General features: G+C 38.6%; 2 protein-coding genes across 5 annotated transcripts; one reads left to right on the top strand and one right to left on the bottom strand.

The window, feature by feature from the left end:
* Nucleotides 1-789: 789 nt before the first annotated feature.
* GK (glycerol kinase) lies at nt 790-41,032 on the bottom strand. Of its 4 annotated transcripts, none has more exons than XM_051608468.1 (20): nt 40,833-41,030; nt 31,559-31,632; nt 30,811-30,917; nt 30,257-30,334; nt 29,171-29,250; nt 28,398-28,535; nt 27,789-27,898; nt 27,130-27,196; nt 26,016-26,033; nt 25,007-25,042; nt 24,314-24,381; nt 22,789-22,831; nt 22,015-22,095; nt 20,166-20,244; nt 18,229-18,325; nt 16,514-16,598; nt 13,218-13,338; nt 9,240-9,383; nt 8,210-8,290; nt 790-3,246 (listed from the first exon to the last, which is right to left on the bottom strand). In XM_051608468.1, exons 1-20 carry the CDS (start codon nt 40,908-40,910, stop codon nt 3,233-3,235), a joined length of 1,599 nt encoding a protein of 532 aa, XP_051464428.1. In that variant the 5' UTR covers nt 40,911-41,030; the 3' UTR covers nt 790-3,232. The 4 variants fall into 4 exon arrangements, with proteins under 4 accessions (XP_051464428.1, XP_051464429.1, XP_051464431.1 ...); XM_051608471.1 differs by lacking the exon at nt 790-3,246 and adding an exon at nt 6,593-6,684 and having other exon boundaries at nt 40,833-41,032; XM_051608469.1 differs by lacking the exon at nt 26,016-26,033 and having other exon boundaries at nt 40,833-41,029.
* A 22,424-nt stretch (nt 41,033-63,456) lies between these two features.
* Nucleotides 63,457-71,619, top strand: TASL (TLR adaptor interacting with endolysosomal SLC15A4). Its single transcript, XM_051608473.1, has 2 exons — nt 63,457-63,495; nt 70,746-71,619. Exon 2 carries the CDS (start codon nt 70,747-70,749, stop codon nt 71,617-71,619), a length of 873 nt encoding a protein of 290 aa, XP_051464433.1. The 5' UTR covers nt 63,457-63,495; nt 70,746.
* Nucleotides 71,620-72,089: the final 470 nt, after the last annotated feature.

The following is a 72,089-nucleotide window of genomic DNA, read 5'->3' on the forward strand; positions in this document are numbered from 1 at the left end:
ACATTTCTTCCCCCAACTCATAAAAGCTTTTTCATCTGTAGCAATCACCACATGACAGTAAAAGAGCAATAAACCATTCAGCCTAATGGCCTCACCAAGTGATATTCTTTGAGACCTTCAGATCAAACCTGTAATATGACTGTGCTTCTTTTTGTTGTTTGAGGAAGAGGAGGCTGAGGGGAGACCCCATCAGTCTCTACAACTACCTGGAAGGTCATTGTAGAGAGGTTGGTGCTGGTCCTTTTCACAGGTAATTAGCGACAGAACAAGAGGGAATGGCTTCAAGCTGCAACAGGGGAGGTTTAGACTGGACATTAGGAAATTTTTTTTCACAGAAAGAGTGGTTAGACACTGGAATAGGCTGCCCAGGGAGGTGGTTGAGTCACCATCCCTGGATGTGTTTAAGGGTCGTTTGGATGTGGTGTTGGTGGATATGGTTTAGGGGAGAACTTTGTAGAGTAGGGATGCTGGTTGGACTCGGTGATCCCAAGGGTCTTTTCCAACCTGAACAGTTCTGAGATTCCATGATTGTGTTTTCCCACTTTTTCCTCATTATGGAAGGATTTGAGGAAATGCAATTTCTAATCTAGTCCTTGAAACTGAATATATCACTGAAAAGCAGAAGCAGTACCGCATGGATTCAATTTGTATATTTGAGCATGTTAAAGTATGTGTCTGTTATACTTAAGAGGGTACTTCATCACTGTGTATTAATGCCTTATGTAAAAAACATTAATGAAAATGTGTCTGAAAGATAATGTGCAAGAATAAACTGACAGCTTTCATCCATTAATTTATGGTATTTTAATATCAATTTAATGCATTTCTTAAGAACTTATAAATCAGGTAATTTATAGAAAAAATAAATCACAGCTTCTCAAAAAGCTAACTTTCAACAGTTTGAACAACACACAGTTAACAATATATTTCAACTATGTTGGTAGAAAGTTATCAGTGGTGTGAAATTCTTAAAATATATTTGCAACAGCAATTATAAATAAAATAATTATTTTTATTCAGTGAAAAATTAACTGGGATAATGTTTCCCAGTAAAAGACAAGTTGGAAAAGCAGGAAAAATTCTCCTTCCTACATAGTACATGTTACCTCTCCCCCCACCACACACATCCCTGGTAAAGGCAACACTTCAACATTAATCGTTCCCAGGTTCAGTACTTCAGTGTTTTTGGCAAGAGGTCGTACTCAGAAGTCCAGTATTTGAGGTGTGTCCTGCCGTTGCTGCGTGTGCTCCAAAGGCTGCTGTTGCTCCTGCTCCTTGGGGTAAGGTGGGATCAGCAACAGCTCCAAGTAAAGGTAAGGAATATCCAGATTTTTCTATGGGTACACATTCATTTTTCACTCTTTCTTCACCTCTCCAATACAAACTGGAAAACTCATCAATTTTCATTGTCACAGCTGACATTTTAGTATTTATAGGAGATACAGGATTTGAATGATGTTATATTTTCACCTGTGCACAAAATCCCCTCTGTAGAATTTACACATGCAACCACAGGATGAAAAAGGCTCCTTTTCTAACTTCTTAATTAAAAGTCACATTTTTAAAGGTCATTGCACTTGACAATAAAAAGGCAATTGATATGCATTTGATATTAAACATGTTGTACAGACCTGAACTTCTGTGCAATCCATTGCTTCAGAAACACACATATTTAACATTTTTTTAAAAACTAAGCTTCTAATCCTAGCTTAACAAAGAAAAACAAACTTTGTTAAAGACAATTTTTTTAAATACAGTTTTTTTAAGACAAAAATCTACAAGAACAAACAAACAAAAAAGGCTCCCTTTAGCTCCTAGTGCATTTAGACACTTTGAAATTATCCATGTTGTTCCCACATGTAACCATGCTAGCATTCTCTCCTGATCTAATGACTCTACAGAAGAACACATCTTCTCTGACCTAACCAGTCTGGCTGGCACTTGTCATGCTGCTGGTATACCAACAAGAAAGCTGAAGGTAAGATTATCTGTCTCACTCCTTTACCTATGAACGACAAAAAGTTTCAAACTGGATGCAACTCAGTTGTCACACGTTGCCTATGAATTCCAATGGCCCATTTCAGGTGCCAAGTGCTTACTCTTCCGAGTCAGGTTTTTGGGTTGTCTCAGCATATTTTGTGACAACTTGCTGTTAAAACTATGGACATGGAAACCGAAAGAGAGATTTTGGTCCCTGAGATACACTAAATGAGATCAAGAACTAAAGCACTGGTATTTAATTTGGAGTGCACCCTCTTTAAGGAAAACTAAAGTTAGCTTCAACTTTCAGAAGTTTAACAAATAGTCACTGAAATATTCTCAAGCAGGATGGCAGAACATATGCAGTATTGGTCAAGAAAAGTGCATTGTACAGAGTAGTTTAAAGATTTACCAGTTGCAGAGGACCAGGAAGCTGTCTGTCACTAGCATGCTATATTAAATTTGTCTTTCCAAACACAGACGTATGAGAACACGAAACATGGCCTTAACCAAAACATCTATATTCTCCTATCTCTAACAACAGGACTTAGTGTCTTAAATACTTAAAATGGGCAAACTGACTACACAGGCCAGAAGCTAAACCAAACTTTAAACTTTGTGATTAAACATTTCAATAGCACTCTGTGGAACTATCAGCAACCTCTTAATTGCCAAACCAGTGGCAATGTGTGCTACTGATAATACACTTTGAGCTAGTGTTTAAAAAGTTTGTACCATTGAAGGTGTTTCAGATCAGTGGTCACTAGCATAAAACATCTTTGGCAACCATAGGCATATAATAGGTAATTCACAGCAGCTGGAAGACTTGTAAGACGCTAACAAAGTTCTACAGTGCATCATTAACTTTCTGAACTGTGTTTTATAAAGTACCAAAGCCCTGAACAGAATATCTAAAAACCTGACATCACCTCAGAAGTTGTAGGATTTTTTTATACCAACTTTTTCAAACACAGCTAGGGCCTATTTTAGAATATGATGTGAGATAGTCCACGTGAAGGCCTCCAGCACCACTAGAGTAGATGGGCAAGGGAGAAGAGTAAGAAGACTTAAGTCTGAAGACTTAAGTTTCATTGTACCACTGGGAGGTTACTCAGGGACTGGCAACACATGGATTAATGAATGGATTAAGACACAAAAGTAATATAATCACACTGGTGGTGGAATCTCTTTAGACAATAAATCAAAAGGAAACAAAAAAGTCAGCTGCATCCAGAGAGTCCATCAAGAAGTCTCATTTACCAGCACCTTAAATAAGAAAGAATGTGCATTAGTAACACAGAATTTACTCTAAAATATTAATAACACTCTATAGTACTGCTGAGCCATAGGTGGAATTCAGTATAACCATCTTTTGTTTTCTATTAATGCAATTATAAATTTGTCCTGGTTTGAGCCAGGATGAAGCCAATTTTGCTTTTACTGATTTTTTTTTTTTTTTTTTTTTTTTTTTTTTTTTTTTTTTTTTTTTTTTTTTTTTTGGCAATTAAACCAGTGACAACAATGCTCTCAATCCCCTCTCACCCAGGTAGGGAAGGAGAGAACATTGTTGTCGCTGGTTTAATTGCTGATCTTAAGTCAAACCACGACAAAATTAGATATATCTTGTGACACCAGACAAGCCAGCACTTCAGTGTGTGGGATGTGCATATAGTAGGATAGAAGAGACCACACTATTAAGATGGGTAAATCTTTTAACAAGTAGAACTGAAGGAAGATACCCAAAATTCTTTTCCTGAATATGAGCTAAGCTTTCAGAAATTTGGGAAATATTGTTGCAACTAATATGTAGAAATGCATAGTGACTGCTATCTGTACATCAGTATGCAATTTGGTGGCACCCGTCTAAAGCCCCTAAAGGGAAAAACAGAATCTGAAAAGAAAACCCAAAGGGTACTGAAGCAGGAAGAATACTGTGTTACCATCAGCATTTAAACCTTATTCTGTGACAACAAAGTCAAAGAACTTTATATATCAGATGTCACATAAGATCCCATATACAGCCAATCCTCACTTGTACCTCACTAGAGTGGCGCCAATTTAAATATGAAAAGGCTTTTCTTTACATTTGAATCTAATAAAATATAGTACCACTTCCAGTTAACTACCACTCCCCCAAAAAGTTTAGCTACCAAGTATGTTAAAATCTCACAGATGCCCACTTCCAAAAGTGTGAAAACATAACAGAACCTTAGCATAAAAACTCACTACATACATCTTGCTTGAATAGTGAAGGGAAAGTGAGGGGAGGGGAGAGGAGAGGATATTGGCCCTTACTTCTCTGGGAAAGAAGAAGAACGAAGATCATAAAATAAGGTACAAGTAACTGACCTAACTATGAGGAAAGTATGAAATAATGAAATACAGTACTGCTCTTCATATTCAGTCATCAGGTGCTGCATGAAAAGGCAGTTAGTTTAGCAGTTCTGTAAATGGGTTTTTGCTACATTAGTGTTCTCTATTCTGCCACAGATTTCTCCTTTGCATTTCAGTAGCTGTAAAATCATGGCCCTGCCCTGCAGAGACATGTTCAACAACAGCACTATTGCCATGCAAGACTTACTGCTGTTTCAGCACATGAAGGAAGAAATAAATCCTCAATCCTAATATAGTCATGACTATATTGGAGTTCCAGTTTTTCATTAAAAGATAAAATGCAACAAATTCAGTAATGGAGTTCCTATGCTGGAGTTAGAAGGAAAATCTGGTCAGATAGTTCCAGCTTTTAAAAGCAAAAGGATATTTATCAGAGGAAATGCCTAATGGAAAGCAGCCCTACTCCAAACAGCAGCACCAATTCTGTATGTCATGTTTTACCCTAACACACAGCTGAGCAAAACTACAACCTGTACATACCATCACTGATACTACTCCATTTTAGATATAATTTTAAACACAAATAAGAGCTGGAAATATATTGCAACTTCTCCTGTCCCCAAGCTTACCATGTAAATAATATATAAATATGTTGGTGTACATAGCAACTGTATTGGTATATATGCAATGATAATATACCTAGATAGTAACAGTAACTATATAAAAAATTACTCTTATCTGAAAACAAGGGCAAGAATGGGTTCTGAAGGCCAGAGTAAGTTGAGATGACTATGTTTTCCACTTGCACGTCAGAAAGGCACTGACAAGCTTAGGGAGGGAGAAAAAAAAAAACACATCCTTTTTTTATGAATTCCAGCAGTGCAAGTTTAGCTATTTATATGCAGGTTACTGATTAGTTTTTTGGAAAAAGCAATAAACCCAGAATTTCAGGTGCTTATCTGCACACTTGACATTGATTTTCATACTATTTGAGGTATCCCCTATGTACTGAAGAACATGACCTGGAGTTAATATTCCGGTTGCTTAGTTCAGCTTGTTAAAAATTTACCACTTTATTCACAGTTGTTTTTATTTTTTTTTTTGGTAAAATTGTTCTCATTCACAGGTACATTTCAGAGTCAGTAAATCAATGCCAATCCATTTGTTCAGTTTGATTTTTGCCTAGCATTTGTTCAGCTTGATTTTAATTCTCCTACAAGCTCAGTCTCTTCCATGCAAGGAAAATTACAATTGAATAGTTAATTCAAGCTGAATGAGTAGAAACAAAATACAAATACATCATCACAGAAGCATGCTAGAGTCCTCAACTGTCTGTTTAATTAGCACCGTGCCCCCCATCCCACCAAAACAAAGAAAGAAAATGAAACAACCACCCCCAAAAGCTTACTAAGCAGCAACAGTGGCTATACTGTAAAGTATTTTTGTTGGAATTAAATTAGGAAACACAACAGCAAAGAACAAATGACATTACCACATAAACTTATTTTTCTTGCCATAAGAATATCTTAACCAAATGTCTTACTTCTGTCATAAGTAGTTAACACTGTCATCCATATTAAGAACTTTCTTTTAAAATAAAACACGTATTAATAGTTTGAGGATGCATCTTCATTGCATATGCACACAGTCCCTTTTTCCGGTTTTGCAGATAGGCTTTATAGGGTTTCTTAACAGAAAATGAATTCACTTATCCATCAAGAGCAAAGTACAAAAAGAATATTCTCTAGATTAAGCAGATGAAGATTTCCAAGGATACAATAGTTTCAAGAGGATTAGAAAAATGAAAATTGTGCATGAAGCCTTTCAGGGATGGAAGAAAAGTCTTCACGTTATTAAAATAAGATCCTCAAAATAATCTGAAATATTTTGAGGTGAAACACAGGATAAAGGATGGAACTTAATTCTAATTGCAATGCACACTGTAATGCAGGCAATGCACAACTCTGCCAAGCTGCTCCAACATATACATTTTATAAACTGTGTCCAGTCTGAATAGCTAGACAAAGGGAGAGGTCAGTTCAAGGTTTCACATGCATCTAACAATTACTAACTTCATGGCACATGAGGATGAATTTGAGATGGCATTCACTTGGTTTCCTAAAGTACCATATGTCTAACTCACACCCTCAAACACCCGTGTGCATGAACAACAAAAAGCATCAGTCATTTTTGCTAGAAATAAGCAGATGGAATACAAAAAAACCCAACACTTAAACTAGTGTAGAAAGCCATTAAAGTGATCTAGTTCAAATAATAACTAACCTGAGATGTACTTTGCTCCGATTAACATTATCATGCTACTCATAATAAAAAAACCCAAAGGCAGACTACAGAAGATACTAGTGTCACCTGATGTCATCCAGGGGAGGGTGTTTCCAGTCAAGCAAATCAAAAGAGAAATATATACATAAATTGCAATATATGTCTTAAAAATCATACGAACAGCAAAAAGTAAAAAATGTAGTGACATTTGCAGAAAAACTAAAAGAGATTATGCATAACCCCCACAATAATTCAAAACAGGCTCTGAATATAGAAGTTCAAATCCAAATTCCACTGTTAGCACTACCTAGGTTCAGCCAGCTCCTAGCTTTCCTCCATCTTAAATACTCTCAGCAGACACAGGACAAGATTTCAAAGCAAGTACTAAGGAAAATAACATTTCCCTCCCAGTATTAAACCAGGTAATCACTGAGGGTGAGTTTTGATAAACTTTTCACATGAGCTGAAGAACTATTTCTGTTTTCTGCAAGGCATAGTTTTCTATCCTTCAAAAAGAAATAAAGATATATAAGTAAGACACACATCAACACTTGGGATTTTATGACACATAACAAAGAGTTTAGATGTCAGTCTACTAAATCATAATGGACAATACTGAAGTGAATCTTGTTACCTATTTCCCTTCCAAAAAGCCTTAAGAGAATTGTTTGTATAACCATGGCATTGAATTAAACACTTACACCAATATAAAGGATAATAAAAGGAAAACTTTAACTTTCAAGAATAAAGCAAGAGACTTTATGCAGCTTGAGGGCTGCAACTGTGGATTCTTGAGGGAGTTTACATTTTGAGGATTCTTTACTTAATACTCTTCATTCTAGTATTTTTTCCAACAAAAGGGAAATGAGATAAAGTTAAGTTCCACAAATGATGTGTTGTATGATGATTCAGGACTAAAAAGTTATCCTGAAATAGTGCTGAAATATAAATCCAAATAATCCAGATCATTCAAGACTGCAGGTTTTATTTAATTCAAACCTGACAGATGAAAAAGCCCTCTACTTAAAAAAGAAAGTTCTTGTTCAGTCCCTCAAAAGTGTTTGCATATTCTCCGTGTTTGAACAATAGGTCTATGCAAATCTCCACTTTATGATAACTTCTTGCTCTTAGCCCTCATGAATCAAAACAGATACTGATGTGGCTATCAATCCCTCCTTCCTGCACAGCAAATAATAAAAGCAAGACATAGCAAGAAATAAACACAGGATGAAACTTTTCTCCTTTGGAACATGAGGTTATAGTGTAAGAAAGTTTATGAAATCCCTGCACTTAGAATTGTGCTGTATCTCTTCTTCTTGGTAAGATTTTTTTGTTTCTTTTCAATGCCATTCTGCAAAACCTGCAGTTAGTCGTGATTTCATGTCCTCCATTTTTTGAGCCCTACAAGATACTCTTTGTGCTGTTCTTTCAAGAGGAAGATGTAACTACCTGTTTTACTGCTTTGTTTCCACAGTGGTTTTAAGTAATAATTTTTATATCACTGGAATAGTCCAGAGATGGTTTAAGAAGAAAAGGCCACCAAACGTAAGATTAACTACCTATGCTAACTGGCTAGTTAATAATCCTTGAGCTGCATTCATTTCTGACTTACCATTTGAAGGAGCCTCAGGTGTCTCCCAGCCCATAGATTTCACCACAGCTTTCTTCCATCTGGCATAGCGAAGCTCACTTTCTGAAATTGAGAAATCAGCAGACAGAAAAGCCTCTCAATGCATATGAATAAAACTACAAGTATCAAGAAGGAAACACTACAATACAAGCTTTCCACTCTTTTGCATAGTATAATTTGCACAAAACAAGTATGATAAAATGCTGTTTTGAATGCAAAAATCAAACCAAAATAACCTCAAACCCCACACTTATGCACAGGAGGGAGAAAGAAACTTTAAAAAAAATACTTCCTGCATGTTCACTAATAAGATTTACAAGTAGGACAACAGGAAGCAATTGTTATTAATGTAGAAGCCCTTCAGTGTTGAAAATACTGTACTGAAGTAGGGGTTACAACAGTAATTATAATCAAAATGGTAAGAAAAAATTCTGTAGAAAAAATTAAGGAACAACTGAAAAGAAAAATATGCACATGGATTAATTATGTCAAATACATGCTTTCCATCTCTAGAAACACATAAGAACTGATGAAAAAGTTAGCTAAAAAACGATTAACAGGCTTTTCCTAACCAAAAGAAAAGTCTCCCAAAAATAGTCTGTCCTTTCTACATCTGTGAAAAATCACAAATGCACAGGACCTTTAGGACACATTATTCTCAGTATAAACCTTTCAAGATTTCTTTGATTTTACTCCCTATAAATCAAAAGCTACTAACTGCAATGCCAATCTTCTTTCAAAAAGAAATAAAAAAAAACCCAACACATTTCCTTGTGGAATTATGCTGCTTTAACCATTTTACAATCTTCCTAGTCAATAAATGGACAAAACAGCACGTGAAATGCATTTTTCTCAAAATTAAACACTAAAAGTGATCTTCAACACTTGTGAGGATATTCACATATTGCTGTTCTTGTATCAGGATGTTAGACTGCAACAAAGAAAAAATCCATTCTGTTGGGTCATCAAATACTAAGTTTGTAAGTTCTTAGATAATATGAAAGGTTTTTACCTGCTGGGTTGATTTGTGGTTCAAATCGTTCACATGTCACTGCTGTCAAATCTCCAGGATTCAGACTCCAGACTCCAACTCCTTCTGCAGCTCCTGCTGCCATAGCAGCTCCTAGAGCTGTTGTTTCAGGCATTGATGGCTTTACTGAAGTAAGTCACAGAGAAGGCCATGATGATTTTTAATGCAATTCATCTTGATGACATCAAAACTGAAGATTTACGTATAATATCTAGAATGCTATATATTTTCTATAACTGCTATATGTTTCCTTTAAGTTTACCAACTGCAAACCTCATTTTATTGCCATTCACATGGGTATGCCTCATACTTCACCTATGAGTCACCACCTGAAATATCTTGGATCACTACTTCCTTAAAGACTGAACCATGCAACTGTCCATTTTCATAATAGGTGCAGGGCTTCTGACCAAAACCATCTGTTTAAAGAGTACTCCTGTTAATAATATATTGGGGTTTTTCATCTTCTCCCTCCCCAAAGCTGTGATCTCTGGCTAAGTTATTAGTCTTGTTTCAATGCTCTAGATGTTGTGTTATTAAAAGCATTTATATTTAGAAAAGGCATCTTAAATGAGGCTACACATCTGTACTTACCAGCTTGTTTGCCTTCCACAGATGCTACAGAAGACCATACCACCCCCAAGATGTCAATGGCATACCTGTTACATTAACTCTGGAACTGCCTGCTTCTTTGCTTCAGGCACAGGATGCTTTAAGATCTGATTTTATTGATCATATCCTTTTATCTGCTAACTATACATGTACACAGAGAGTATGAGCCTTGTGTGTTATGTTGTATTAAAGGAAAGCTATAATATCTCTAGAGTTAAAATTTTTTCACTTAAGTATCTCATGTTTATGCATAAAAGACATAATGACGTTTTTCTAAATTATTTTCTAGAAGCTGCATATTAGGCAAGATTATTACATTTACATTTACAGGGTGCCCTGGTGACAGAGGACATAAAGAAGGCAGAGGTGCTGAATGCCTTCTTTGCCTCTGTCTTTACTCCTGCAGGCTTTCCCCATGAGCCCCAGTTTCATATAGCCCCAGTAGAAGTCAAGATAAAGGAGGAGTTTGCCCAGGTAGATGAGGATTGGGTTAGGGATCAGTTGCGTAATCTGGACATCCATAAATCGATGGGTCCGGATGAAATGCACCCAAGGGTGCTGAGGGAGCTGGCGGAGGTCATTGCTAGTCCACTCTCCATCATCTTCAGTAAGTCATGGGTAACAGGAGAGGTGCCTGAGGACTGGAGGATAGCAAATGTCACTCCAGTCTACAAGAAGGGCAAGAAGGAGGACCCGGGTAACTATAGACCAGTCAGCCTCACCTCCATCCCTGGAAAGGTGATGGAACAACTTGTCCTTGGCACTATCTCTAGACATATCAAGGAGATGGGGGTCATCAAGAGCAGTCAACATGGTTTTACCAAGGGTAAGTCATGTTTGACTAACCTCATAGCCTTCTATGAGGAAATTACTAGGTGGATAGATGATGGTAGAGCGGTGGATGTGGTCTATCTTGATTTCAGTAAAGCATTTGACACCGTCTCCCACAGCATCCTTGTAGATAAGTTGATCAAGTATGGGTTTGATGATCAGGCAGTGAGGTGGATCAAGAACTGGTTGAAAGGTAGAAGTCAGAGAGTTGTAGTGAATGGGGCAGAATCTAGTTGGAGGCCTGTGACTAGTGGAGTCCCTCAGGGGTCGGTACTGGGACCGGTGTTGTTCAACATCTTCATCAACGACCTGGATGAGGGTACAGAATGTACCCTCAGCAAGTTTGCTGATGACACCAAGCTGGGAGGAGTGGCTGACACACCAGAAGGCTGTGCTGCCATTCAGACAGACTTAGACAGGCTGGAGACTTGGGCGGGGAAAAACCTGATGAAGTTTAACAAGGGCAAGTGTAGAGTTTTGCATTTGGGGAAGAAAAATGTCATGCACCAGTACAGGTTGGGGGCTGACCTGCTGGAGAGCAGTGTAGGTGAAAGGGATCTGGGGGTCCTGGTAGACAGGAGGATGACCATGAGCCAGCAATGTGCCCTTGTGGCTAAGAAGGCCAATGGCATCCTGGGGTGTATTAGAAAAGGTGTGGTTAGTAGGTCAAGAGAGGTTCTCCTCCCCCTCTATTCTGCATTGGTGAGGCCGCATCTGGAGTACTGTGTCCAGTTCTGGGCCCCTCAGTTCAAGAAGGACAGGGAACTGCTTGAAAGAGTCCAGCGCAGAGCCACAAAGATGATTAAGGGAGTGGAACATCTCCCTTATGAGGAAAGGCTGAGGGAGCTGGGTCTCTTTAGTTTGGAGAAAAGGAGACTGAGGGGTGACCTCATCAATGTTTACAAATACGTAAAGGGTGAGTGTCAAGAAGATGGAGCTAAGCTTTTTTCAGTGATGACCAGTGATAGGACAAGGAGTAATGGATACAAATTGGAGCATAGGAGGTTTAAGGTGAATATCAGAAAACAATTTTTTACTGTGAGAGTGACAGAGCACTGGAACAGGCTGCCCAGAGGTTGTGGAGTCTCCTTCTCTGGAGACATTCAAAACCCGCCTGGACGCTTTCCTGTGTGATGTACTCTAGGTGACCCTGCTCTGGCGGGGGGGTTGGACTAGATGATCTTTCGAGGTCCCTTCCAACCCCTATGATTCTATGATTCTATGTAGCAAATTATCAGTCTTCAGATGAAGACGTATAGCATTCTGATGTTACTCAGTGACACACTGCATCATAGAATCACAGAATGCTTTGAGTTGGAAGGGACTTTGAAGACCATCTAATTTCAACCCCTCTGCCATGAGCAGGGACACCTCACACTAGATCAGGTTGCTCTAAGTCCCATCCAACCTGGCCTTGAACACTTCCGTGAAAGAAGCATCTACGCCTTCCCTGGGAAACCTGTCCCAGTGTCTCACCACCCTCACACTAAAGAATTCTTCCTAATATCTAACCTAAATCTGCCCTATTCCAATTTAAAGCTACTGCGCCCTTGTAAAATGTTGCTCATTGACAGGACAAAGGGGAGTGGTTTCCAACATTTTCATCCTTAAGAATGCTAATGTATAGCTTACAATACTCAGCAACTTGGGATCTGCTACAGGTGTTAAAGTGTAAGTTCAGAACAACACAACTTTTTTACTGACACTGAAATGCTTCAGGTTCCAAGCGTGGTCTTTAAAGTGAGGCCTTTAAAGAGCTTCAGCTTTACTGTATTGAAACATACCCCCCAAAAGCTAATAAGCCTTTTTGTTATTCTAAGGGGCTTCTGTGAAAGAAGAATAATTTCTGAAATGGCTGCATTGCTGTTGGATCAGAATAAAGGTATTGTAAACTCTAATTTGCCTCAGAGAGGAACCACACCATTTGGGTTTGTATTTCATATTGTGCATGCCAAGAAAACTGGTTGCAAGATTCTCACTTTTGTTGTAACCTCTATTCCCTTCTTCATTGCTGCTGAGGGAGGAGACAGAATGGACAATTTGTTTTGTGGATCTTCTTTTATGTCATAGATGAAATAAAAAAGCAAAGCGAACAGAAAAAAGGGTATTTTCTATTTGCTGAAATGCAAGAGCAAAACAACAGCAGTGGAGGTGCAAGTTTCTGATTTACCTTTGAGCAAGATTTTCAGGGCTAACATTTTGCAGAAGAGCATTAATTTCACAGATTTTAGAATTGTTACATGTTTAGAAATTGATATGAAAACTTTGAAGTTCACTACCGTCACAGGCTATAGTATTTCAACACAAGAAATAAGCCAGTGATTCTCTAGAAAAAGTGAACCCCAAAACTGGACGAAATATCTAAAAACTTCTGAAAAAAACCCCAACATTTTCAAGCAGTATTAAAAGACCAGCAACATCAACAAAGCAAGACATCCAATTTGACCTCATTAGCCATTACAGAGCAATATTGTTTTCAGCTTTAAAAAGAAAGTGGGATTTGTAATTTCATCTTACCTACTGGAATACTGAGAATGTCTGATTGGAGTTGCATGAGGAGTCTGTTAGATGTCATTCCTCCATCTACTTGTAACTGATGTAGTGGTATCCCACAGTCCTTATTTATGGCATCTAAAATCTTAAATAAGAATAATATATGTTATGATTTAATTGCATAGAAATCCATTATACTCTCTGAGTGTAAAATACTGTAAGTCAGCATTACCTGAAAAGTATAAGCAGGTAATTCCCCTCCCCTATATATCAAGAAGGCAAAACAAAGGTAGGTTTTGTTTAGTATATAGCAAAAGCATTCTATTTATAACAGCTATCCTAGAGTAGAAGATATTTCTCTTCTGATGCTCTGTATCTAGCTTATGCTTTCCTTACACAGTCTGAGAAGAATTTTGAAGAAAGGCTGATGACAACTGCATTTATCAAAGATAACAAAGGAAGAAATAATTCTAAACAAATTCTTTTACCTGACTACCATGTATCTAGTTACCTTCTCTAACTTTATGCATTAAAGATCTGGAAAATAAAGTTTGAATTGGCGATCTGGAATACACTTTAATATGAACTGCTGAACACTAAACTGTTTTGAAAGAGCAGCCTCCTGAAATGCTTTCAATTAATCATTTAAAATTGAGAATTTTACATATCACAAGATGGACTGCAAAAATAAACTTAGTGCAATTCTTTGTAAAGTTGTTTCCTTCTTTTGGGTACAGTGGATAGCTGAAAATAAATGAAAAGTGTTTGCAAGGGAAGATTAACTAAGAGTGGAGTATTTAATTCACTGACACTTATCAATAAGCTTTTTAGAGGGTTTCCTAAAAAGATAAGATTTGTCTTAAACCTTGGCTATTGATGACACCACAGCATTATCCTACAAGCACTTACTAAATGTGGAGCAGTGGTTTTCCACGCTTTTGTAAAAGCAGTCAATTAAATATCTCATTTACACTTTTTAAGGTTTGTACATCATTTTTTTTTCCAAAGTTAAGTATTAACTAGTGCAGAATTATTTTCTCTTCACAATTTTTCAATTTATTTGAATTTTTATTCAAAAGAGATGTGCTTTTCTCAGCTTTAAATGTAAAAGCAACTTAGACCACAAAAAAGACCAAAACTACAATACATTCTGTGCTGTTATGTTGTTCACAAAGCACCCAGCTGTAGAATCCACACTGGGGAAAGTTAATGTTTTTTAAGAAAAACAAAAAATTATACATAAAGTAGTAACACCTATATAGAAGTTAGTTGTCCACTTTTCATGGTGGCAGAATCTCTCCATGGGCCTGCTCTGTTCAATACATTAGAAATAACCTGGAAAAGAGGATTCATAGCACAGCAGCAAGGTTTACTGGCAGTACTAACAGTACTGTCCCCCACCACTCCAATTTCCTTCACATGTTTTTTTTTATATTTGTCTGTGCTGATTTCACCTGCTTTTTTTACCATTCAGAACTTCATTAGTGCATCCTATTCTCAGCTTTACATACAGATAGTTGGAGGCTCTGCCCTTGTTTACCACTCTGCAAGACATTAATGTAGACATGAAAAATAGAAAAGAATGCTAGAAAATAGGATGAAGGAACAAAAAAATCACCATAATGCTGCTGCTGTCTCTAGGGTACTGAGGTTGGATGAAGAGCAAGGTATCCAGGTAGAGTTTTGCCTAATGACAGCACTTTACAGCTCTTATAACTGAAAAATTGTTTATTTTTCCATAATGCCTTGTGGAGGAACAAATATAACTGTCCTTTGTGTGAACAAGGAAGGAGCTTTTTGGATAACAAGGAACAGAGACTTGGAAGGACTGTATGGGACAAAAAACAAGTAAAAACTCCAACAAACATGACATTTGAGGATTTTCTGAGGAATTAAAAAATACTTCCATTTTAACTGGAATTAAAACAAAAGGACTTAGTTTCTGTCAAGACAAAACTAGCCATGTGTCTTTAAAAAATATACATATATTTATGTCTGTCCCTAGGACATAATCTGTTAATCTAAGATTGTCCAGAGATCTGATCAGGCACTCCTGTAATGATGATAAAAGCACAATGACTGAAGTATGAGGAAGTATTAAATCTGTTCAAACAGTTCACTTCATTATCACACAGTCTGAGAGCTTTAGTCTCCTCGCTCCTCCTACATGCCCTGTCTCTCATTCTGACATTTGTTACACTCCTCTGTGAGGCAGCTGAGGTCATTAATCCAGCAGAAAAATAGCCCAGCAAAAAGAGGGATAATTTTCTGCTGGAAAGTTCATTCAACTGTCACATGAGAGGGAATGGAAGGGAGGAGGGAAAAGGAAAGAGAGAAGCAGACCATAAACTACACTATCATTCCGGTTCCCTGTTAACTTTACCCTGACTTCTTGTATCAGAGATACATGCTAATTCCAAGCTCCTTCACAGCTTGCTGAGGACTCAGAGACTGCTAGCACAGATGCCTGGGTGAAATTCGTGGCTTTTTCCACATGAGTACTTCTGACTCTATGTTACCACAGAAACAGCAAGCTGCTTTCCTCCTCTCACACAGTTTTAGCTGAGCACTATTTTAAAACTCAGGATGTTTAAATTGCAGCAGTTTAAAAATACTCACTCAGATCAAGATTTTACTGCTACCCTTTGGGGTCTAGTGATATAATTTTTCTCCTGTATTTGTATGGAACACAGCGTTAATTGATAGGAAATGGTGATAAGAAGATTTGAATGCTTAGAACATACGGGTATCAACTTTGATCTGGCTGGACAATTAATTTCTTCAGCGAGAATTTAGGTTTGCTGTTGCAGAATTTTGGCTAAGGCAACACAAGCTGCAATGGGCCAGAACTGAATCCGTATTTCCCTTGCTACGTTTGCTGCTGTCTTGCTTTAACTCATTTTTGTTCTTTAATACCAAAAGCAACTTAAGCCATCTCTGTCACAGTAGAAACTACAAAATGTAGTCTCCTATGTTGTAGAACTAATGCAACTTTTTAGTTATGGCACTGGCCTTGTCATTTTAATGTTTCTATGTTCTGCCTCTCAAAATATTCACAAAATATGTTAACCTTTCTTTAAGTGCTGATAAAGAGCAGGATTGCCACCCCAAAATAATCTACCACCTAACCAGATCATTGTAGCTAAGTTCACAAGAACCATATTTCAACATTAGCGCTATGTAAAGGGGAAAGCAGCATCCAAGTACAATATAAAGCATGTGATTAAATTGCATTAAATCTTTTCAATTCTCTCTTCCTGAGGAGCTACAGTCCCTGTTATTATACTAAATTACGAGTCTAGGACCCAATTTTCTTTTACCTCTCGTGTTTGAAAGCAGACCGCTTCTAGTGCAGCAAAGGTGATATGTTTTTTATTTGTAAACTGAGTAAGGCCACAGATAATACTGTTGAAGAGAAAAAAACAACCCAGTTAGAACATACTGCTTTACCAGACATACAATCTTACTTCAATCCTAGGCCTTCTAATTCAAAGCTCATTAGTTCCAATGTATGAGGACTACTTTTTAGTATTAAAAACTTTTTTTTATTTAATCTAAACTCTCTCATCCCTGTTTTCCTGACAAATACGCTTTCAGTATCTAATCAAATGGATGTCCCAAACCCCAGGAACATATCACACCCATCCACCCATCCAAATTCTAGTCTTCCATTTAAAAATGGAAATGTATGACTGAGGCTGATTTTTCTTTAACAACAGCATCACCTATCACTAAAATATTAATGAACTCTCTAGTTCTTCCGGTTCTTAATTAAAAGCCCAGCTAGATCAATTCTATGCTTTACATGATTAAAATTGTTTTCAGATCTATACTGATCATTAGCTCCTTCTGCACCTTCAAGGAGATTTCTGGATATGGAAATGATGCTACATCTAACCATGAGTAAGCTGAAATCTGTCAGTGTATTCTGAACTACAGAGCAAATAACAATCCTTTTATTCTAGTTCAACATCTGAGGGATAGTAGTACTATGCAGAAATGCTGCCACATTTGGTGCTGGATACATGCAAGTTCAAAGATATTAAAGGGCATTTTTAGTCACTGCCATTCCAAACAACAGCTTTTAACAGTTAAAAAGTTATGCACTGTGATCTGAAAAACATGTAACTCAAAAGATTATTATTTTTCTTATCTACAAAAAGCATATAAATTGTAAAGATGCAACTACTCAAAACCTTGGGAACTAGATATTCTTTAGGATTTTTTTCATTTTAGGAAATTTATTTTTTATCTTAAATTTGTCATGCTTCTGTGACTCCCATGGCATGTTTTGATTCCAGCAACAGTAGGCAAGCTCAGAAAAGCCAAAAAGCCAAATAGAAGGCTACTATTTGAACTAGTAGCTCTAACTGGTACCAGCTAGTTAAATCTTAACCAGGAAAGGGACTGGAAGGACAGGAGAAAAGAGTGCTCAACAGACTGGAAAGAAAGCTGGGCATAAGGCGAAGGCAAGGGAGGATAAGTGTGGAGGAATTCAGAAGCCTGTATCATTTTAGATTGTGAATGCAGCAGCCATGGGAAACTGAGCTCAGAAAAACTCATCAGCACTGAATTCTTCACTCCTACTTTTTTGCTGAGAGCTCACAGGTATGCAGACCTCCTCTTTCTCTTCAGTGAGATGAAAATCCTTTCAGAACCAGAAATATGTGGAGAAAAAAAGCTGACCCTGTTAGTGGCACGAATGACAGAATTATCTTATACTTCTCTGAAATGCACAACCCAACCCAAATGTTTTCCCTGCCTTCTTTTCATTTTTTTTTTTATTTTTTTTTTTTGAATGAGGAGAGGAGGGCGAGTTGCTCAACTAGCTAATCCTTCTTCTTCTCCAAGTAGCGGTTGTTCTTTTGAACAAACACAAAAGAGAAACACAGTAGTTGAAGATACCATAGAGAATTATGTATCCAGACCCATAAAAGAACAAAAAGAACAGAATCACATACCTGGAAGGACTAGTGACAGTATTTGAAAAATCATTAAATCTCTCTGAAAATGCAGTATTTAGTTAGATCCTTACCCCCTTGCGCTGGGTTCCCAGTATGGTGCATACAGTCCTGAAAATGCTGGCACAAAGTAGCAGCCATAAGAAGTCCCCACTTCTGCGGCCATTTTTTCTAAAACATACACAAAACCAGTCTTCACTTACTTTAAAAAAGTGTACCAACACTTAAATATAACACTTAAGGTATTATTTAAATATGAAAAATATTCAGGACATGTTATGTAGCTACAAAAATAATTAAGCCACATACAATTAAAAAATACAATGAACTCTGGCACTCCGCTCCTCATTAACTAATTGTCCATTTGCAAAAATATGAATGGAAGATGTAGCACAGGGGATTGTGGGAAATGTAATACGAAAAATCAAACCCAAAACTCAAAACTGTGTACTCAATATTCTGGCCTAGATCCTGTGAGAGATTCAAAGGGTATCCTGTGGATAAAGAATGCAACCTTCAAAGCAGTCCAAAAGGTCACACTTGTGCTTAAGTCAAGGCAAGCAAGTGAAACTGGATCAAGACCAAAGGGAGTTAAGAACTAAATTCCTATTAATTTCAAATGGATTTAGAGTTCTAAATTTTCAGCTTATGTATATAATCACAAGGCCAGCTATGAGTGAAGTTTCTTAACATCCTACTAATAACTTTGGATATCTGAACTCCTCAATATTAAAATATAATATTAAAGTATCTGTAATTTAAAAAAATATATATATTAGAACATCTAGAACTGCAAAGTAATGCTAATATGAAGCCTCTTCCTATAAAAATAAGGTACTTTTTTTCTGCTTTTCTAAATTTCTTCTCTTTGCATTGATGACAGAACTACAGCAATAGAGAAAAAAAGTAGGAAAACTTATTCAAAAAAGTCTTTTACAATTATGCTTTCATACAGATGCCACTTAAAAAAGGAGTGAAGGGAGAAGGAAGGACATATTCAGGGAAACAGGAAGAGATAATAAAGTCCCACGTGACTTTAACAACACAACAAGATTACAGTTTTTGAGACTCAGTCCTTCCAAAGGTCAAATAAAACTTTTGAAGTCAACGGGTACTGGAGTGTTTCAACACTTGACTAATTCACGTGACAGTAGTTTGTATTCTTCTGTATAATCTGCAAAGCTTTCTCACAGAAAAAGACTAACGCTTTTTAGTTTTTACTTAGTCTTCCAAGTTTTACATAAAATTGAATTCTAATTTTTTACACCTTTGAATAAGATATCAAATTATTAAACGTGTAATGAACTGCTTTTTAATCTTAAATCTCATTACATCAGTCACCTTCAAACTGTTATACTTGTGTGCTTCTGATATTTTCTCCTTTTTCAAAGTCTGATATATTCCTAGTTTCTATAATGTCACACACCAGCTTGTTTCAGTTCAGCTCCAGCAGAAAACACCAGCCACTCAAATGCAAAAGGATTACTATATTCTTAGTCAAAACAGATTACCATCCTCCACAACTCCTTTAAATGGCAGCTTTGCAAATGTGGTCCCTGACTCAATAGATATGAAGCCTTCTAAGTGAATAATTCCATATGTAGGGCTTCAGGTTCTCATGTTAATGACAGGAATGACTATGTAAGTTTAGGATCAAATAGGCTCTGGGTTTCACAACACAGACTTAAATACACTTGGCTCAGGAAAATTCAATATTGTATGAAACCAGGAATTACACTAAAAGTATAATATCATTAGCACAAAAAAGTACAGATAGCAATAGAACAAAGCTGACAAAGGGTTTCAAGAACCTTGTTGATATGCTATATGAAATACATGTATCAATAAACAGTGATTTCAGAGGTGCAAACCAAATTGTTCGAACATAGCAAGATACAGGCATCTTCCAGCTTTTCTTTACTTGAATATTTTGAGCTCTCATGCAACATTACAAACATTTAGACATTGGAAAAGAAAAAACACTGAACAGCTCCAAAGTGTAAATACTCACCCGTATCCTCTGAATTCTGAACAATACCTAGATTGTCCCTCAGCCAACGAACAACAGCACCAGCTATTGCAACAGATCCCTGAAGGAAATAAAATCATTAAAACATTAGGAGACAAAAATTGGTAGGTTAATGTTCCTGGACTGGAGAGGAAGGGTAGCTTCCATTGCAGGCGTACAGTAATAGCTTAAAGCACTGCCAAGAATGCTGACAACCAAACCACAGGTTTCTTGGCAGCTAGAGGCTGACATGTAAAAATGGCAGCCTGTTACGCATGCTCCGTGTAAGAAAGGTGACCATTACATGATTTGTTCAATGGAGGGGAGTTCCATGACATTTCCTAAGCCTTCTTTCCTAAGCCTGACAAAGTAAGGCTTTTATGCTTTAATTTAAAAAAGCAAGATTGATTATGTTTAGAGTCTCAGTACAAATTCCCAGACAGACAAAAAATTTGGGCACTTGTACTTGCCAGCAAAATTCAGCCCTGAAGGGCTCCATCATATCATAGATGAATGGCATGGCTCCCATCTCACTCCAAGTCCAAATCAACTTCTCTACAAAACAGTCTCAAGTCTACTAGACTAAGCTTCAAGTAAAATGGTAGCAGCATTAGATTTTCTTGCAAAGCCACTGCTAGAAGGAGCAGGGGTGTTTTCTAACCAGCTAGTTATTACGGTTACAAGATATGGGGTTGCTTGAAAGAAAAGGCTGAAGCCGCATTTATTGCCTCTCTGGAAACTGTCTCAATTAGCAGACTGTAGATAATTGCAGAATGGATGCAGGAGAAAAAACACTATCTTCTGCTGAAGCTTTTTCTTCAGATAATATCATTAAAGACTTGAAGATGAGGAAGAAGTACACATGCATGTAGTTCAGCATGCAGAAATACAAATCACTCTCAAAACAGTTCAGTTCTTGCTTTAAGAACATGGGTTAAAAATAAAACAAACCTCTTACACACCTAAACACAATGAAAACCCCAAAGTTTGCCAGACATGCAAGAAAATGCAAGATCAACTTTCCTTAGAGAAGGAAAGGGAAATGAACACTGCCTTCTACATCCCAGTAAGTAGAATAGTTTGTAAGGCACAAACTATTGTCCCAGTGAAGAAAATCCCACAAGTTGTCTTTGTTTCACATGGGAAGCACAGGCTCTCCATAATGGCAGCAGAGAATTCAGTATGTGTTATTTCAGAATAACTATTAGATCAAGCCCACTAAGCAACAGAGATGAAAGAATAATTTTATTGATTCAGACAAAGCTTTGATGCCTAACAGCTGCTCAGCTGCTGTGCTTCAAAAGCAGAACTTTAGAACAATGAAACCTTAAGTTATACTAAAAATCCAAGTTTCTACAGAATTTGGATGCCCACAGAGTTGTGTGGAGAACTGAGGAACTAAATTTAAGCTACGACAGAACCTAAGTCTTAATTGGTTAGTAGGTAAAAAAGGTCAATTTTTAGAGCATTCTTGTGCCAGAAATTTGTTCTAGATTTTTAAAAGTTAGAATTTATTAGAATCAAATAAAAAACAAAGACATGTAGTCATGCATTTTATTCAGAGGATAACTAAACACTAGTGCTTTCCCCCCGTTTTTTAAAGCCAAGTTCAGTGTAAATTATTAATTTTTTATTTATAACATTTATTCAAGATTTGAAAGACTCTGTAACAGAAAAAACATGTTAGCCATCAAGCACTCAAAATATAAATGATGCATTGTAGAAATATTTGTATTAGGTTGCTTGATAGAGATTGGAGATAGGGATAAGAAAACCACACAAAAGCCTAATGGCACACAAGCTATAACACAAAGCTGTATCATTATAAAAAGGAAGAAATTACTGTACTTACCTCTAGTGCATAATAAACAGGTTTGTCTCTGCCCAGTTTGTAAGCTATTGTGGTTATAAGACCATGCTCAGAAAAGACACACTAAATGGAGAAAGAGGAAATAAAAGGCAAAGCATGAAGAACAAAATATTTTTTAAATACATTTGAATGGTAATAAACAAGAGATGAAACCTTCACTGGAAAAAAAAAAAATTAAACACGGAAGGTTTAAACAATACAAGCTATCAGTCATTCTAAATAAACACCTACGACAGAACTGCCAGGCAGCTGGTGTTAATTCTCATTTCCACAACTTTTTCTCAGATCTTTCCAGCCTCCTTATAGCACAGAATTGGATGTCTTTAGGAGACATGAATGAGAAGGAGGCCAAATGATTACATTATTATTTGACTGCAATTAGGAAGAAATAATGGGAGAATACAAAGGGAAGAAACGAAATAGCCAAGACAAGAACATGAGCATGTGGTTAAGTAGCACAACACTTGGCACTCCTGGGCGAGGTTAAGAAACGCATACAAGGAAAGAGTAAGAAACTCGCTATGAAAAGTTCTTTTTGAAAACTTCAAGACCTAGGAATGAAGTCTTATTGAAACAACTTGAACAAATCATTACTTTTTTTTTTTCTTTCAGATTTCAGCATGAATTTTTCCTTATCTCTAGCAATATAACTGTTGCTACTAAGTTCAAGAAAAGCAAATACATACTATTACTCACTTACTTAAGATTGTCAAAAAAAAAAGTGAAAAAAGTGAATAGCTAAAAAATGCAACTAACCTTCTGACCTGTATTGCACAGCAAGAAACATCCTGTTCCGTACCTAGCATGAAAGCAAAGGAAAGTTAAAACCAGAATGTTTAAAGGATAACCTGCTACTACAGTTCATGAATCCATGACTCCCTTGTGGAAAATCAAGACACCACTTTCTGCCCCTTGAAGGTTATGCCATCCTTAACCGATGATAAAACCATCCTCAAAAATCTGATTAAAATGCAGCCTGCAGCTCAAAAATCCATTCCTACACCTCTGTCTCTGGCTACTACTTCTAGAATACCCAAGGAACGAGCAGATACAGCTGAAAACTAAGTGTGCATTCCTCTTTGGTGGCAGAGTTCAAGCTTTTAAAGGGGAAAATTTAAGAAACTCTGCTTCTATCACAAAGAAAAGGGTTTTCTTTAAACATACTCAGTTCAAGTGTTTCTAAAAATGGTATGTTCCTAATTTGAAGATGACATCACATGTATGGACGCGTACACACGTGAAAGGACTCAGTTTAATAAAAGAAGTACAAAACATTTACAATCCATTTTTATTCTAAGAAATTATGAGGTCTCTACCTTTTTAATACCCTGAAAATTTTAATAGCTTAAAATAGAACTGATAAAGTCTTCAGTTATATGTGGAGGGGAAAAGGGTAAAACAATAACACAAACAGGTTAAAAAGCTCACTTGTAGCTTTTGGTTGAGGTATATTTTTTTCAAAAGGTTTCTTGTGTTATAAAAGTATTTTTAATAATAATTCTTTGTGACAGTATTACTTAGAACCATGTTTGTTTTACTAAAATACAAGGCTACTAGCCATTACATTTGTGTATAAATATAAAAGATAAAGCAAAGCTTAATTAGCAACAAATATAGATTAATGTGTAATTAAATCTGTGAAAGTGCAATACTGTGTACATGCTCAGTTAAGCACAAGGTTGTAAATGGAACAGTAAAACATTTAAGCAGAGAGCTTTTCCTCAAATGACTGTTTGAATACACCATCTGACTGATTTAACCGATCAGTTCTTTTAAACAACACACATGAAGAGGCTGAGAAATAGAAAAAACCCAAATTCTCCACACTGAGCTAGACAGAAGCAAAACTAAGCACTGCAACTGAAATGAACCTTTCCCATCTTATCAATGCTGTGGGGTTTTTGTCATTCAAGTCTGTAATCTAACTCACAAAGCCTGTATTTGTTTAACTTTAGTTTACAATTAAAATGACACTACAACAGTTTTAATCTGTGTTTTGGAGAATTTTAACATTAAAAATATCCTGTCACACAGATATATTTCCTCATAGTGACTTTGTTCTAAAACATACCTCACAAAACACTTAACTTTAATATCTTCACTATTTTATATAAAAGTCAGAATATTGTTTGCTTTGCAGGTCAACTGAGTCAAAAGGTAGAGCTGTAGTTTTATGGTAACTACAAGAGCATTTGGCGGTTAGCTTGAAAGAGAACATGATACTAAATTCAAAACAGAACTGTGATGTACTGTGTATCTTAAAACTTCCATAATAACTTACGTGTTTTTTGCCTGCCCATCTTGAAAACACATTTGCCCAACAAGAGCAGCAGACTGGTCTCCTAAGCACTGCAAAGATAAATTTTTAAGCAAATGTTCACCCATGAATCACATGCATAAAAAAGGAACATGAAAAGATGTATTTAACTCCAGTGTGTCAGGAGCATGCAGGTAATAAAAGTGAGGAAAAATTTCTAGAGACAACCTGTGCTTTTTACTACTCTTCCTTTCATAAGAACTGCAAATGAAGTATGTTGTGCTACTTATGGTGCACAATTTAAAGAAATATAAATTAAAATTTGCTATCTTCATGCATATTGTATTGAAAAAAAGCTGCTATTCTGCCCAACATTTCTGGATTTTATATATATACTGAACTCCTTTTATATACAAAGCAGAGCTTGCTTCCATTTTGTAATGTTACTTATTTACTTAGAGATCCCAAGTCTCCCACAGCACTATACATATACATTAAAGGTATCAGCTGTATTTACACAGCCGGACCATAAGTTAATAGTGAAGAATCCAGTCAGTTAATAATTAAACTTCAAGTTTACTTCACATTTAACTTAAAGTAAAAAAACATCAACTTGATTTGCAGCAGGATTCACCCATCTTAGAACTTTCGCCAACGAAAACACATTAATGCAATATCAGGTTCTTATGCCAAAATCTGCATTGAAATAGGACTTACCCCAGAAATTGGTACACCTGTCAAAGCTCCAGATTTCTGATTTGCAAAAAGAGAAAGAAAAGCTCCAAATTAGCTTTCCATGACAGTTAAAGACAATGAAAATGAAAATAAACTTGTAATGCTCAAAGGAAAACAAAGAAGTGCCACTTAAGCAACACAGTTCAGTTCAGGTTTACATGGGATTTCAGACTAATGCAGCTCATGCCTAAAACACTAAAACAAAGCAGGAAATTTGCAGGTATACTTTATGTCACATCAACAGTTCTTAACATAAATTTTGTTGAAAACATAGCGTATCAAAAGTTAGGCTCAGTGTAACCTGTACAGAGTCAAGTGTAAAATGCAAAAGTGCAAAAATGGCAAAGTGACTAGAAAAAATGTGATTGTGATGAAACACTATGGAAAGACAGAGGCCTCATTGTAAGATACAGTATTTTAAGTCTCACATAGAATTTCTTCCAAATACTATCACAGTTTTTCAGCTGCATTCTTGCACAAGTAGTTTATACCCTGACAATTTTTACCTCTTTTTATAAATTGTTTCTTTGTGCAGTTGTGAAAATGCATTTCCAGTGAAGCCATGCAAGTACATTTCCAATCTGAATAATTTTTTTCTTTAATTCTGTTTTTAATAAACTGGATTTAAGGTAATTGAGTTTATAAATGGTGTTTCACTATAATAGAATGAATATCTGTAGACAGAATGGATCACTTTTCTCATTTATAAAATGAGACAGCCAACATTTATTACCCAGTAGCTGTATTTTTTACTTCACTATGAAAAGAACTATTAAATATCCTGCAAATGATGGCAAACACATATATCAAGATTACATTTTAGAAATAACTTTGGCATAAACTCTAATTGTAGTATCTCAGATTTGGAAATAAGAACCAAACTTAGTGGTCTCAAAAGTGTGTGTTTTCTAATCCTTAAACCAGTGGAAATGCACAGCATCTGAACAGAATGGGTAAGACATAAGTGGTTAGCCTAACAGAAGCTACTCACCAGACTAGGACAGATTTTCTACAGTCAGCAAGAGGAAGAAAAAAAAGAAAAGGAAGGAAAAGAGGAAAAGAAAGGAAAGTTCACATTTAAAGTGACCAGCTACTCTGTTTCACCTGACAGGCACATCTTTTTCCATTTACATCACTCATTCAGCTTATTACAACTCACTGTCATCTGACCTTCACGTTAATAAAAGTCAGCAGTGACTTCTAGTGGCATCTCCATTAAGATATTAACAAAACCACTTAGATTTCAGGCAAGTTAGAGTTATACTTTAAATAAAATCTCATATTTTGTCTTAATTACAAAGTGTCTGTATGTTCTTAGTAAACAATAGGGAAAAACTCTTAATAGGAAAAATAATGCAAAATCACAACATCCATGTTATCCAATTCTGAGATTTTTAAGAATAAATTAGATGCCACTCTACCAGAAGAGTTGGTGCTGCATCAAAGTAAACAAGAAATTTCAGACCCATAATAACAATTAACGATTAACTCCTAAGTAATATTCATATCTGCACTGGAAGCAGTGTGATTGAAAAGACATCACAATATTCCAAAATGTTTTTTTTTACTGAGTGCTACATACATACACATGGCAAGAGCAGTTTATTTTTCAAAAAGAAGGCAATCTAAGGTGTCACTTGTGATTTTCCAGTTCACAGAAACTGGCTAATCTTGCCACAACACATCTCGTCCAGTCTTCTTAGATCATGAAGACTTTCACAGCAACTTTAATCTCTTATTTTCAATTATACAAGAAGTAAAAATACTGTACTCTAACAACAGTGATCTCCTACATTTAATCTACTGATTACACATTACATTCTGATAGGTAGTTTTGAAATCAATAAGTAATGGTAAGAAAAAAAAAATAATTTTTATCCTAATGAAAAACTTCTCCCATCTTGTTTTGTCCATTTGACACTTCAAGGAGAAAAAAACAGATATTTAATTTCAGGTAATATTACACAGCAGTAGATAATAATATACTAATCACAAATCAGACAGTACTGGTCTAGAAAAAGCCATTAGTCTTCATCTATCAAATCGACATTGATACAGTTATATTTTTTACAAGATTAACTTCACACTCACAGAAGAAAACATACCATCAGGCCATAAATCTCAGAGGAGCTTCGTACTTTTGGAAGCATTTTCATGGGAATATCGAAGAATCTGAACACAATAGAAAATAATTTATATATAAGTTCAGTGCTAAATCAGAAAGCCTCTTGCATTTTTTTTTCCTTAAATAAGTTTAGGCTATAAAGAAAAACCTTATCAATGAAACTTTGATTTCTAGAGTTTAATCCATCACTATATGTTTTTCCAGTTGTTACAGTACTTGACACTGAATTATGGAGTAAAACAGCATATATTTGAATATTCTGAAGATGTACCCAACTCTTTCATGTAGAAAGTCATTTGTCTTACAAAAATATGTTTATAATATTGTTATTAGTACATTTACATTTAAAATAAAGATGCTACGGCTGTAACCATCTTACAAATTTGATTGAGGAACAAAGAAACAATTAAACCAGTCCTCCACTTACAGAAAAAAAATCAAGGCTCTGCTACTTTTAATTAATCCAGACAGTTGTTATTTGGGTATCTGGAGAACAATGAATCTTTATTAATGTTAACAGTAAATACAACAGTAATTGCCAATCTTAATCTAGATAAGAGATTCTCACTATTAAATTAGTTTCTTTATGCATCACTCATTATCTGTATAAATACAGTATTACTGAAAAACTGAGCTTACTGGCAGAGCTCAGGATCCCATTCCAAGGAATGAATGTTGAACAACATTGTTCTACTGGCATTGGTTACATCCGTACAGTGTATACCTCCATTCTTTCCACCTGTCAAACTCTGAACAAAAAAAGTAACAACAGTATTTGCCAGGAAAAGATACAGGTTTATGTCAACAAATTACCAGAAAAATATTGCTACATTCACAAAGCTTTCAGCTTTGGACTGGGAACTCCGATGCTCATGCAACAACTAAAGAGGCAGACCAGATTTAGTGGAAAAAAGGTATGAGAAAGGTAATAATGGTTCAGCAGTACCTCCTGGATTCTTCTGTTGTAATGGTGGCTAGTACAACTTTCTTAAGTCCAAGATTTTTCCAAAAGCATGTGCAAAATTTTGTAGCAACCTATAAATGGTAAACTACACATAAACTTTATAAAATGTGATGCAGGAACAGTAAAAGTTCATCTTGAAAGGAACTTGAGTAGAATTTCTTTAGTGGCGTGTACTGACATTACTGTGGGATGAGGGCATGATGTGTCACAGTACTTTGCACAGAAATTTGCATGAAATGGAAATTAGTTTTAAAAACAATGATAAAAAACTCACAAATACATACCCATATAAGCCATGAATCAATAGTCCCAAACAGAGCTCTGCCATCATAAGCTGCTTGCCTAACCTCTTCCACATTATCCAAAAGCCACCGAAGTTTCACTGCACTAAAATAAGTGCTAAGTGGAAGACCAGTCTTAGACTGTAAATTAAAAAAAAAAAAAAAAAAAGACCACGCAACTATATTTTCCATGAGTACTGTAGTTATTTAAAATAAATGGTGATAGTAAGCAAAAAAACTCCCCAAAGACATAAAACTCAGAGAAATCTGACAAGCTTGTTATTTAAATAAGTACTAAGCATACAATACAGAAGTCTGAAAATATTAAACCCAAATGACCCATGCATTAACGGACAAGGATTAAAGCTAATCTAAATGCAGTTCAAAGATCATTGACGTTGCAGAAAGCTTGACTTATCTAGGATACCTCCAAACAACTAGGCAATCTTTTACCTTTTTGTAGTACAACAAAATGATGTTTACTTGTCATTGGATAGGTAGCACATGCTTAAGTGTCACAATTACTCATTTAAACTCTCTAATGAGATATATAACAAGTGTTAATGACTTAATTTAAGGAAAAAAATTATTTTCCAGTCTCAGGTCTGTAATATAGTATTATGCAATTTTTTGGTTATATTTCAAACTAAGAAGGGACCAGAAGCTACAACTGACTTACTTTGTTTTGGGGCATTTTAAGCACTCATCTCCAAAACATTATATACTGTAGCAATAAGAATTCAGCTGCTACTTAAATGTTCTGGAATATCTCTTACCTTAAAACAGGCCTTATTTTTTCCTGGAATTTTTTTAAGAAGCCGATCAACTGTTGACTGGGTTCTCAGGTCAAGCCACACTAAAAACATAAATTAAATTAACTGACCAACTGATGTAACATACAAAAAGTGACATGCACAATCTTCTTCTACAAAACTAGAGCTCTTACCAGTAAATTCCTGACTTTATTTTTAGCTTTTCATGTAGTTGTAAGAATACTGTATTGCCATTGTATATTTAATACACTGTTGCAAAAACTAGAAATGGTTAGATAAATTCATTTGATTTAGAAGAACAAATACATTATTTGAGAAATCAGGCAGGATATTCCACATAATAGCATACATTCCTCTACCAGAGCATAAACAAATGACCAACACAGCTCTGTTTACAGAAGATGCTGTTATTAAACTGGGAGGTTAAAAGAAATAGCAGGTTGATTATTTACTAATTCTATGAAAACTTTGAACTGAAGTGCTGTGCCAGATTATCAAGGTACAGCTGAGCTTAAGTTAAAGCTGTAAACACCATGTATTTGAATCTAGAAGCAGTCCTGTTTTTTCAGTGATCTAATGATAAACTAAATCTGGCACTTGACAATGGCACAAAAGAGCAAAGCTAGAGAATTTCCATTTCTCAGCTGACCTAATCTGAAAAGCCAAGGTAAGTTAAAAATAAAACTCCAAATCAGTAAGCATTCATTAAGCCTACTTAACGTTTTTCCTATACTGTTAAATCAAAAGCATTCTGAAAATTTAGTGAGGTCTTTCATTTAAAAGGAAGTGACTGGGCATATGTCAGAGCTTCATTACATGCCAGGGATGTACAAAACCCCTCAGGAACACTGTTTTTTGTTAAAAGCCCATGAAACAATTTATTAGCTATTAACTAATAACTTTGATAGAATAGGCCTTTTAAAATTGCAGTGGTCCATACAAACACATGGCTTATGACACAGATATCAAAAAAACCCAAATAAGTTAGTGGCATAGGCCATAATGGTATCTGCCCAGGAAACCAGTAAAGCATTTTTCTAAAACATGCTCATTTTATGGTATTACATATTCAGAAAATACTGTACTTACCAATAGCATTATAAAGAGGTTCTCCAGTTGTCCTATCCCAAACCACTGTTGTTTCTCTCTGATTGCTGACTCCAATGGCTTCAGGACAAAATAGAAAGAAGTATCCTTTTCAGAAGGTTTGTTTTCCCCTTTTGGGGGGTAAGGAAGGGAAAGGAGAGGTGGAGGAACACGTAAGGAGAAGACGAAAGCAAATAGGAAATAAAAAGCTTCCAACTTTTTCATGTTATGATCTAAAAATTTTACTTCTAAATATCCATCATCCAACTGAGAGGGTAACTAGCTTTCCCCAGAGTCCTAACATTTCAGATTTTCCTCATTCATCACTTGTCTCTGTGATTTTGCAAGATTAGCGTAAGTCTGTAGATTTATATACACAATGGGCTTCTTTTCTCATTATTCATCCCAAACCAACTGCTCTGAATTCCAATTTAAGGTTTTATTTGAGGCCAGCACATACACCACCTGTTTACTGTCTTAAATTAAAACTACAAAATCTGTCCTGTTCAACCATAAGTATGTTAAAGCCCTCAGTTACACTTAAGTACTAGGAATACCTTTTATGTTAGAGATGTCTATGTTCAGTTGTTGCAGTTTCTCACAGGTCTTTTCCACACATTCATAGACAGACCTTAATATCTCGCATGGATCTTGTTCCACCCATCTTTAACAAACAGCATACACCAGTTAATAAAAAGAAAAAAATTACATTTAGGGAAAAAAAAAAATCTAGTCTGAATAACCAGCTGAGCATTTTGACACAATAATAACTACAAAGTATGTTTTGCATATCTACAAAAAGTATAACAAATTTCAAACCCTTCTTAAACAGTAAGCTGTATTTAATTCCAAAACCATCTGCAGAAAACAAATAATTTTGTTTTGGCTTATTCAATACAGAGGGCTTTGGCAGCAAATGGTAGGTCAGTTAAGAACAGGCAAAAGAATCACCTCAGAGAACAAACGTACAATTTCTATGGACTAAGATGATGACTATGATTAAATTGTAAAAATGATCAGCTGTACCACTTTGAAGAAGACCAAGTCTTGTTTAAACTTTAAATATGTTAATGAGTCCTTAGAGTAAAACACTTCAGTATTTTTTAGTTTACATAACCCAGAGGACATACTGGACACCCATTGTGGAGTTTGTAATGCAATTTTTCCTACCAGACAGTCTTTCATAGCAGATACTATGTTCTTAATTATTATTAATCAACTTCAGTTTTGATAATTCCTAGATTAAAATACACAGGCTCTACCGAAATGTACACAAAGAAATAGAAAACTACAGAAAATTCATACCCTTCTCTTGGGAATTTCTGCTGTAACTCAACTTGATGGTGACTCAAAAGCTCTGCTGTTCTTGCATTAAAAACCTGCAGATAAATTACACAATAGAATTTTCTATGAACACAGAAGTTTAAAGAACAGTATGTTGACGTGAATTGTTTTGAACGAATACAGCACCATGATAACTGACAGTCAATTTCTATTATCAACCCAATCTATTATCCATGTAACCTGGGTTCAGATATATGAATTTTTGTAATTAAGGTGAGCAGAAAATATTTTTGTAAGCTTTTTTGTCAATTATAACTTCTTTTTATTTTTCCTTGGTGGATTGAAAAAGAAATATTTTTTTTCTTGTGAAGGCTGTAGAAATTAAACTGATGATGTATTTTAGAACATATGTCTCAGTAAAATACCCATATTTCTTTAGGACCTGCTCTGATACTCTAGTGCCAGAGCTTGTGCCTTTTCTTGGGTTAGCTCACTTTTAGGATGAGTGATTAAGAGACAGACAATCACATGTAATTTAGAAATCACAGAAGGGACTAAACTGTGAAGAAAGTAAAAGCACCCAGGTCGAACCCAGTATGTTTAAAAACAAACTACCAACACAGAGTTCATGAACAATCTGACAAGAAATGAACGTCACTGCAGCAACACATTACTTTAAAAAAAGAAAAGCACATGCACAAAAGTGACTTAGATTTGGATATACTACGATAAAAACCAGCAGAGTAGAGAATCCCAAGGACTATACTACTGGCTATTCTTAAGGAATCACAAGTTAGAAGCTCTGCTTTGCAGAAGAGCATTAGCTGGAATACACAATTGTCATTAACCATTGGTGGCGCATTTCCAAAAGTAACCTGCAGGTAAGCTAAGATAAAATCCAGTAAAACATCTTTATTGTACAAGGAGTAAGTCAGTGCAACTGAGTGGGCAGTGAGGACTTTCGCATGAAAACAGCTCTTTTTCACTAGCATCATGCAGAATCTTTTGCTTGAAGAACATCCACGGACCTGGAAAGTAAAACCTAACAGAAGACTCAAGTGAACTGTAGAACATGCCAATAGGATACCATCCTATCTTTTTATGGCAAGCAAAGGAGAGTCAGATGTAGAAAGCAATCTTGTGCTAAGGGTACAAAACTCAGTTATACCCATTCACTCTGTAGGATAAAAGTGCATCTTTTCCTGACTTCCTGTAGAATGCCCTCTTCTCATTCCACAAATTTTAGGTATTTCTCTTAAAGCTTTTAATCTGTAAACTCTTGATTTCATCAGAATAATTCAGGCTGATAGAGACCTTGAGAGATTTCTAATACAACATCCTGCTCAAAGTAGGGCAAACTGTAAGACAAGAACAGGTTGCCCAAAGACTTTTTCTAGGCAAGTCTTGAAAACTTTCAAGGATGGAAACAACACAACCTCTCTGGAAAATACTAAAAGCTATTTTTCCACTCCCCAGAAGAGAAATCTTAAAAAGGTACATGTTCATCCCTTTCTGTTACCAGTTGGAAAGATTACATAGAAAAAGCACCACTGTATTCTTTTTACCATATTTACTTATCTGTGTTTTATCTACCAGCTCGGGCTGAACATGAAGCTATCCTAATAAAAGGGTAAGCTCAGTCAGTACTGCATGCCTGGAAGGAACTAGTATAATGGCATGAAATGCTACGCAACATAGTTAATAGGAGAGATTAATTTATGCATGCATGCATGCAGCAAGATTATTTTACTTGAAATTGCTTTTCTGCCAAAAGGATAGTAACATTTACTAAGGTTTTATAATAAATATTGAAGACTTTCCATTGAACCTGTATGTATCTGACCTACTTACAGTGTTAAATATCACTCAGTAATCATTCACCATTAATCATTCAGTATTCCATGAAACAGAAGGCAGTGCATAAGGATTCCTACTGTTAGCAGGAAATAAAAAGAGCTTCAGTAAGCCATGGTAATTCATTGTACCTTGGAGTGTATGACCCACAGATAATAAAGGGTGAAGCTCTAGCACAACAAGTCTTTTTGCCTCTCTCTAAGCAAGCTGTTCTAACAGCAATTAATTCTCAATGCAAGCAATAATACTGCAAATGCACAGATTTTTCATGCCTATAAAGAAGGAAGTAGGTAAACATTATCTCCTAATTCATCACAAACAAACCCACAAGCTTCTGACATCCTCAACAAAAGCATCAGACACTCCCTGTACCTCAGGGCAAGGGATTAGAAAGTCTCACTGAGAACACTACTATGTTCCACAGAGATAAAATTCAGATACAGGAGATGATGCCAGACATAAGTGCGTAATTACATTTAAACCTAGAAGATTATTATTTAGGGGAAAAATAGAATAAATAGAAACTCATCTCCTTTCCTGTCCTCCCCTGCCCACAGCCCAAAAAACCCACCAACAACCTGTTGCCAAAAAACCCATCAAACTGCCCTTTTTTCTCTCGGACAGTGGTGAGAGAAATTGGTGACAGTAAGTATGAGCAATCCAGATAAGGCAAATACATTCCTACTGAAACAGGTTTGAAGTGTTATTTCTGACACTGCTTTCTTCCTTTCGTATTTGTTAGGAGCTGGTTCCAATTTATTATACCAAGCTCTCACTTTTTGTATTTTTGCCCTAATTTTATTAGCAGTAGTCAAAAAAGAATTGTCTAGGCTATTCAGATATGCAGAGCTGTCTTGAATAGAAAAAGTGAAAAATTGAATAGAGTGAAAACCACCAGATATGCACTGAATATTCTTGTGAGATATTAAAGGAATAAATAACACCTTTCCACTCCCAACAAATTACCTTACACAGAATTAGAGCTTGAGCCTTGAATCTCAAGAGTGAAGGAGAGAAGAAAGACCTACTTAGCCATGCTGTATGTAAGTAAGCAGACAAGCACAAAGGCTGATCACTTAATTCAAACTCTTTATAGGGTCTCTAATGTAATACATAACATCATATGAAGGGGCTTAAACAGTTGCATGGAATTAAATTGAATCTTCATCATATTAGTGGAAAATAATTCAGATCAATCAGTTGTAACAGTTTTCAAAACATGAGAATATGATACAAACAGAAATATGAGGTTAATGAAAGCGATGCAAGAAACTGCACAGCTGGAAGGACAATAGTGAAAACAGATATGGAAGTAACTTTGCATGACTCTTAAGCTTTGCCATGTAACTCTTCCTGTAGAAAAGCTACTTCTGTTAGACTATGCTGTATCTCCATTAATTACTGTTAAGCTGGAACAGCTAGAGCTTTGCAGGTAAACAAGCTGAGCCCTGCAGAGACTTGGCGGTACTGGTGGACAAAAAGTTGGGCATGAGCAAACAATGTGCACTCGCAGCCCAGAGGGTTCACTGCATCCTGGGCCGCATCAAAAGAAGTATGGCTAGAAGGTCAAGGGAGGTGATTCTGCCCCTCCACTCTTGTAGGACCCCATGAGGAGTACTGTGTCTAGCTCTGGAGTCCTCAACACAAGAGGGACATGGACCTGTTGGAATGAGTCCAGAGAAGTGCCACAAAAATGATTAGAGGGCTGGAGCACCTCTCCTATGAAGACAGGCTGAGAGAGCTGGGATTGCTCAGCCTGGAGAGAAGGCGGCTTCAGAGAGACCTTACAGAGGCCTTCCATTCCATGAAGGCGGCCTACAGGAATGACGAGGAGGGACTGTTTAGAAGGGAATATAGCGATAGGAGGAGAGACAATGATCTTAAAAGTAGAGCAAGGTAGATTTAGATTAGGTATTAGGAAAAAGTTCTTTACAATGAGGGTGGTGGAGCCTTGGAACAGGTTGCCCAGTGATGTGGTGGACACCCCATCCATGGATACATTCAAGGTCAGGCTCAGCCAGGCTCTGAGCAACTTGATCTAGTAAAAAAGCTTGCTGTGCACTGCAGATGGGGCTGGACTAGATGACCTTTAAAGGTCCCTTCCAACCCCACATATTCTATGATTCCATGATAAACTGCATTGAAATCAACTCAGCTAGGAGAAGGATGACAAACAATAATTCCACCTTTAGCATTTACCTAGGATTAGCAGGCAGTCAGCATTGAATAACTACAGTTTAGCAACACTCCTAGAAATAATCTTGCTTGGAAGGCTTCTAAAGAACGGACCTTCCTTTTCCCTCAAGGAAGTGCTTATGATTATGGAAATAAAAAGCAAAACTAGAATGTATTTTAAGTGATAAAAGCTAAGAGTTAGGGAAAATCAGAAGCATTTATGGTAGTTTTAACCCTTCTTCTATATTTACAGAATTTAGCTATACGATCAAGTTTTGCTTTTTCTCAAAAGATTGCATTACCTCAGTAGAGGGGTGAAATGGATTCCCCTCAACAGGGTAAGCTCAATGGGTACGAAGGTTTTCCTTATCTAAAACAATTTTTGTTTACTGAAAAGAGTGCTTGCAATGTGATATAGCTTTATTTGAATGTTTCTTCTGGAAATGAAGGAAGAAGGAAATATTTGACTAGGGTGGAAAAAGAAATGTCTGTGACTGACTGATAAACCTAGAACTTGAAGTACTGTATATGTACTTCACTGTGTGTGTACTTCACTGAATATTTTCATTCCTGCTGTCCCTGGATGAAATGCCAGAAAGACTTTATCCAGCAAACTCTTTCAAGAGATCAGACAGTGTTTCAGCTGGTCATTAGCTCCTGATGCCAAGACTTTCAGCCAAATAAGTTACAGTGGATTTTATTATGATTCTTGAATAAAATAAAATAGAACATGAGAAATGCAAGTATTTGATGAAAATATTTGGCAAAACAGCTAGACCAGAATTTAATTATCTGGGTAAACTTGTTTAGCCTACTCATTTTTCTGCTTGGTATCTTTAAGAAAACAAGCCTTAAGCAATTGCACTGCTACGAAAAGCAGTGCTCTCACTGGTAACTCTGAATTTGTTATCCAGGTTCAACCCAACTTAACAGAAAAGCTGAGATCTCAAAAAAAAATTACAGTTTATTTTGCAAAAGCAAGCAGCACAGCAAAGATTCAAATGAGGGTCCCCAGAGGGTAAAACTACAGCATAAGCTAAAACTGTATGTCAATTGTGTGTAAGACACGAGGATAAATAAGGAGGGACAGTAAAAGAAATGCACCTAAGTTCTGGTCCTTCTTTATCATCTATGCTCATACAGCCTCATTCATGTAAGCAGAAGAATCTCTCAAAACTTGTGTTGAGTATCTGCAGGGATGGAAATTCCACAGGCTTTCTGGGACCCTGATCCAGAGCATCTCACAGTGAATCATTTCTTCCTGACATCTATTTGAAACTTCACTTGCTGCAACTTGTGTTCATTGTTGTCTTTTTCCATGTACGTCTGAGAAAAGGCTGGTTCTGTGTTCTCTAGAAGCTTTGGTTAGATAGCTGAAGACAACCCTTACACTCTCCTGTGATGAAACTACCCCAGATATCCCAACCTTTCTTTGCATCCCTTGGGCTGCAGCGCAGTGATCATGTTAGTGACCCTCTGCTGGATGAAATCCAGTTCTTCAAACTCTCTCTTCCTCAGACACATTGTTCTGGACACTGCCTCCTCAGTGCCACACAGATGGCAATAATTACTTTGATCCACAGTCTACTTCTTTTTTAACGAGGTTAATGTTCACCACCACAAGGACACACCGCTCACTTATATTCAACTTGCCGTCCAGCAAGAATCTAGGTCCTTTTTCACCAACCTGCTTCTTAACCTTCTGTCCCAAGAGCTAAAATTTATTGACCTCCATTAAGCTTCTGCAGGCCCATTCTCCAATTGGAACTCCAGTCAAGTGCTCTTTCTGATCTGTGGTCATCTGCAAACTTGAGAGATCGTTCCAAATCATTCTCCAGGCTACTATGAAAATACTACAGGGCATCAGCCCTTGCTACTGCCTGCTGTGGAACACCGCTTGTAAATTGGCCAGCCATAATAGGAAATTCAGACTCTGAACTGTTGACAGTACCCTTTGGCCCCAAAGGACCAGCCAATTTTTCACCCAGGTATCTTAAACCTCATTAAAATCAGGTCTTCTGTCTTTAAAAACTAGGTAACAGTTGCACTGTACTACTGAATAGACATATGCAAAGTAATCAACAATTTTATTTTGACTGATGACTTGGTGAAGATGAGAACCACTGGAAACATGAGAGAAAAAAATAATGTAGAGAGACTAGTGAGGAAGGTATGCAAACCAACTAACACAGTAAGAGACTGAGAGCTAATGAGAGAGCCAAGCAAACAATTTAGGAAAAAATAGCTCCACATTACATTTTGGCTTAAAATATTTCAAAGCAAAGTATCTCTTCTAACTATGGCACTTCTTTCCAGCACAGAATTTTCCAAATACATCTGAGTGACTCATGCATCTTGTAGCAGATAGGATCACAGAATCACAGAACTATTCAGGTTGGAAAAGACCCTTGGGATCACCGAGTCCAACCATTATCCCTACTCTACAAAGTTCTCCCCTAAACCATATCCACCAACACCACATCCAAACAACCCTTAAACACATCCAGGGATGGTGACTCAACCACCTCCCTGGGCAGCCTATTCCAGTGTCTAACCACTCTTTCTGTGAAAAAAGTTTTCCTAATGTCCAGTCTAAACTTCCTCTGTTGCAGCTTGAAGCCATTCCCTCTTGTTCTGTCGCCAATGACCTGTGAAAAGAGACCAGCACCAACCTCTCTACAATGACCTTCCAGGTAGCTGTAGAGACTGATGAGGTCTCACCTCAGCCTCCTCTTCCTCAAACTAAACATTCCCAGCTCCTTCAAGCATTCTTCATAAGATTTTTTTCTCTAGGCTCTTCACCAGCTTCGTTGCCCTCCTCTGCACTTGCTCCAGCACCTCGATATCTCTCTTGAATTGAGGTGCCCAAAACTGGACGCAATACTCCAAGTGTGGCCTCACCAGTGCTGAGTACAGGGGGACAATCACCTCTATTTCTGCTGGTCACACTATTTCTAATACAAGCCAGGATACCATTGGTTTTCTTGGCCACCCAGGCACACTGCTGGCTCCTATTCAGCCACTTGTCAATTAGAACCCCTAGGACCTTTTCTGCCAGACAGCTTTCCAGCCACACTTCCCCAAGCCTGGAGCCTTGCATGGGGTTGTTGCGGTCCAAGTACAAGACCTGGCACTCAGCCTTGTTGATGCCCATACCATTAACATTAGTCCAAGGATCTAATCTATCCAAGTCTCTCTGTAGAGCCTCCCCATCCTCGTGCAGATCAACACTCCCACCTAGCTTGGTGTAATCTGCAAACTTACTGGTAATACACTCTATGTCCTTATCAAGATCATCAATAAAGATGTTAAACGCAATCAGTCCCAACACTGACCCCTGAGGAACACCACTTGTGACCGGTCACCAACTGGATTTGACTCCATTGACAACTACTCTTTGTAGATCCCTACACACTTTGCTCTCCTCTTCTTCCCTCCATGTTCTGATTTAACTCAGTGATGATGTATCTTTTGTGCTCAAATCCACATAACTTTATTATGCTAATAGCTTAAGACAACACTTATTTTTAAATTAATTGCAAAAAACTGAGATGAATACAGGAACTGAAGAGTGACAGACATAATACACTTTCCTAAAAAACAAAGGGAAGAATCACGGCCTCTTATTTGTGTGAGCATCTGAATCCTCACACAGAGGAAACATACCCCACGTAGACAGAAAAAAACCTGACTGTACACAAGCCATTGATGAATGCATCTAGTATAAGGCATTCCTTATTACAAGAACTGGTAAAAATACTTGCAAAAAGTTCTTGACTATTGCAGTGCCTCTTTTAGTTCTACTAGTGTTACCCTTTTAGGGTAAGAAAAAAGTTAACCTGGAATACATGTAAAGCCAATAGAACTTATATGCAGATGTTGCAGGGAACTTTTCCAAATTCTTTTCCAAAACAGACTCCTGACTGGCATTCAAGATAGCCTGCTGCTGTCATTTGTCAGTTTGGAATTTCCCTCCACCCCCAGATCTGTGTTTTGTCACTTGACAAACCCATCAAGGTCGTGATATTGAGTAATAATGGTAACACAGGTCAAGAAGATATTCTAGTCTCCTGCTTCATGAAAGAACATTCTGCATGGGGGAAGGCATTATAAAAAAAAAAAATAAAGAGAAAAAAAGTAAAAAAGAAACCCAAGGGCAAGCCTAGACATTAATCTTCCCAGTTCAACACTGCAGGTTTGACATTTTGCTCCTAGTCATTACCTCTATTCCACTTCCTCAGTGGGAATTATCACAGGGATTTAAGTCAAATTATGATAACTTACTAACTTAGGTGATGGGATGTGTAGAGAATTGGAAGCAGGAAGTTTATATTGTAAGCTCCATATATAATAACAGCATTAGTTACTCTCTATTGCATAACATTGAAATAACTTGATCCTTAAACAAAAGGGCTTCTACATATGATTAATACAGTAATTGTCCCATACTTAGACAAACTATCTTCACCCAGCATTTAAACAAGCCCATCTTTCATTAAGGTGTAAAAGTTCAGTCACCTGAATACCTAGCAGTGCACAGGATATATTGACAAGAGGATTGTAGCCTCCTGAACCACCGCAGTCACTCCAACAGGCCCTAGTAGATTTTAGAGGGAAACACAGCAGAATCATCGCATTGTTTGACTAATATTAGCTAATCGCAGCCACTGAACTCACACGGACCTACTTCTCCAGAGCCTGAACTTCTTCAATTGATTTCATACACGGCAAGAAATCCAACAGACTTAAACCACAGCACACTCGATGCAGCAGGATTTTGCAGCCCCCTCAAGCAGCAGCCAGAAACGGTGTCCCCCGGCAGCCTCTGGGGCCGGGCGGGCACTGCTGGCTCCGCGGCACAGCCCGCTCCCCTCCGTTCTCCGCCGGACGGGCAGCGCTGCTCGCCTCTCAGCGCGGCGGGAAGGAGACGGGGACTGACTGCCGGGAGACACCGCCGGCGGGCAGCTCCGCCATCCCCGTGTCCACCGGCGCCGGCTTCTCCTCGCGGCGCGGGAGTCCCGACCCGCCGGGGGACAGAGGGACACCGGCCGAAGGCAGGAGACAGGAGCCAAGGCAGCGGCAGCACGGCCCTTCGCGGCCCGCTCCCCCTGCTCTTCCCCACGGGCAAAGCAGAGGCCGGAGGGACCCCGCGAGGATGCCGGAGAGGGAAGGAGCGAAAGAAAAGGCTCCTTCAGTCCGCGGGATCGCCGCCTGTCCCCGAACGCCTCATCGTCCGGGGCTCCCGCAAGCTCCGCGATGTGCTCACCAGGAAGCGACTGGAGCTGGTGCCCTGATCGATGGAGCCCACCAGTGGCGCCAGCACCATCCGGTTCGACGCGGCCATGAGCCCGGCTCAGCCGCCCGCTGGGTCCCCTCAACGGTCTCCCAACGCTCCCTCAGCCCGCGGGTAACGGCCGCGGCGACAACTGCCCTGCCAGCGCGCGGCCAGCGGCGCGTGGCTGCCGGGTGAAGCCGGCGGGGGGGCGGGGCGGGGGGCGCTGCCTCGCGCATTGTGAGCCCTCAGCCAATCAGCGCGCGGGGCGCGGCGGGGGCGGGAAGGGCAGGAAGTGGGCCAGGGGCGGGGGGAGCGGCGTGGCGCGGGTCACGTGACGGGCGGGGGGGAGCGCAACGGTCTCCCCCTTCCCCCGCGCGGGAGGCGTTGCCGTGAGGGGCGGCGCGGGAGAGCGGCGGTGTTCCCGGAGGGACGTGCGTGCCCCTGGGCGGGTGTCCTGCCGCGGCTCCGTGAGCCGCCCGGGGGAGCCTGCTGGAACAAGTCCCGAGGCCCCAGGCTGGGCTCACTTGCGTCCCGCAGCGGCGTTCCCCAGCGTGGGATCTGGTTTGCTTTGTAACCGGGAGAGCGGAAAACAGCCCGTCGCGGTCCCCGCCTGCTTCCTCGGCCGCCGTGAGGCGGGATCCCGCCGCAGGAGATCAGCGGTCGGGAGGTGCCAGAAGTGAGAGGACCGCTGTGATTTTTCAGCTCAGAGGCAGCGTTGCCGAGGCGGTGCTGAAAACCGAGTCACCGGAGCCGTGGTGCCGGCTGGAAAACGTTGGCCAGCCCCAAAGGGGCTTGTTTCGTCTTTCAAAGCCTTACTCTCTGTCCAGCAGAAATAATAAATAACTTTGAAAAATGGGATCTGGATCCTCATTTCCTTACTATGTGTTGCTATGTAGCGCTTCAAGAAAAACTGCTGGTGTTGCAAGACCTGTGATAGAATTGCAAAAGCTAATAACGCTGACTAAAGCCCATGAGAAGTTACCCAGTGACACACATTGTCTGTACGCCAGCCTCCACAGATGCCAGTAAACAGATTTGCCTTTGTTTTAATTCCCCATTAGTGGTAGTTGCCCAAACTCGTAGTGTTTTGATGGCGTTGCTGTCTGATAAGCAAAATCTAGTTGCTGCTGCTTCATCATGTTTTGCATGACATCTTACCCAGCACTTAAAACATACAATTTTTTCTTTTCTTTGGTCAGTACTTCAGCTAGTATCTAGGAGCCTTGGCATGTGAACAGCACTATCTGTTCATACAATTTTTTCTTTTCTTTGGTCAGTACTTCAGCTAGTATCTAGGAGCCTTGGCATGTGAACAGCACTATCTGTTTATGTGTAATAGATAGCAAGGGGTTTAATTGCAGCCCATAATTACAAAATCTGAAATCACGCAATTACAGTGCAGTCAAAAGATTCATATTTTCAAGAGTGAGAGTAATGACAAACTGGAACCACTTACCAAGTACTACAAAGCGTTTTCTATTATTCTAAAATTTTACAACTGAGACTGGTATTTTTTCTTAAAACACAAGCTGTAGTTCAGAGATCAATTTACTCAGGGAAGGATTTACAGAGCAGGATTCACAGCAGTTCATGTTAGGAGGTCATAACAATCCCTCCTGGCTTTGCAAGCGACCTTCCCCTCTACATCCTTCAGTTGTAACGGCATGTGCTGCAGGCAGCCCCTACTCTAAAGCCACAAGCAAGAACTGCAGTTGACCTGAAATGCTTATGCAGAACTACAGAATCTCCCTGTTGATTAATGATTCAAGGAATTAATCTCATGGGATCTTACTAATGTCTGTATTCATTAGTGTAATTGCTAGGAAAAGTGTGGGTTTTGTGTTACTTCTTTTATTTCTTTTAAAAACTACCATGTGGTGTTTTGAACTTTGTTTAACTCAAGATAAGGCCTGACTATTCAGCAAAGGTTGAGGTCTCTCAGGATCAAGAAGTTAGGAAGCAATGTCGTGATCATTTTTTATGTTAAACATGAACTACTACTGTACCTATGTAAAATTTAAAAAGATCACTGGGTTACATAAATTTTCTAGGAGGTCCAGATCTACCATTTTCTCTGGTATTCTCTAGCAGTCCCTGGGTATTTTCAGAGAGCAGGAACACGAGGGGTGGCACTGGTAACCTATGCCATTTCTTTAACCTGCAGCAGACACACAAGAGAGACAGAATTCTGCCAGAAGCTAGAAAAGAAACAGTCAGGGAGAACAGTTTATTCTTCCGATCTCATTCAACAGTGTACTTTCCATTCTTCTACATATCTATTCAGTGTTTGAAGAGAACATTCTTTTCCTGTGGTATCTATTATATGTGAACATTACTACTTGCAGAGTTGTAAATACAGCTCGTGGGCATTGTCCCGAGGAAGCTGCTTTCATGGGAAGGCAGGATGGAGCTGTGGCCATACCTTTCTGGTAAGGCGGTGTGAGACTGCACTCCGATTAGACTGTTTTAAAGTAATTAGCTTCCTTTAAAGGAAAGAAGGAGCATGGTTATCTTTGTGGATTAACTTCTGCTTCTGTCTCAGATCTCATTGAGACAAGTCTACACAATGCAGCTTGAGGTGTTAGCTATTCTATCCCCCTACTAAAGAACATATGAAATGCAGAAAAAAAGAAAAATCAAGCTCATATTTAGCAAATACAAGTTGGGAGCCTTGCATATATTAGAATTTATGACAGAAGGAGAGATTTTGGATGTTAGATGTGCTTACTATAACAATCTCAAGCCTGGAAGAATTAATAGAGGTTCCTATTGATGGAGGAAAACTTAATTACAACCAAGTTGAATTGTGTTCCCCAAAATATTACATTTATGAAGACAGTACTTGATTTCAACTGCTGTGAACTGCAGATTCCTGCAACTGATGCTCTTGTTCCATATACAGTTTTTGACCTCTTGTTCTACAGACTGAATTCCAGTGAAAGTTTTCTTCACCTCTGAATATAGCCCCACTGTTTTCTTGGGTATTTTAAGGTAGTAAACACATTTGAAACACATTCATTAAGCACATAGATAATTACAGTAAATTTTTCAGAGACAATATAGTTTTGTTCCTAAAGAACTATTTTCAATAGCAAATAAACACTGTTTGCTTTTGGTTTAGGTTTTTTGGTTTTGGTTTGTCTGTTGTTTTCTTTCCTATCTCAGCAGAATGGAGCGGTGTTGCATATGAAGTTACGCTCTTTCTGTCTGATTGCTTTTTATTGACCTCAAGTTAAGGACAAAATGTGACTGTGTCAGGCTACTCCAAGCATGTGATACTGTACGAACTAAAGAGTGGTTGCCAGAGGTCCCCATGTCTTTCCCTTCTGTCTCTTAGTGACAGAGAGGGCTTGGCAGTCAAACCCCATACTTCCTTACTGATGTTTGATCTTTGTGTTCCCCAAGGAAGAGCTGATTGCAACTATTTTGAACCAGACTGGAACAGGTGTAGATACAAACTGTACAGTGGGCCAGGATAACGAGTCACGCTGTTATATACACCCTTTAGCCTACTGGGAAAATGAGTGGTATGTGTGAGGGTGCGTATGTCTGCACACGTGGATAAATTCTGTCTCTCACTGGCTCCAGGAGCAAATGCAACCAGATCATGACCTTGGCTTTCAGTGCCCTTTTATTTATATAGATCGTCTGCAGCACCCAAATGCAGGGAACCTTTTCAAAGATCCAGAGGAGGGAGATTAGAATGAACAACTCTATGTTCTGTCTTCTCCGTTTATTTTGGAAATGGTCCACATGCAGTTCTCTGCCACCATTTGGCAAGAACAGTTTTATTGTGAAGCCATGACTGCGGTGATGCAATGAATGTCTCGCAGGATGCATTTTACTTCTGACCTGATATTAGACAATAGATTTCCCTGAATGACATTTTATATTTAGAATCACTCTCACACTGTTCAAACCCTGAGCAGTGGTTGCAGTTGCTGTCTTTCTGTTGGACAAGAATAAAACTCAGATGAAATAAATTAACATTTTAACAACAACTAATACTAAGTGCTTTGAAGAGCTGTTAAGCTAATAAGTCTTTACATGCATAGTATTATTCAATTAAAATGGGGAAATGTGAAAAAATAACACCCAAAATTATACATAGATAAAAGTAAGCATTCTTGGGAATTAAAACTAGTAATTCAGAGAAATACAAAAATTCATCAGTGGTATAGTGGATACTCTGTGCTTCAAAATCCTTACCTCTGAGATACTCAGTTTTCTAGCTTCCAAACAAAAATATAGCAACTGTAAAATTTACTCTTGAAGGAAAATGTTCACTGCATAGAATGGAAGCACTGAAACAGAGTTAGTTCTCTACTGGTTTCACAGCAGCTGTCTTTTGCTAGCTTTTTCTTCACTTATTTTTATTAAATGAGTTAATCTAGTTCATGCTTCACAAACAGATGATAGGACCAGTTGGGCTCCTTTGGTTCTTTACTTTCACTTTCAAGTTAGCAGAAGCAAGGCGACTGCTGATCATACAGGGTGTCTTTTCACACGTATAATTTTTGAACTGCATAGTGGATATTTCAATATATAAGCTTAAATGAAATTTCTACGTATGACAGTAGGATTAGAAAACAAGGGAATTGCTATAAACACTTTTATCTCTAAATCCCAGCTCAAGCTCAGGATTGAAAATTTAGTGGTACATACCCCAGGCTCTGATTTCCATATGCAGTGAAGATGCCAAAACCAAGAACCAGTAGTGGAATTATATGGGAACTCTAAGACTCTCACTGCACTGGATTTAAACAAATTCTGTTAATCCATCAGTAACCTGAGCTCTTACATTATGCAGGACTAAAGCAAAGCAGAAAAAAAAAAAAAAAAGTTTCAAGTAAGAGGTGTCATATTACCACAGAGAGTACAGAAGGATAGTATTTATTAAAACATACAATCTAATATATGTTCATTTTTTAGAAATATATTTAATTATATTAAGGAAAATACATATTTAGTATACTTAAGAAAATATATTACATACTTTTCAGCCTGGTTGAATGCTGTGCATGTTGAACTGCTGTGCAACTTCCCCAGAAAAGACATGGAGATTTTAGTACTTCTTATATAACAATCTAGTAATTTACTCAAGGTAAATAGATAGCCGTGGGATCTATACATTTCTTTGTCCATAAACTTCAAAACCTTGCAGAAGTTTTTTTTAGATAAGGAGATAAAGGAGAAAGGCTGAGAGCAGCTAATTTACTGGCCACATAGCAAGAGAGCAAAGGTAAAGGTCATCTTTCTATGAGGTCCAAAGATACTGCATTCCTTAGCCACTGTTTCTTGGGAATCAGTAACTGCATTCCTGCTAACCTGAGAGAACTGAACTGAATATTCTAATAATAACCAATAGAAGGAGGATTCCACAGGGTAAGTTGATCTAGCTACTCATAAGTCCTAAAGTATGATTGTTTTACTACTACCATCCTGATCCCAGCTGTGCACAGTTTCTGCTTATTGTGCAATTGGTTTTTTTTTTGTTGGATCCTTTCTTGCCTTGTCTGAGCTCATTAATATGGCAGAAAACATACCCAGACAAAATAAAAGCAGATCGATCTCTGCCAAGAAGCCAAATTGACTTAATGCAATGAGTGCCAGAGCTGGTGCAAAAGCAGTTCTTTCCACAGCTAGGAGCATGAGAAAGGTTAAGAATAAGTAAAAGATGATTTGGGGAAGATTAGGGACAGAATGAAATATTCAGCAACTGCAACCACTTAGGTTGCCTCAGCTGGTCACAAACTTTCCATATCATTAAATGTTAGCTTTCTGTTGGAGATATTAATGGCTACACTATTATAGTGAAGAATGAACTATACTGTCTGTTTTTGAGAATAACTTTACTAACTTTCAATTTTACATTGCAAACCTAGTGTATTTCTTATAAAACTGATGGGAAAGCTCAGTTATATGAAGATCTTCTGGAGATTCTCTGTGCTCTGGTTATATCCTAGAGCAAAATGGTGTTAGTTACCAGCAGCTGGAATTCTTGGGGACTAAAAGATAATGTATGTGTTTGCTCAGCCGTAAGAAGAGAAGAGCTAGGGGACATCATACTGCTGCCTATAGCAACCTAGTGGGAGGATATAGAGGAGATGGATCCAGTTTCTTAGAAGTGCAATGACAGGACAGGAGGGAAGAGACACCAATCGGAACGCAATTAATTCTGTTTAAATGTAAGGAATAGCTAGAAATAGACAACTTTTAAAGCTCAACAAAGTCATGCTGGAATATGAAATAGAGACAGAGGAGAGCACGAAGCTAGTGTACTAGTGGATTATACTTCTCAATAAATTTAAGCTATGGCTAAACTACCTTTTGTCTTTCCTTCAGAAGTACTGCATGCCCATTTCCATGCTGCATGTCTCCAAGCAGATTCTGAAAAAATAAAAGTGCTTCAAGCAAACAACCTGCACCTTTTCCAAATACTTCAGCAATTATGTAGTACTTCCTAGTCCACAGTGTTTTAATAAGAAGCTGTAAGGGGCCATCCTATAGATTTTGAAGGTCCAGACAATCCCAAGATCAGTCCAAGACAGTCATTCACTGTCATTCACATTCTTCCTAAATGCTCAAATCAAAAATACCTCTCGGGGTCTGGATGTTAGCAATAGGGATGAATGATATTAGAGAGCATCTGAAAGTTTTGATATATACAAAGGCAGAGCCCCATAGACATCCAGGGAGTACAGTGATTCTTCCATTTTAGAGACTGGAGGGCTAGGAAAGCATACAATTTCAGCTATTCTGCTAGTAAATTTGGCTACATTCTTACACAGAAGCAAGGTATGTCTGTGAAGGGATACCCCATTAGAAAAACATGCTTGTTAGAATGATCTTCTGTAAGTACCTAAATGTCACCTACATTGCTTTAGTGGTCAGCTACATAACTGTGGTGGTTACTTCCATACCCAAGTCTTCAAGGACTCAGAAGTAATTGAAACCCTAACCACAGATTTCACAATATCAAGGAATTTCTTGACAGGAGAGTGGGACATGCCTTTGCCTCAGGCTTTAACTTTTGTGTCTGTTTTTAACAGCTAAGGAATGGGTAGAAATTGCTACTAGATTAATAGTTAAACAGATACATAACCTAACACAGATGGTTAAAAATAAAGGAATGAAGACATAGGAGCAAAGCTTGATATGGTAGTCAGATGGCCCAGACTTAACAGTTGCTGCCAGATTAAAACTTTTCCCTTGTTCTTACAACTCTGATCTTTTAATGTGTTTTTGAATTTTCTAGCTATTCCCCCAAATGAAATAAGAGGGCAAATTTTTAAACAAAAGCTCTGTGGTCCCAGCAAGGACTTGATATTTACAGTCCACTACTTCTGCAGAAGATCACCAAGTAGGTAAGAAGAATACAGCAGAACCTGATTTATAGGTAAAGACAGTCTGGAGAGACTGGGTGTTCAGTGTTGTCCTATAAACCTTGTTCAGCATTGCTGACTCCTCCAGCAGTATCATAACATTTGGGAATACATTCCACAAGAGTTTATGAAAATACCCTGCACTTATGTTGTGAATCTAGGGGTTCTGTATGTAGGCTGAGAAATGCTTTCTGGTATTAGGGATAAATGGGCCTTTTTCATGAGGAGAAAAAACCCAAAAAAACAAGCAAGAAAAAAAGCATGAGTATTTTGAAGTGCAGAAAATGACTGGGCTCTGCAGAATCCAGGACTGATCAGCACCACTGAGCTTGGTTTCTAGGAAGAGGAGAACCCTAGACAGTCCTAGCCTAGATGTCAGAAGTAGTGTTGCACCATAGCCTCTCCTGTCTGAGAGGGAGCAGTGTTGGTATTTTCATTAGTGGCTGGATAGAGAGATGTAAAGTTTCAGGTGTGATTCTAAAGGGTTCCTGGTTTTCTTCTTAGTAACTTATTATTTTTTTTTTAATCCCTTAGTCCTACTTGGTGTAGCAGGAGCTGTAAACAGTTCTGGGCACTGAATCAAGCCAAGCACTTGAACTTTTTCTTATTTTAGTTTTACTTCAAGACTTTGCCATTATTGGCCAACAGCTTTGAAGCCTAACCTAGAACCTCCTGAATTGGCAAGTGAATATTAATAAACTGAAGTTGCTCAGACATCTTCAGTCAGTAGTCAAGGGTTAGGAGGAGCTATGTAAGGATACATCAGATTAGAAGATCTCAGTTCGACTGATCCTTCCAGAGACTGAATTTGACATTTTGGTAATTTATTGTGTGCTTGCTGAGCATCTGCTGAGACTACATATCTTAAGCATTACTTAGGACGGTTAAGGAATACTCTTTCCTGGTGCAATGGTGGAGGAGCATGACACACAGAAGAAAATTGCTTGCCTGAAACAGCAACTGGTTTCGCCTTCCTCTCCTGGAGGTGAGCATGAACTGCTCACCACACGATCCTGACCCAGCACAGGAACCAAACTGCTGCTGTCCAGGAAACCCAGGGTAATGGCTGCTATTATGGAGTTCTGTACTTGGTCAAATGATGTGAATCTTACACAGTGGCTGAATGGTTTTCCAACATCAGGTTCCTGGTTTTCTTTAGTATAACTCAAAACATAATTTCCTGCTCATGTTTCCCGAGTAAGTTCCTGATAACTGCAGAACACTGTAGTCATGTTATTCCCTCATATTCCAGGGCCCTTGACATTTCAGCCTACCCAGTAGTAGTTAATTGACAGAATGTACTTACATATTCATATTGCAGCTACTTGTTATTAACTTTTGTCTAATTCCAGTAATGCACTTGGTCCATTATCAGAACAGCTTTCTCACAGGCTCAAAGGTTCTCTTCAGGTTACAACACTCTTCTGCAGGAGCAGAAGCTCCTTAGGGCAGAATTGAAAGCTAGGCTGGAAACTGCTCCAGCTGCCTTGTTTGTGAGTCATCTCTGTGAGGACATTAACTTGTAGAAGCTGAGATGATTCTTCTATGCAATTTAATAATATTCTAATTACTATGAAGAGTGATTTGTCTGTATATACTCCTTATTGAGGCTGTTAGGACAAAAGATAATAAAGGCACAGGTAAAATCATAAGGCTAGACATTCAGAGGAGGAACATCTTCATAGTAGTGGTAAAATTAATATACTTCTTGCAGAAATAGAAAAATTACCTTTATAATGACATTATAACGTTCCTAATATTCTAATATAAATTCATAGCTGACTGTTCATTCTGTGTGAGATTAAATTTTTGTCATAATGATACAAATAACTGTTATTGCTAATTTCGGCCTCTCTTATGCATTCATTTTTACCATATTGTTTGAGACAGTCTGAGACAACACACTGCTCAGTTTGATGTCATATGCTATAGATGTAGTTTATTCTTTCTGTTCTATGCAGAAATAGTTATCTGGTTAATGACCAAGACACTGCACAGTGAGTGCACTATAGCTGAATGTTTAAAAAAAAACAACAAAAAAACTTCTTGCTCCCCCTGCAGTCAAAGGAAGCTTTTGCAGTGAATTTAAGAAGGAAAGGAGGCGTTTATCCTGTGGATGTCCTAAAATGCTCTTGATATTTGTATGTGTGTTAGTTTGCTTTGCTTTGTAACTGCTTACTTAGGAAAAAGACTAGATTAAAATTTTAATATGAAAATACATTTATCTTGGGTATATTTGCTTATTTATCTTTGTTTGCTATACTTTTGCAAACAAGATAAACAGTGAGTAAACAGAAAAACCTACTTCCAAGGTTCATTTTGTACAATGTTCTTAGATGATGAATGGTGGAGCATGTGAGTCTGCCTAAACAAAAGAGGACAGAGACTATTAGAAATCTAGGAGGCATCTGAAATGTAGGGAAGTACAGTGCCATTGATTTTTATAGAATAATTATGGGAGGGAACTCAGGTCATCTCATTACCCTCTAATAAGATTTAAAAAAACACGTGGGGATTTTTTGTGTGTTTTTTGTTGTTGTTGTTGTTGTTGTTTGCTTGCTTGATTTTTTTCCCCTAGAGATTCAGTTATGCTATACGTTAAGTTCTTACAGGACACAATATCCAAATAAAAGGATTTTTTTTCCCCATACCTTCTCCTGGAAGGACTGACTCTTATTTTCTTTTTCCCTCTTCCTCTTTAATTATTTTTAGCAATTAGAAGCCTGATATAAAATGAAGAGCTCTTCTGTGGCTGAAATACTATGTTTTCCTTATACACGTTAACAGAAAGTTTTACTTTTTATCGTTTTGACAACTGAGACAGCATATGTGAAACAGGTGACCCCAGCTAACAAAGCGTATTTCTCATGACAGCTTGCTGGGATGGAGAGGAAGGATTTAAGAATTGCATAACAGAATTAAGGACTGAACATTTCAGATGCTTTAAAGTCAGTTCAGAGCTATATATTTTGGCAAATAAAGGATTTTTAAATCAAAATGGATTAACTCCAGTAAGTTATTTTTACCTTGGAATATTAGCTTTTCTCCAGGGCAGTCCCATAAAAATTGATGAGCAGATTTATACCATTTGACGAAAATATCTCCTGAAATAAACACCTTACACACTATCTTTTTTTCTATGCAAAAAGCCTCCATCAGGTAAACTTTAAACAGCCAGCCTCCCAAAGGAATCTGATACACAATCTGTCATTGAAGAAGAGGTTGTTGTGGAAGAAAGGTTAGGAGCTATTTTCTCTCAATGTGTTTTGTCTTGCATGTAGAGAGGTTGGTGTGTGGATAGTCCATTTGTTACACAGTCACTCTGCCTCTCTTTCATTGACCTGAGTCCAGAGACTATCTTGTTAATAGCAAATTTCACTGGTCATGGGAAAGTTCATTCTATTATTTTATGGGCAATACTTTGTTCATTTACTTCAGGAGGCAAAGAATGAGGAACTGGAATGTGCTCTGCCAAAGAAGCATTTAAAGGGTGGAGAGTCCATTTCTTAGTAAATCTTACAAAATATGTCTTAACTGACTAATGTGAGTGTCAAGAGGGCCAAACTCCTCCTCCCACCTTTTTTCCTTTAAACACAATCCATGCCTCCTCCTTCTCCTTCTCCTTCTCCTTCTCCTTCTCCTTCTCCTTCTTCTTCTCCTCCTCCTTCTCCTTCTCCTCTGATATTTAATGAGTACTATAGGCTACCGATACAGATTGGCTCAACCTGTAGTTGCCAGGGCTGTGAATCAGGGTGCTGGTACTTCTTTGCCAGGCTGCTCCAATATTTGTGTATTGTTTGATGGGAAGTGCCTTTCAGTTACTATGCAGAGCTGGTCAGACCTGCTCAGTTCACCCTCAGGTCACATTGGCTGGCAGGAAAGCAAGCAACAGAATGGCTGAAGTTAGCTCTTCTCTGTCCTCTCCTTAACCACAGCTGAAAGGCAGCAAGGCAGTGACAAAGCAGCTTATGTTCTTCAGGAGACCTTGTGCTTCATGCAATTAGGGATGTAACTGGAGAGATATAGAGGTTTGGTCTGCTCCCAGTCCTTTCTTTAGGGTGAGGTAGCTGATTCAAACACTTCAGTTAAAAAAAGTCCAGCCCTTTGGGGTAGTCATCAAAGACCAGGTCTTCTGTTTACACAATTTTCCTTAGCAGTCATACTCCAGAGTTCCTCAAGGCTACCAGAAAACATTTTTTGTAATATGACCACTGTTCTCTGAAGTCCAGAGTCTGTAAGTGATAAGCAAACAACCTGCTTTAAGGGCAGTGGGCTGGTTTGGTTCTGGTGTGGTTTTGGCATCAGGGGAAGAGCCCTGGGGTGGCTCCTGTAAGAAGCTACTAAAAAGCTTCCCCAGCTTAGGGAGCCAAGGCTGGGCCATTAGAGAGAGAGAGAATAGATGCACCTCTGTGATTAACGAACTGCTATAAGACCTGAGCAGAGAGCAAGCAGGAACTGAGCCGGAGAGGGGAAAGGCAGTGCTGGGGTAAAGATCCCGAAGTTGGTGAGGAAGAAGGTGCCCAAGCAGAAGTTTCCCTGCAGCCCCTGGGGAGATGGCAACTGTCCCTCTGCATTCATGGAGGAATGTGGTGGAACCTTCTCTGAAGGCACCAGGAGGGGTGCATGTGGACTTGCAGCCTGTGGACTTGGATCTGCAGCTGTGAAGGACCGTGCACCAGGGTAGGTGACTGTTCCTAAAGCAGCCCGTGACTCTATGGGAAGCCCACGCTGGAGGATAAACGCATGGAGGTCCAGCTGGAGCTGCACCTCATGGAAGGAATCCCATGGGGAAGCAGGGAAGGACTGTAAGGAAATCTTCTCCCTGAGGAGGAAGGAGCAGCAGGAACCACCAGCCTGTGAAGTGACTCTAAACCCCATCCCCTGTCCCCCTGTGCCGCTGGGGGGAAGGAGGGAGAGAAACCAGGAACAAAGTGATTTGGGCCCGGGAAGAAGGGAGGCATGGGGTAACATATGCAAGCCCTGCCCTGTGTGTTGTCTGTGTCCTGTGTGTGTTTGATTAGTGTGAAATTAAATTACTGTTTTTCCCCAAATTAAGTTGGTTTTGCCTGGGCCCTTAATCAGTGAAGAACCCTCCTTGTACTTTGTCTCGACCCAGGAGCTTCTAAGTGGCCTTTGTCCTCCCCATCCCACACTGAGTGTGTGGGTTGAGGGAGTGGCCACGTGGCTGGTTCTTTGTTGTCCTTTTAGGCCCAAACCACTACAGACAGCAAGCAGCAGCCTTAATCCTGAGTTTTGCCTTGGCATAATGTTATTGGGTTCAAAGTACTGTGTTCTGGTACAAGGCTAGACACAAATTTCTGTGACCATTGCATCATGTAACACACATGGGTGAGTCAGGGATGTTGTGAGATATTCACTAGTTACTTGTAACAGTAAATCCATAGCAGAATGTGAGTTAATGCTTTGATGCTAAGTGCTCCTTGTCTTGTCATGACATCTGGGTGTGTATAATTATTTTACAAACTTTTATTTTATTCTATTTTATTTTACCTGGGTTTCCCTAGCATGAATGGCTTCTCAGTTTGATGATGATACAGCTGCCTGTGGGGTCACTGTAATTTTTAAGTCACAATTTCTGTGCTGTAAGTAATTACGTTTGTGTAGCTTGGTATGTTACGAGACAAAAAAATTATAAATGGCACAAATACCAAATGTCTCAAATTTGTCATGATTTATGTAGTTCTTTTCCTAACAAATATCTTTACCAATTCATTAAAGATGTGAACTACCTAGCAGAAAACAAATTAGGGAAGGGAAGGGAAGGGAAGGGAAGGAAGGAAACATAATATAATGAAATCTGCTAGACACACAGGCCTTTTCAACATTTCTAGTATGCCCAGAGAGTTACAAATATTCCCTATACTGACTTAGGAATGAAACTTTTCAGTATAGTAGGTGCTATTCCTACTTTTCGTCATTTCTTAATTGCTTTTTTAAAACAAAGAAACAAACAAAAACCTGTGTCATCCATATTGTCTTGAATTCTAAGTTTCCTACCTCTTGATGATTTGAGAATTTTCTCTGCTCTTTTGGTAGTCTTGATGCTAGCATTCAAACTTGTTCCAGTAATGTCTTCTACTATAGAAATGTAGTTACTTCTTGTGTGGCTGCCACCTTTGTTTAGCCATCTTAGTTTCCAGTTTTGCTGAAATCACTTGAATTTGTTTCCCTTTTGTGTAACTAAACCCATGAGATTGTCTTGTTTTCCCGAAAGTGTTACGTAAACTAATACTTGCTCTTAAGTGATTTTACATGTTGAGAAAACTAGTTACATAATATTTACAGATCTCAGTCAGAAACCAAGAGGATATTGGCAGTGTTGGCAATCAAGTGTTTCGTTGAGGAAAAAAATCTTTCTTCAGCTTTAATCTCCATTCTTCTCCTTTGTGGTTATCCTGTTACCTCTTTGTCTAGTTTCATATCCAGTTTTTATCTCTTGTGTCATTCTGGTTACAGCCACACACATTCATGTATTGTATTGTATGGTATTGTATTGATATGTTTTCATAAATCATTGTTATTTTATATTGCAGTAGAAACAAACATTCACAGAGAAATATTTGGGTTTTTTGTACCAAATATCGTATTTTCTACCTCTTTCCAGTTTAGAATCACAGACCAGCTTAGGCAGGACAGCACCTGTGAAGATCATCTGGTCCAAACATCTGCTCAGGCCAGACTCACTGAGAGGAGGTTGCTCAGAGGTGTTTCCAGTTGGGTTTTGAGTGTCTTCAAGGATGGAGAATTCCACAGCTTCTTTGAGCAACCTGTTCCTGTGTTGGACCAGGTTCACAGTAAAAAAGTGTGTTGTGTTTACATTACATTTGTATTTCACTGTGTGTCCATTACCTCTTGTCCTGTCACTGGGCACCACTCAGAAATGTCTAGCTCTGTTGTCTTTACTACCCCACCAGGTATTTAAGCACATGGATAAACCCCCCTGAGCCTTCTCTATGCTGAGCAGTCGTAGCTTTCTCCGCCTTTCCTCTTATGTCAGGTACTCCAGTCCCTTTATTACCTTTGTGGCCCTGTGCTGGACTGTCTTCAGTATGTCCATGTCTCATAGTGGGGAGGCCAGCACTGGACCCAGCACTCCAGATATATCTCACCAGAGGTAAGCACAGGGAAAGGATTGGCTCCATCTACTGTCAGTGCTTTGCCTAATGCAGCACAAGATGACAGTGGCCTTCTTTCTGCAAAGACACACTGGTGGTTAATAATTTAAATCTTTTAATTTAAAGTGTTCTACCTTATTCTTAAATCTTTGTATTGTTTCTGTTCCAGTTTGCCTGAAAGTGTATATATATCTTCAGTAAATCCTCCAAGCACCACATGAAACATACCCTTTTCATTCACTGAGGTCTATCTTAAAGCAAATATATTTGTTATTTTCAGAAACCACACTGGATCCATTTCCCTTAAATTGTTTTTTTTTTTTCTTATTTTTGTAACTAAATAACCTTTTAAAATAATTTTTCTTTGCAAAATCAGTTTCAATCTCCAGCTGGTAAAGTTTCCTTGGTTCTCTGTATAATTGCTTGATTTAATGTTTTCCTGCCCCTTAGCAGCCACCATCTTTTTTTAAAAAAAAATGACTCAATAACCCTTAGCTTTCCATCTGCTTTTCAGAAGCCTGTCCATGGCACCATTCCTCCTTCTTACCCCCTTTGCCAGTTCTCATGCCCCTGGATATTGCTTCAGCAGCACTGTGATGAACATTGTTTCTTTGTTAGCACATGGAACTTAAAATTTTTCCACGTCTTTCCAGCCTGTGACATTTGCTGCTTTTCCTTGTTTTGTTTGTTCATGGCATGGTTGCCCAGGAATACCTAGCTCAAACAAAACCACAAGCAGTGGTTTGCTGGCATCTGGTTTGTATGGACCAAAGTGCAGGAGACTTTTCTATAATTATGTTGTTAAAAGTACTCAGTGGATCAGCTGCTTTTTCTGTTGCTGCTTCCAGATTTCACTGATCATCTCCACTATAAACCTCCTGAAGACAGTGTCAGAATTCAAACACAATTTTCAATTGAATGTTACTGGCAGAGAATTTGAGATAGCTGAAAACGTTAGTTGCTGGAAAGATGAAACAATAAGAAAGGATATGGACATCAGAGTCAAAGTAAGAACCAGCACTCAAGAAAAAGATACATGAAATTCAGCCAATTAGCACTGGGTAGCTCTGCTTAGGAATTACAGATGTGTGCCAATATACCTAATGTAGCCACACCTCTGTAATATCTCTCAAGTTTCTGCAATTTCTTGTGTTATTTTGATAGAATATTAAAAAAAAAAAAATCCCTTCTTAGTAGCCTGCCTTAGATTTTATTATGTTACACTGAGGTATAGCAAAAAACTAGAAAAGAAGAAAAAACCAATTTGTTGCTCAATCCTGTTTTCCAGTTAAAAGCTCTTTGCCTGATCTCAAAGCCTCACCACTAGTGACTAGTTGTCACTGAACCAAGAAGTACATTAGCAGCGTGACGCATGATTTATTTTTAACAAAGACTCAATGCAACTATTGGAATTAAGAGTATGTATCATATGACAGGATTTTATACAGGTAGACAGTGTTTCAGCCAATCTGTGTTGCCTTTCGAAATAGCATTTGCAACTTTTATAGTATAATTAACTAGTTCCTCCTTTGGAATTGCACAGAAAATCCTGGCTGATCCCAGAGAGCCTCTGTCCAGCCACAGTGGGAATTTGACAGAAAGCCAGAAAGAAAACTGCAAGTAATGTGCTGAGCTAGTCCCACAGAGATGGATAGCCTTTCTTGTCCTCAAGATGCAGACAGGTGAAACAACAAGCTCCTCCTCTTGTGAGCCTGAATTTGCTGAGGTTTAGAGCTTATTAAATATGGAGAGCTGCTGAGAAGGGAATGTGTAGCTCATCCAGAGGCAAAAAAGCACAAAAAGGTTATTGGAGGAAGAAAGCCAAGGGAAGGAAAGATAGGCTATGCCCTGCTCTGGAAAGGTTGATAAAACAACTTCAGGCTCTGCTGACTTCTTAGGTGGTGGTGTGGGCTGCTGCAGTTTCTACTCTAGACACTGCACCTGTACAAAAGGCTCCAACAATAAAAGGTGAAATTATGTTCCAAGCAGTGCAAATATTTCCTCCCAGATCTACTGGCTACCTTTGTCTTTACTTCAATGATGTGCCTTTTCATCGGGTACGAAGGTTGTAATTAGCTGCTACTTAATTAAGTGGGCATATGTAAGCAACCATTTCAGACTTGTGAAGCAAAGAATGCACTATAACATCCCTGTGGGATTCCTGCAGCAGGATCTGGGATGGCTGCTTTATTTGTTTTCCACCTGAAATACTGATTTTGATAACTCCTGTTTGCTGTGCATAATGGGATTTACAGATCAAAAATAATAACTAAGAATTTTTTTCACATTGTTTGCTGAAATGATTTATATGAGTTTCAAGAATTTAAACAAGTTTTCAAGGTATGAAAACCACTAAACAAAACTAGAACTGGAAGAAAGCAGACCACCTTTTATCTTTATTATTATTTGAGGGCAGGGGTGTAAAAAAGTAGGTAGCATTTAGAATTTTTTTGTTTAAACTAATTTCTAAGTTAGAATGCTACTAGTTAAAAAAAAAAGAAAAAAAAAGAAAAAAAAAAAGGAAAAAAGAAGTTTTGGATTTTGGCCAGACATTGACAATGGAAAGAGGGCAGCCTGCCCAGTACACTAGCTTCTGATGCTTTACAGGCCACTTGCGATTCATGCACTGCAGACTAAGTAACTAATTTTATGGTGATGCGCCCTTATGTAGTTATGCACAGAAACCACAATATACTCTCTGCCATCCATGGGATCACTTTTACAGTAAGATACTTTATTCAGAATACATTGGTGTAGTGTTATTTTTGAGCTTCATTAAAAAAAATATGTGCAGAACAGTTTGACCACTAAATGTAAATACAGGGCTATGAATGCAGAGGGGTTGAATTTTGGGTCACAGTAACCCCATGCAATGCTACAGGCTTGGGGAAGAGTGGCTGGAAAGCTTCCCAGAGGAAAAGGACACAGGGATGCCGGCCAACAGCTGGTTGAATATGAGCCAGCAGTGTACCCAGGTGGCCAAGAAGGCCAACAGCATTCTGGCTTGTATCAGAAATGATGTGGCCACCAGGACTAGAGAGGTGATTGTCCGTTGAGGCTGCACTGTGTTCATTTGGGACCCCTCACTACAAGAAGGGCACTGAGTTGCTGGAGCATGTCCAAAGAAGGGCAACAAAGCTAGTGAAGGTTCTGAAGAGGAGGAGCTGAGGCAACTGAGTTTGTTTAGCTTGGAGAAGAGCAGGCTGAGGGGAAACCTTATTGTTCTCTACAACTACCTGAAAGGAAGTTCTAGTGAGGTGGTCCCTTCTCCCGAGTAACAAGTGATAGGACAAGAGGAAATGAGCTCAAGTTGTGCGAGGGAAGGTTTAGATTGGATATTAGGAAAAAAATTCTTCACTGAAAGGGTTTTCAGGCACTGGAACAGGCTGCCCAGGGAAGTGGTTTTGTCACCATCTCTGGAGGTATTTAAAAGATGTGTAGATGTGGTGCTTAAGGACATGGCTTAGTGGTGGACTTGGCAGTGCAGGGTTATAGATTGGACTTGATGATCTTAAAGGTCTTTTCCAACCAAAATGATACTATGAAGGGAAAGACTCCTGAACTGTGACAAGACCAGTCTAGACCTAGTTCATGTAAATTAGTGAGAGGAGAAAAGAACACAAAACTGAAAAGACTTCATTAGCTGGCTGTTCATTACTAGACAAGACTAATGCTGGGAAGCTAAGGTAGAAAAACTTCAATATGCCACATCAAATACTGCTGTTTTTCTCACAGAAAACTGCCTTTGGCCCTGACAATTTTATTGGAGGGTGCAACGGTCTCACTTATAATTTTCTCATATCAAAGGTCTTGCTTTTTTCCCTTGATTTTCACAAAAATTGAACCTATAGAGACGACTGGATATAACTAAAATACTTACGTGAGCCACAAAAGCAAAATGAAATTTAACAAAAGAATTATTGACTAGGAACATGTAAAACAGCAAATGTTCCCTATTACCTTGTCACTTGAAGTACAAAAAGCATATTATAATACAATGAGAAGTCAGGAAATTTATGGCCTTTAGCTCTGTAGATAAAGACAAGATTTAGTGGTCATTTGTATGATGAAATGACTATTTCATTTTGAAGTTTCAAACTCTGGGTGCAAAAATGGATCTGTTTAGCCATGTGGGTGGTGCTGTGGTCCTTGACTCATGTTCCTGGAGGTAAGGCTCTGGGCCTCGAGCACAGCCAGACTTTCCTCAGTGCTGCTTGGGCAGTTGCTGGCCATGGGCAACTGGAAATGGTAAATACAGGTGGGAACAAAAACTTCCCTGCCTTTTCCAGAGCAGCAAGGTTCTCTCTGCATCCATGCCCTTTTTTCTTCCTTGGAAGCATGCAGCCAAGAGGAGAGCAATGTCATAGCCACCTTTCTTCCACATAACGAGGGCTGGAGTAATTAATTCAAGAGACTCTCTTCAGCTTGAGATATCTCAAAACCAAACTTGCCTGGCATGCATTTGGAAGATGGGAATCCTCACATTTACCTAGAAAATTATATTGATCTATTTTCTACTAACAGCCATGAAGCAAGAGGAAAGAAAAATGTACAATAGATGCTTCTTCATTGTTTAAAGACTCACGTTTTATAAAAATTATTTATTATAGTGGTGTTATAGTGTTTAACTGCTCTAATCAAGTGTGGTATACTGAAAAAGCTTGAAATAGAACTGGTTTTGTTGCTGTAAGGAGCATAAATGATTCATGACTGTTATTTATGATGAAGTACTGGATAACATGCTTATCTCCTTCCCATAATCTCTTCCCTTCCAAGGACAAAAAGGATCCAAAGTATCCCCTTTGTCATATTGCACAAAGTAATTATAAATTAGGTGATAATCTTAAGGTGTTGTCTTTAACCTTCTGAATTTCAAAATTCCTAGTTACTGGTACAGACATATCAAATGGGGATAGAGCTTAAATCGTTTGATAACCTGACAGAGCTTGCTGTGTACATACCTGCTTGAATATATGCACAGGAAAACTGATTTATTTTCTGCATTTATTCCTATTACTAATTTTAAGAAAAAAGCTATGGAATATCAGTCCTATCAAAGACTCTCAATTTATAATTTGTAGAATACAAAAATTTAACCTACAAGTGACAGGCTTCTGCCTTTGCACTGTTTGACAAAACAGGCTCAGACTCAGAAGAGATTTATTCATACTTAACCTCTGTGGTGGAACCTGTAGCTATGTAGAAGGAACTTCAGCCTTCTCATGTTTATGGCAGTGTAGTGTTATCAGTTACAATATATTGAGACACACTGGCTGAATTAAATCAGTGGGCAAGGGTTACTTGGCATAGAAATTATAAACTGTTTAGTACTACCCTATAAATGTGTTCCTTCACAGTATTTTCCTGTTCTGCTTACATCAACCAACAGCACCTCATGTTCAGAGAAGATATGGGCAGTGAAACAGTGGGTGCTGAAACCCTGCCTCCATGGTATGTATGTTCTGGGAGGTTATTTTGGACTAGCTCTACTGTGGTCCCATGAAAGACCTTGAGGAAACTTGCCCACAGCAAATTTCAAGTATGGTCCTGGTGTGTGTCCTGCTGGCTTTCATCTGGAAGGAATCTACTTTGTGAGCTTCAAGAGGCAAACCAAAGCACAGTGAGGGCATGCAACTCGCAGATTTGGTTTGGAAATAGATTCTTGAACTGAATTAAAAAGCTAAGATAGATATACATATGGTCAAAATGAATGCAATTTCCTAGAGAAAACTCCTTCGGAGAAGAAGTGATGTGGTAAAGAAGGAAACAGGGAACTGCAACTTACTTGAAATGTTTTTCTTTTTTTGGAGTGGGGATAAAAAATTCTTGATGCATCAGACTTGCCATAGCAAAGTACACGCACACACAAAAGTATACAGCAGTAGTTTGGCATCGCCTCAGACACTCTGAGCTACATTTACAGATGAAGAGGCTGACTAAATGACTCCCTTAGCTACTGAAGCTTTCCCTTTCTTCTTATACCTATTCCACTGGGTTTGGGATACACAGCACATGCAGGGATCTTTATGAAAGGGGTCAGGTGCCCTGAGGTAAAATCAGTCTCCCAACTGATTCAGCTCAGAGCACTTGGTAAGCTGCAATGTAAAAGTTCATATAGGAAGATGCTTCTTAGCTGAGGATAATGCTTCCAAGGTCATGAGTGAATGTAGAGAACATTTCTAGAATAAACAAGTGTACCCAAAGCCTAGACTGTGAGGATGTGAATGTACAATTTATATGACAAGAAACAACAGTTCTACATCTCCCTTCCACAGGAACATATAGCTGCTGTGCAGAAATACAGACAGTGTCTTACTTCCTCTAGAGCACTAAAAATATTACAAGTGTATAACTGGGGAAAAAAAAGGCCACTTATTTTTTCAAAATCTGGATGTCTGAAGGTAAGTCTTAAATCCATATTGAGGTATCTCTATTAAAGCAGATTGCTTTTTCAGTGGTTCTGGATAGCTGCATTTTTCTGACTGTGGAAGTACTTCTTACTTTCAAAAACCTCCCTGTTTGTAACTTGCTGTTTTTTAAAGGTATTTAGAGGATTTGAAACATATTTTGAAAACTCTCTGAAGACCTTTACAGAAATGATTTTTTATATTATGAAAGTTGCTTCCCCAGTAGTTAAACTAGAACTCCTGTGTATTTAGACTTCTCTGGATCTACAGAAAAGGTAACACTTCCTAGTGACTTATTTCTTGCTCCACATAATACTATTTCAACCAGATATGGAAACATAAACAAAAAAGTATTGGACCATTATGAATTTGACAAGGCCTGAGATTGGTCCATTATACTGATGAAAGATCAGAGGAAAAAAAAAAAGAAAAAAGCTTAAGTAAATATTAATGTTAATGTCAAGCATGAGAGATGGGATTGTTGCTACAGTAGCTTTGTTTCTGCAGGGAGCAATTTTATAGCAAAGATCTGTTGAGATGTGTATTAAACTGCCAATTTTGTCCAGTTTTTGTGCTTTTTACATGCTGTTGATGCTAGCACAGCATATGATTTGGTACAATATTATTTGATTAAACTATTGGATTAATTATCTAGGGATATGTGTGTAGGGCCAGATTGGTGTGCACTTTTTTCCATGCCTATGACTAAGAACACTTTGGACACTAGTCCTGATCATACATCAAATCACAGCAAATGTTTAGCAAAATTATGTTGATAGAAGCATCATGCTACAAGACATCATCTGACCGGCAAAGCTGGCATTTCTGAAAAAAGAAAAAAGAGGTCCTCAAGAAGGAAGTTAAAATACACTGAGAATTAGAATAAATGTATCTTATTATTGCAATGTATTGATGCCTGATGATGCCTTTTAAAGCAAATTCTGTACATCCTATTTGGATCAATTTGAACAGTCCAGTTACATCCTTCAAAGAGTATTTGTCTTCTCTTCTTTAAGGAATGCTCCAGCACCAGTTTCAAAGCCTTATTCACTGTCCATTCACCTCAAGCTTGGAGGGTGAGCTGCCACTTGCCCAAGGTATTTTCATACATTGCCCCACTGAGACAAACTGCCTGCCTTGGGAATGGCAGGCACTGAGGTACAGAGTGCTCCTTGAGTCTAACTTTCTTTATGACAGATTTTACAGATACCAATCCAAACTTGATAAACCAGCTGAACTTACTGGGTCAATTAAAAAGCGAACAATAGGTGGTGATTGAAATCAGGTATACTGTCAGTTGCCAACAAGTGAGCAGTTTCTCTAAGATTGTTCTGGCTGTTCAGATCACTAGGTGTTGGGTTTTGGGTTTTTTTGTTATAACAGTTAATAAAGAGAAGTCCATCTGGCTGGACTGAGCGTGTTGCAATGAGCTATTTTAATGGTATGAAGTTTCACAACAAAGTTTCATTTGGACATAAAAGAGGAAGCAAGTTCAGCATGTTGCAGTTCAGTCAGTTTTAAAACCGCTTCATCTCCTAAGGGACTTTCTTTCTATACTTCTGTCTTAGAGGATTAAAAATGCAATATATGTCATCTTAGAACTGTATTTAAAAAGGAAATAAAAACAGAACATTGCATTTTGGGGAAGAACAGATTCACGGGGAGCTTTAAACTGGTTAGAAGGCAACAAATTTTCAGTACCTGGTCAGCTGCTGTATCTTTGAAGGTAAGAACTAAAATATACTGTGTTATATAAATGTATTAAAATGTTGCTCTCACTTACCAAAGTGGCTTTGTTCTGTTTGTGTGGGATCACAGCTGGTAGCTGGTAAAATGAAGATGCACTTTCTCTGTTTTGAACATGTATGTGTTTGCAGAGTTTGTCATTGTACACCTGCAGTTTCTGCTGCCTTAAGAAATGATGAGAACCTTTCAAAAGTGCCATCTTTGCAACCATGACTAACTGTGACTGCAATGCAACTTCAAAATGCAAAAAAAGTTGTTCCTCTGATATTGCTGAAGTTTTTCATAAAATCATACTAAAAAAATGTTTTTCAGAATATTTTTAAAGGGTGTGTTGCTTTTATCAGAATTATTGTATTTTTATTGATCTTTCTGTGAATGTTAGTAGTGCACTATCTAAATGATGTATGTGAAGTGGAGCACTCTGCAGATTAGAAAGAAAAATAGGCACCATAATAGATAAACATGAGCATCATATTAAAAAAACCCCACAAAACACACAACAAAACAAACAAACGAACAAAAAACCTACAAAAGGTAATAGGAAAAAAACCCCGAGACTTTTCTAAAAACAAGATTATGTTAAAAAGTATAAAGAAGCTTTATCATTGTATTTTCTAGATTCACAGAGAATTTCCTGGTTTGCTGCAAACTCATGGCTTGACATGGGTGTGCACACAGAGCATGCACCCTCCCTCTTTTTGTACTCTACAGCAAATTTGACTAATGTTTCAATGCTTGTTAGAGCACCATTTCCCTCACTCCTCCTGGGAAACCCCTTCAGCTGTTTCTGTATTTCTTGCTTTACCATTTATTCTTTCCACTTCTAGAAAATGTATTCTCTTCTATAAGAGCACACATGAGCTTATTTCCCCAATACTTCAACTGCTTTTATACAAAATATTTAATTCCAAATAGGTGAGTCATAAAAAATGTATCATTAAAAAATACAGAAATCCAGAAACATTAAATTATTTCCACACCAAAAAGACAGAAAAGCATAGCATAGAAATATCATGTAGTCACGTAATCTCCTTTTCTGCCTCACATTTCATGTTCTTCTCGCAGCTGTGGATATGAGATGTAAAATACTTTCAAAACAGATTGATGGTGTCTTAAAGCAACTCTATATGGATATAGGTGATTAAGAAAAGTGTGGAAAATTATGAACCAGACATGCTCTGTGTAAAGTTTCAAGGAACTTGAACTGATAAAACACTCTTTGATGGGATGATTCAGAGCTTAAGAAGCTGTATTTACCCACATACAGTTTTCATTGTATTTTTATGGAAGCCTGTTCCCCTAAACTCCACTTAAAGATACAACAACACTCAAACATACATTAAGAATGAACTTTTATCTAAATGATAAAAGTAAATTAAAGAAGCCAGCTGCTTCTGAAGCTCACCCACATCCATTTGGCATGTTTAAAAATGGGTAGACACTTGTATAACAAGAATATTACAATACACATAGAAAGTATATTTTGTTCCTGGAGAAGATGTCTCTTCTCTCATTCTTTCTTCAGCCTGTTCCTCAAGGAGATTCCTTTATACTCTTGAAATGAAAAGTATTATTATCATCCTCTCAAAACTCCTATACTTGTTCCCCCAAGACAGTTCGTAATTCTTCCGTGGGAGAGGTACTCCTGGCTTTCCTGCATCTTTTGACCTGTTGACATGTCAATAAAGAAGATGAGCAGGGTTTTTTTTCTTCTGTGGAAAGACTAGAAGATCAGTGCTAAGAGAGCTGTGGGGAGGGGATAAGAAGGGTTTATCTCATGACTACTGCTGAAGGAGCCTCACAGCACAGTCCCATAAGTCCCAGGTCTTCCATTGCAGCAGTAGCTGCAAGGGGAAGTTCTAGATACAGCAGGTAGTGTTTGGATGCTTGTGGAAAAGCACTACTTAGGTAGTCCTCTTCTTTTTGCCATGGGCAAAGTAGGCCAACTCCTACCTCAAACAGCAGCCACTGTTATCATAGAATTATAGAGTCATAGAATAGCCCAGGTTGGAAGGGACCTCATGAGATTACCTGTTCCAACCTTTAATGGGAAAGGGAGCCTACATGAGATTATTTAGTGCCCTGTCAAATTGTATCTTGAAAACCTCCAGAGAGGGGGACTCCACTGCATCCGTAGGGAGGTTGTTCCAGTTGTCGATTGTTTGCTCCGTAAAAAATTTATTTGATGAAACCTCTCCCAATGCATCTTGTGCCAATTGCTTCTTGTGTTCTCCATGTGGCCCTTGTGAAGAGAGAACTTTGGTCCTCTATGTAGCTACCATTTAAGCACTGGAGTATTGTGTCAAGGTCCCCTCCCATCCTTCTTGTCTCCAGGGAGAAGATTCTTAATGCTTTCAATCTTTGGTCACGGGGCAGGTTCTCCAGCCCTCTGATAATTTTCATGACCCTCCATTGGACCCTCTTCAGTCTGTCTGCACCTTTCTTGAATTGTGGGGACCAGAACTGGGCACAGTGCTACAGGTGTGGCCTGGAAAGTGCTGAGTAGAGTGGGACGATCAGGTCTCTGTCTCTGCTAGTAGTGCCCTAGAGGATGCAGCCTGGGATCTGATTTGCCTTTGCTGGTGCAGCAGTGCACTGCTGAGCCATGTTTAGCTTGTTGTCCACCCAGGTGCCTTTCAGCAAGGCTTCTCCTCAGTCACACAAATCCTAGTCTGTGCTGGGCTCTTTGGTTATGTTGTCCTAGGTGCAGGGCTTTGCACTTGTCTTTGTTACATTTCGTAGTGTTAATGCTACCCCATGCTTCCAGCCTGTCTCTCTGTAAGATGGCTCTCTCTTCTGATGCAACCACTTCACCATGCATTTTAGTGTGATAAGCGTTACCTTTACCCATGCCAGTCCTGGGCACTGGAGATAGCCCTTATGAAATGTGGTTCAGATACCAAAGATCTGTGGGTTTCAGGCATTAAAAAAAGGCTGTATTCATCCATATGCACAGCTCATAATAGTACCTTCTTCACTCTACTGATTTCCCTGTGCTGGCTGCACTGAGACTTCCGGGGAGCTGTTTCACACCAGCCTCAGTGGAAAGTGAGATATGGCTCCTGCAGCATATGCAGGCTCACTCTCCAGCCTATCCTGCTTGCCAAGGGAACTCTTGCATGCATGTCCTGCAACTTGAAATAAATCCCAAATCTCACTGAATCTTCACAGCCTGGAGAACCATCTCTAATAATGGGGAAAAAATACTACAGGTGGATGCACAAGATCTGGGTTCCCTTGAGACAGAGAGGCTTCATCATCTGGAGTCCCACCTAGGAAGTTAGCTAGAATTTAGGGTATACCCTATGATAAAACTCCAATTACCAGCAGCAAAACTTCAGTGCCATACAGAGCTTTGCACAGGGATCTGAAAGCCAGACATTCAAAACAAACATGTCTCTTCTGTGAGTTTCCATCCCTTCCTTTTGCAATGAGAAAGAATGTCCCTTTCCCCACTGAGCTCTGGTCACAGCTGGCACCATGTTCTTTCTGTTCTCCCTAGCAACTTTTAATTTTGCTCAGATTTTTATATAGGACACAATTTATCATATCTCATTGTGTACACTTCCCAGGCTTTCCTTATACGTTTTGGTTATCGTGAGGCAAGAACTTCTGTTCTGTTTGCATGCTCTCAGACTGTAATCTGAGGTCTTTATGCAAACATTGGAACCCTCTCCAAGCATTATAACCCAGCAAATTTGCTGTCCCTCAGAAAATACTGGCAATAGCACTGGATTCTCCCATGGCTTCAATTGCTCATCCTGCCTTTAGGTTTTTTTCTGCTGAAGAACTGAACAAAAAACACAGGAAAGACATATGAGTTGTTAAAATAATCTGACAGTGATACTCTGTCAGGTAGAAAATACAGTGTAAACCAGATAGTCTTCTCACTCTGATTCCACTCAGACAGAATGTAGTCAGCTCCCATTGCCAGAACAGTAGCCACACAAAGAAAAATCTCTTCATCTCAAATGCAAAATGCAATCAGATCAGAATTGTAAAAGGGGCAGGTTTTCCTTGTGCAATGAAAATCATGCAGTTATTTTCAGGAAGAGGGAAGTGAAATCTGAGTGTAAGGAGCATGAAACCCATAATATTGAAAGACATTAGGTATAATCCATGTGCACTTGGAGTTCTAGTGTATATGTGCGTCTATGGCATAGAAGGGGGATTAAGAGAAGGAGTACGAGAAAGTAGCATTAATGAAAGCTGTCATACTTATCAGATGTAAAATGCAAGAATTAAAGGTGACCCAATTGGGTGAGCAGCCATTGGTAGTGATGGAATAACTACTTGACAGAGGTATATATATTAAGTGCTAGGACCAGAGATGTATGCCCCTCTCTTTTGCATTCAGGCTCTCAACACTGCCTGTCAGAACTTCAGTCAGATTTCCTTGCAGAGCTAGGAATATTCAGATTATTGCGACAGCTTTATTGCCGGCTTTATTGCCAACAGACAGATTATTGCCAGCTTTGGAGGGTAAGCTTTTAACTCCTTCAGCAAAACACACAACTGCTGAGCACGATGGGAACCTAATCTTTTTGAATTTACCAGTTATTTTTTTTCCCACTCCTGTCTCAGACTCTGTGCTCAGAAAACTCTTAAAATAAGTATTGTAGAACGTCGTGTGAAGAAATGAAACCACTGGTTTCATTTCTCTAATGTATCACCTTATGACAGAAACAACGTACATCTGGGCATTAGGAAAGACCGAAGTGTCACATGCTACCTGAACACAACGGGCTTTATGTACATTGGTTGAACAGTGAACAGGCCATATGTTCTATTTCCACTAATTTCTCAGAGTTCACATTAAAAATAAGCATAGCAATAAACATATCACCATTCCGGATTTATGCTAGCTATGGTTTGTGGTGAGTTTGCAGTAAAGCCATCTGGGCCATGAATGACTGGGGAAAGGGAGCAGTCTTTGCACTATGAAAGAGAGGAACAGAAGCAGAAGAGAGAGGGGTATGAGTTGATTACCCAAGTAGCTCTAGCATTTGGTTAAGCTTTCTGCGGTGGCACCTTGGTCACAGCTAAAACCTAAAGCAGCATAGTGCAAGGAATGCCAAGCTCCAAATTTTTTTTTCCCTTCTGGTGTAAGAAGATCATGTTTCATTAAATGTTACCTGCCTGTGGAAAATCTCACAGAACTGGTAGCGGCAGAGAGGATCCATGGTCACCAAAGTAAGTGTTTGGACATGTTAAATTTCCAGAAAATTTCATTCAGAAGGAAGTGCATTTCCCCTCCAGCCTTCTTCATAGAGTGGAAGTGACATTTGCCCCCCCTGAGGACAGTCTTTCCTTACACTGTCTTCTTCCTAACATCTGCATAAAGTCTATATCCATACTTAGACAGGATTTAGCCAACAGTCATTATTAATGGAGGATTTTGCACTAGCAACTGTGACACACAAAATACTTAACTAAGAAGTGAGAGTCTTTATGCTCTTGGAAAAGCTAAGTTGAGCATTCGGCAGCAGCATGGGGTAGGGCAGCATATGCCAGAGAGATGCCACTTTCTCATTCACAGTTTGTGGGAAGATGTTCCCATTCTGGTGATTCATCACAGTGGGTGTTCTGAAGTAGACAAGCAAGCTGTCAAATAAGTGGGACACATGTTGATATCCGCAGAGACAGTATCGGTTCAGGATTAAAATGGCATAATTGGATTAAATAGTAAAAGAAGAAAAGTACTCACTATTAAAACAAAGACAAGTTGTTCGTTCCTCTGTCACATAAGAAATTGTGTACTATAGAAACAAACAACAAAAAAACACTTTTAAATTTTAGTTTCTTTTTACTTAAGGTTTACTTTATTTTTGCTGCACCACTCAATTTCTTCAGGACATCTTTCACATCGATAAGCCCCTTGAGACATGTTAAAAAAAAAGACACAGAGGTGGATTAGGGAAAATTTATGTGGTAGTAGAGCTGCTAAAGCTTGGACAGAACATTTGTTGATGTGCAGACAACAGAATCATAGAATGGTTTGGGTTGGGAGGGACTGTAAAGATCATCTAGTTGCAACCCCCTTGACACGGACAGGGACACCTCCCACTAGATCACTTGCTCAAAGTCCCATTCAACCTGGCCTTGAACACTTCCAGGGAGGGAGCTTCCAGAATTTCTCCAGGCAACCTGTGCCAATGTCTCACAACTCTCACAGTAAAAAATTTATTCCTAATGTCTAACTTAAATCTACCCTCTTCCAGTTTAAAACCAATGTTAGTGAGTCCTGTCTTTCATTACCAACATGTCTATGCAGCTTTTGAGGCTGAGCTAACTGTTTAGAGAGTGGAGAGAGTGACTGTTGGAACCTGACTTGTAGAAATGGAATGGAAACTGATTTCAGAGCTGCTGGTACTCATGACTAATCCAGCAGAGGAGCCAGAGTACTTCTGAAATGTGCACTTTCCTATGCATTGCACTGAAATACATCTCTTCAAAAGTAAAATGCAGATTTCTACATCAAGGGTAGTCATTTTAAGATCCTTTTATAGGAACTGGAGAGCGATAAGCAAATCTAGGGCACAACTAACTCATTTTGATTTAGGTGTTTAACACCTCCAGAAAGCTTTGCTTTTGCCACTGACATTTCTATGTCTAAACTTAAAGACAATTCCATCCTACTTGTCATGCAGAAGTGCAAAGTGCTAATTTAATAAACTGAATTTTTAAAATAAAAATGGAACCACACATACAGTCATTGATTAGTCGGGAACAGAAGGGATTATACTCTCAATATGAATCTCAGATCAACATAGTTCAGAGGCAGCTGACAACTGACACACAACAAAAGTTGCTTCAAAGCATATGAGAGAAAGCGGGAAACCCCTAGGGTTCTTACTGAAGTCCAGGGCAAAAATTTACATATTTAAGTGTAAGCTATTACAGCAACTGTTACCACAACAAACCACTTGTTCCTCTATTTCCAACTCCCTTGTTGTTGGATGTATTTTACTTGCCGTACATTATCTTATACAGAATATGCTTTGATGTGATTGAGTTAACAGCACAATGGGGAGACTAGCCGATCACTTCACTCATTGTCTCAAGTCCTCTAGAAAGACAGAGACACTCTTGTTCATGTCCAAATTGGAAAAATCTCTGCAGCCAGTGACAGACTTGTGAGTGTAATCACCACTCAATGAGTTAGTAATGAACTAATGGTTTATTCTTGTTGTTTTCCTGTCTGCTGCTGGTTCCTTTCCTTTGGTGAAGGATGCTGTCGGAAGGCTACCTTTATGGAATCGCCTACCTTTGTGAAGACCTGAACTCTGAGCTCCACAGCAGTCCAGCTGAGGAAGTGGTGTATGAAATGAGATCCATTAATTGTTCTTCCATGGAAGAAGCACAAGGAAGAAGCCTCCTTCAGAGATGCAGATCTGCTGGCAAGTGCATTTCCTCAGTCTGCTCAAGAGGTAGCAAGCACAGCAGAAGGCAGAAGGATAATCTACAGCCTACACAGCACCCTGTGCCTGCAGGGCAGCCATCTCCAGCTATGCATGCCTTTGAGGGGCTGACAAGAAAAGACACTTACCTGGTCCCATCTTCCTGCAAAAGCATTTGCAAGAACTACAATGATTTGCATATAGCTGGGGACTATGTGGTGCCAATTAGCTCAGTCACAACTGATTTTACTGGTGACAATGGCATAGGTCCCTTCTTGGAGTCCTCAGAGATTCCTCCCCCCATGGAGTCTGTGAGGGTCCCCCCCTCCAGTGACACCAGCCGCAAACCAGTCCAAGGCTACTCTTCATGCTGGCGGCTGACGAGCTTAGTGCCCCACCAGCAGCCCCTCTCCGACTCAGCCCTGAATGACTACCTTGAACAGAAGCTGGTGGAACTGTATAAGCAGTACATCATGGATAGCACAGCAAACAGGGCATCCCCCACTCAGGTCCTAGCCTCGGAGCTTATCATGGCTAATGTAGATCAAATCAGCGCGCAGATATCAAGGGAGAGAAAGATGGAGACCACCAAGGCCAAAGACATTGTCATTAGCCGCTTCTTACAAATAGCCAGTGAAAAAATATCCTCAGAAATTAGCACACCTAGTCTGCATATTTCCCAATACAGCCACACTAATGCATAGCATTTGAATGTCTGCTGTTAGAAAGCTTTTGTGTTCTGCAATGTCAATTTTTTAGTTTCTTGAAACATTTTTCCGCTTGCATTTAACATCCACCACTTAAATTAAACTTCCAGTATGTATTAAATAAGTAAAAATATCTGTACTGTGCAGCCCTTATTGTGGACCAGATGATTTGTTGCTTCTTTTTTTTTTTAGTTTTTCCCTAAAGGCTTATTTTAATAAGCCTCAGACATTAAAAAAGCTTTGTAGAAAAATTACTAAGAGCATATGGTACTCTTCCAGGTGCTCAGGTGTTCACTTTCTTTCCCATGTGGTTGACATCTCATTTCAACTTTTCTCTGTCTGGAGCCTGCCCTCCTGTCCTACTTCTGCATGAAACAAAGTGTTACATGCATGTAAGCACAAGCACAGTGATGGCAGAGCCACAGAAAAACAGAATTTAGGATGACATCTAGTTAATCTCCCTGACT

Source organism: Apus apus, chromosome 1, assembly GCF_020740795.1.
Source record: "Apus apus isolate bApuApu2 chromosome 1, bApuApu2.pri.cur, whole genome shotgun sequence".
NCBI classification, from domain to species: Eukaryota; Metazoa; Chordata; class Aves; order Apodiformes; family Apodidae; genus Apus; species Apus apus.

Coding starts and splice junctions, on each gene's coding strand:
- TASL (XM_051608473.1), top strand. CDS start 70,747: ATGCTGTCGGAAGGCTACCTTTATGGAATCGCCTACCTTTGTGAAGAC.
- GK (XM_051608471.1), bottom strand. CDS start 40,910: ATGGCCGCGTCGAACCGGATGGTGCTGGCGCCACTGGTGGGCTCCATC. Junction 27,899..28,397: donor TTGATTCATGGCTTATATGG/GTATGTATTTGT, acceptor TTTTTTGTTCAG/AGTTTGACAGGTGGAAAGAA. Junction 16,599..18,228: donor TGGGAACCCAGCGCAAGGGG/GTAAGGATCTAA, acceptor TCTCTTCAACAG/TATTATCTGTGGCCTTACTC.